General features: G+C 39.0%; 1 protein-coding gene across 1 annotated transcript; it reads left to right on the plus strand.

Annotated features, from left to right (window-relative positions):
- Positions 1–5,088: 5,088 nt before the first annotated feature.
- On the plus strand, positions 5,089–46,508 carry FYB1 (FYN binding protein 1). The gene is made up of 18 exons (XM_084277882.1): positions 5,089–6,232; positions 21,980–22,160; positions 24,050–24,099; positions 25,204–25,223; positions 25,954–26,000; positions 27,391–27,508; positions 29,115–29,271; positions 31,361–31,505; positions 35,204–35,232; positions 36,388–36,457; positions 36,998–37,138; positions 37,821–37,852; positions 38,909–38,989; positions 40,544–40,635; positions 40,941–41,103; positions 44,581–44,614; positions 45,718–45,749; positions 45,873–46,508. Exons 1-18 carry the CDS (start codon positions 5,110–5,112, stop codon positions 45,893–45,895), a joined length of 2,538 nt encoding a protein of 845 aa, XP_084134008.1. The 5' UTR covers positions 5,089–5,109; the 3' UTR covers positions 45,896–46,508.
- The last annotated feature ends 25,581 nt before the right edge of the window (positions 46,509–72,089 follow it).

The following is a 72,089-nucleotide window of genomic DNA, read 5'->3' on the forward strand; positions in this document are numbered from 1 at the left end:
TTTACAAATAAATAAGATTTTATAAACAAAACAGTGCTAAGCAGAAGAAATAGCATAAGGAACTGTATTTCTGTCACTATGAAAAAAAATTCCGTTACATAACAAAAAAAAGTTACTGTTGGCAAATGGCAAATAATAAAACATGTGGCAGTATTTTTTAACACAAACAAGAACCATCCAGCACTCTAATGAGTTTCTGAACTGAGATAGAAGGTTTTCTAAGATTAAGATGGAAATATCAAGCATTTCCAGTGCTTTATTCTGACATCCAAAAATATTTTGAAAAATACCAAGTTATGCAGAAGAAGTGTCAGACAATGGGGAAAACTCAAACAACCTTTTATAAAGTTCAAAGACAAACTATTTTCCTTATGCAGTCTCATTCCCATGCAGAGCTCTAACAGCCTCACTGCACTGTATTTAATAGAATGATCTGCCTTTGTGATTTGGGTTTACTTTCAGCACAAACACAGGTTTAGCTAACACCTGGTGAGTGGGAATGTATGCAGTGATTCTCAAGAATAAAAGGGGACTAGAACAGATGACCCAAGAGGTCAGTCCACTCCAGTCCTTATGCTGTTACACTGTACACATTTAATTAGTCATTACTCTGTAAAGACTCTGGCATAAATATATATATATATGCATAAATAGAGCTTCACAGGACTCTGCAATATGGGGTAAATGCAATACTTTCAGATATCACACAGCAAATACTGCTGATGGCAGCAGTGAAACAGTCTGAGCACATTTTAGTTCCCTTTTCCCCCACCACTTCTTGCCTAATATCCTGAGGAGAGCAGTTTTCTCTACTGATCATGATAATGAAACCCACAAGCAGCATTCTTATGCAAACCCTTGCTAAGAAGCAGAACTTTTAGCAAACAGACCGGGCTGTTAAAGTGATAAACCTGTGGATTGTCCATTGAAGGATCTAGTTTTTCTGCCTGTATCAAAATATCGGAGAGCTTTGGGGAAATCCAGGTAAACGATTATACATGTTTGTCTTAGAAATAAATGCTCAAAGTTCCAGGGAAAATAGGAGCCGTGCAAGGTATTACACCTAACTTCATAGAACTGGAAATTTTAACAGTAGATTTTACTTACTGCTTCTTTAGTTAGTATGTGATGAGGGCTTGTTTCTCCTGTATGCCAATTACTGCTTTAGCAAGCCTTTTGTCTGTGCACATGCTGTCTTTCTGCCTTCTTTTCATACTTCCACTGCCTACATTTATAGGTAGAGTACTGCAATGTCTTGATTCCACTTTCCAAATGTTGCAAACACTATTAGAGGGACTCTTCTTTAACTAGTAGCTGTAATGAGACTCAAGCTTAAGAAAAGTAACTTGGAAATTAATTATCTCTTCTAGAAAAAAACGAAATAGCATAATAATAATTCTGACGTCTCTATAGAGAGGAGTCAGACCACACTCCTCTCTAGAAGAAAGAGTCAAGCAATAATTTATCAAAAATTCAGAATGGCACTAACATCTTGTGCAAGCACCTAAATCCCCTCAAATCCTTTAACTTCAGTAGAAGTGAAATCAGGCCTTTATGTTGCCAAATTATTTACAGATCTGTATCTTTCTACAATTTTTGCATGTTGTTTTCCTTACCTTTTCTTTTCAGCTCCTTATTGGGTTAGAGTTTAATTCCTTTAGTGGTTACCAGCTTCTGTGGTTAGTTCACTGTCACAGAAGTCATGAGTATGCACACTGTTACATGTATTTCATTTGGCTAATTAGGTTCATATTCACACACACGTCTGCTATTCCTTCCATGGATCCAGTGCTGCTGTTTGAAGAAAGGGCAACCCCAAGGGGAAGTTGAAGTGAAAGGATCTTTTGGCTTCACCAAACTGGAAAGTAAATGATGGCAGCATATTTATGCCAAAACAAAATAAAAAATGGTTTTTGATCAGGCTGCTAGACCAGCCTGGAATATTCACAGTAAACTCAGGAAGAACACAGTCAGACTTTATATTTCTGTGGTCTCATTACACTGCAGAAATGGGCAGTTACATTGTATATAACAGAGAATTGCACTTGCTTAGACTGAAGTGTAATTAAGATCTGGTTGTGGAGGAATTCTGTACAAGTGTATGTGGGTGTCTGTGCGCCTCCGTGGAAGGCAGTGGGTGGCTGGGAAAGCACAGCATATACAGATCTGCTTGATCAGCCTGTGGCATGGGAACTAAAACCTGGGTATTGCTCTAGATTTGAGCAAACACATTTGAATAATGCAACTGTCCTGTACTAAAGGAAACACTTAAGCACACTTATGTGCTGCTTCCAGTTCAGATCAGAAGCTAAAAAGCCAAAATATTTTGCAATAATTTTCCCAATAAGTCCAAAGATAAATTTCAGAAAATAACACAAGTATTTCTTGCATGTGATTCCCCCGTCCCACAAGCACTTTCCTCTTAAGGGGAAGGGCAGGGTGAGCTTAATCTCTCTTCAGAATCTTTTCAAGTTCCCATTTCATAACTTACAGCCTACTGTATGTGCTAATGGGAAAGGTAACTTCTGTGCCTTCTCGGAAGGGAAACATAGAAACTGTGGGTATTACTTTATGAGCAGGGACACAGACAAAAGATACTCTCTTTTTCCCTGCTGCCCATCTGTCTGCCTGTCCAGTCAGATCATGTATTAGAATCCACGATATGGCTTCTAGCTTATGAAAGAAGGAACTGGTGATGTACATTAAAGAGGAGCAGAAAGATTTTAGACTTCCTTACTGTCTTACAGTTCTTAGTGTGTTACCTTTACCACTTACTACTCATTATAAGTAAATGAGAGAGATTGTGTTGCTGATTTTAAAGCCTTCCACACACCCAGGAGCTTTTTACATGAAAGGGTTTGCAAATCTGCATGACTAGGACAAAGTTTTTTCACAGTACTGGTAAGGAATTTATTAAGACATCCATTGAGAGTTCTAATGTGTCAGTAGTGAGTGGTTTAGTGCATGTGAAAGCATGTAATTGCAAAGATGTAGAAAACTTCCCAGAAACCATACATCATGACACAAAAAAGATTCTTCAAAGCCACATTTCCATCTTCTAAAATGTCAACATCCTGAATGATCTTGTGTCCAGAACATTCACATTACTGTAGTTCAACACAGTACATTTTCTTAAATCTCAAATGGAAAAGGTAGCAGAAGAATCAATTGATTTCTGTAACTTGCATGAGAAATGAGCTGCTGAGTTGACCAAGAAGCTGATCAGATGGCTGTCATTTATGAGTTCATCAGACACTGAGGTAAAGTTAGTGTCTCTGATGGTTTAGATTTTGCTACAGAAGTTAAAAACACCTGTGCATTAGCAGAAAGTTAAGACAGATCAGAGACAAAAGGCTCCGTTACTCTCTCTGGCATTGCAGTTAGCTTAATTTTCTGTTTAAGTGGGTAAAATCAGTGCTTTGTGAGGTACTGTGGGAGAAAATCATGAATCTTTAGTGATACATGTTCATATCTCTGCCATTAGTTTGTGTGTGTGAGTACATAGACATCAGCCAGCAGTAGATGGCTTAAACCTGATAATCTCCATAGTAAATGTCTACTTCCTCCCTTCCCTGTATGTGCAAAAGAGATAACAATATAGTGCACTGGGGATAAGTTTCATATATATATATATATATATCTTGTTTTGGCTGCATTTATTTTAAGTAAATGTATAGTATAATAGGAACAGTTTGGAAAGGCTGAATTTCTTGAATGACTAGGAAACTTAACTTCTAAGTTGCAGAAGTCACAGGTAAAACTATTCCAATATAACCAGGAATTCATGTAATGTGATACAATCAAATGGAACGCAAAAGGAGCAAAATCCCAATTTAGAAGCTCTTGTTAATGAAGTAAGAAAAATTTACCCAACACCAGCTGAACAGTATTGAGTGAAGACACGGTTCATTCTTCAACCTCTGTCTACAGTTTTTTTCAGACCCTGATGGATTGTGTTTTGTAGTGATACTTCTTTCTTTCCTAACAAATGATTACGAGCCCTTCCTAGCTATAACATCCCTGTTTTAGACCATTAGTCTAACATTTTAACTTCGCCACACAAAACAGACCCCACTTAAGCTGTGAATTAGATACGCCCCCACTGTTGGCTGGGAAGGCTGCCCCTGCTTCACAAGGGCTCCTGGATCCCAAAGGAGTGCACAGCCCCACACAGTGGGACCAGCTCACTGCCCTTAACCCCCATCTTTCAAGTAATTGTATTGAATTCAAATGTATTGAGCTTTTCCTCTCAGTTCATACTAAGGACTTGTCCTGAAAAGCATTGAATAGAGCTGACCACCTAAAACATTTTTGAATGAAGCTGGGTTTTATCCACTTGGAATTGTTCTACTTGGGATTTATTTGTTTGGGTGTTTGTGCGTTTTTTTCCCCAAGAATTTAGGTGTCTTTGACAGGATCTGGATCATTTCTTCCTATCTTACTCTACATATTTTCATTTTCCATCCACACATGCGCATTCCTTTTTCAGATACAAAATGGAGAAGAGAAACAAGGACAAAGTGGGGGTTGGAGGTGGGGGACAGTGGCAGGGAAGAGAATTGCTGAGAAGGGAAAGAAAAACTGACACACCTCAAGCCAGAAGAATTTCTGTTTTCTCAAAGGAACTTGCAGTTCTCCAAAGAGCTGGCAGGAATAGCACTAGTCTGGTATATAATCCAGGCTCTAGTACAGCCTATGCTTCTTGCCTCAGGACACTCATACTTTTTTTGGGTTACTTCAGTTTTAAAGCAGTGTGTGTTTTCCTATATTTATTAGATGCTAAGTTCCCAATTCCAGAAATAAACAGAAATCATAGTATGCCCAAAAAGAGCTTCATGACCACTTTCTAAAGGCAATACCTGCACTCAAACATTTTAAAAGATTGTATAACCACAGCAAGGATATAACAAAATGCTCGGCTTCTCTAACCCTACAGGAAGATGTGCTACAATATCTCCACAGCCAATCAGCAGTAATACAAGCCTCAGACCAGGAAACTCTTTAAAGTACAGTAAGTGTGAACTTTGCAACGGGGACATTCTCATTTCTGCTCTTTCTTTTTCTCTTCTTTAATGCTTGTAGGATGGCAAGGCACATGTGAAGTCACTCATGGCGAAATTTAACGTAGGTAGCAGCCCCACAGAGGATGTTTCTGGTAACAGTCGACCCTTCAAAGTCTCTGGACAACCTATGCAAACGGGATTACAGTCAAGGAAAGCGGCGCTTGAGAAATTTGCAAATCAAGGAAATGCAACTTCTTCAGGACCCAGTGCCTTTCACAAACCTGTACATCCTAAGCCTCCTCTGGGGGTCAAGCCTTCAACTGATGATAAAACGGAGAAGGATCCAAAGCCCCCATATTTGAAACCAGTGGCACAAAGGTTTGGGGTTCAGCTTCAGGCAACTAACAGAGAAAATGATGGAAAAGCTGGAGTCACTAAACTAGCCACGAAACCCAGTGACTTGGGAAAAGAAGAGCCAAAGCCTCTGTATCCAAAACCTGCAGGGAACAGGTTCCTTAACTCTGCTCCACAAGAGAAAGAAAAAAATCTTCCAGGAACAAAACCAAATTCAAATCTTACATCACAAGAGAGTGAGGTAAAACCAGCATTTTCAAAAGTAGCTGGTGTTAAGGAAAAGTTCATTTCTGCAACTCAAGAAAATGAGTCCAAGCCTTCTTCCTCTAAACCACCTCTTGCACAGAAACCTTCTCTAAACAATGAGGTCTCCCACAATGAAGACACTTCTAATAAAAATGTTTTTCTGCAGAAAGGACTATCAGGCCCTAGACCAAACATACACTCATTTAAAGCAGCAAAGGAAATGGATGAAAATAGTAACCATGCTGCAGAAGCTGCTGCAGGGAGTAGTTTTTCTAACATTGCTCTGAAGCCAACCGGACACTGGTCCAGCTCACCTCAAGGCACTCCCAAAAACATGGAGGAAAAACCTGAAGAAACAGGAATGAGTGTTGCCAAGAACATCTTTCTCAACAAAATCATCCAAGAAGAATCAGGTTGTTCTTCTCCTAAGTTCCCTAAGACGAACACAGCACTTGCTGCAGGAAGACCATCAGGTGGATCTCAAGAGAAAGAGGATGGGGACAGGAGTTCAGGAACCCCCAAGCGCAAAGCCTTGCCTCCACTATTCAAGCTGGGCCAGCCCCCGCAGAAGCCCAGTAGACCCCCCAGCGTGGACCTGGAAAGGTTCCGGAAAAACAGCCCAAAAGACAGTGAGTCCTCTCTGTTTTCTCTTGCTTTCTTAAGTATTTGCTCTTTTTATGCATTTATTACCCAATCCACTTTTGGGTGGAATCCCCTCTTCGGTTCAGAATTAACACGGGACTTGTGCCTCAGACAACCACTTAAAACTTTAACTTATGCTTGTGTCTCTTTCACATAGGACAGAAGTTAAAATTATATTCTTCCTCCCTCAGCAACAAAGTGTGGTATAAATGTTTTTTTTACCACACTTTGTTTTTTGAAACCACTTTGATGTAGCTATAACATGTGTCAGGGAGTTCAATTATTTTTTCTCAGCAGACATTTAAGTCCTGACTTCCTATAAACGAGATGCTGGTGTTTCATGTCCTGTTCTCACAGTGACTTCCTGGGCACAGTTTAAGGGCTACCAACATGACATACTGCAACCAGCATTTTCTTTTTCTTTTTCTTTTTTTCCCTTTTTTGTATTTCACGATGACTAATCACAGCATGTTTCAATGTTGTCTGGAAAGTTGAACACTATGCAACATTATAGATTCAATTGTTCCTGAGTGAAGCTGCATCGATTTTACACACAGATCTGAATCCAGACTCCAAAAGCATCTCCTGGACTTAATGTTTCATGAGGCTTGCATGACTTAATTCATGTGGCAGTTAGTAAGTAGTACCCAAGACTCTACCTCACTATTTTTTGTGAAGAACCAATCCTCCTAACTTTCTGTAATCTAGGCATGAATATTAAGGCTTGTCACCAGGTTTCTCTGAAATTTGAGATGGTCTTGTGAAAATTTGAGACAGTCTGTCTGAAATATCTGGGAGGACACAGTCCCTGTGGAAAAAAGAAATGTCTGTGACTCCACTCCCACAAAGAGTTCTGCTTCAACAGGCTCTTTTCACAGTGTAAGACAAGTTGCAACAACAATATAAGCTGTTTCAAAGGCCCTCAAAATATGTCCTTGAAAATATCATGTAAAAAAGTAGTTTCCTAAAGTTAGAACCACGAATCTGCTGACACCTCCTTGAAGGACAGATCAGTTATGCAGAGGTTCTGAATATCATTAATTCTCCCTTAAACCACCTGTATTGCAAACTTTTGGGTTAAGGTTTTCCTCCAGAGCTTCTAGGCACTCTCTCTAAAAAGTTAATATCATGGGATGGCAATCAACATGTTTCTATTACAAGTTTTATCATGGCTGAAAGATGCTTTCTCTTTTGACTTGTAACACCAGGTGCTAGGAACTATGATTGCATAAGAAATCCTGATCACATTTTAAAATCAAAGTTTTAAGTTGTACGGTTCCAGAGGAAAGTTTTTCTTGAGCTCTGTGCACAAGAGAATCAGGGACATTATCATAGAATCATAGAAGCATAGGGGCTGGAAGGGACCTCGAGAGATCATCGGGTCCAACCCCCCTGCCAAAGCAGCTCCCTAGGACATATCACTCAGGGGTCCAGACGGGTCTTGAGTATCTCCAGAGAAGGAGACTCCACCACCTCCCTGGGCAGCCTATTCACATTAAAAAAAAATATTTCAATTACTGTATCAATTTTTAAAAACGTATTTTCTTTCTGTACTGCTGTCTGCATCGAGCTCAAGAAGCAAACATGTTCAGTCCTCACGTATTTTATTTTTTTTAGTTCAACTATTTTTAACCAGTTATGTCCTGCAACAAATCGTGTCAAATAATACACACAGCTAAGTAATTTCTGATAATGGAGGGCAATTTCGCCTACATTAGTCTTCTCTTAACCACAACGCAGATTTAGTTAGAGACCAAATTTAAGACTTAAATTTTCAGTGTAGTCAGTGGGAAAGGGAGAAGCTGAATGCGGTGATTCAGAGCACTGAACATAGATGCCCAATGTAGATGATGACAGCTGCTCTGAGTAACTGCACTGTGCATGTGTAGTACATCAGGTACATTTGTGTAATTTAATTTATACAAAATTTGTCCATGTGCCTTCTGTATTTCCTATACGGTGTGGCCTGTGCTTCAGTACTTTTGAATGCACGTAAGACTGGTCTTTCAGAGACAGAAGATATTCAAAGCGGTTATGGCTGGATGAAAAACTCAGCGCTGACTTTCTCTAAAGGCAGAAAGCCACACCAAAAATGAAGAGTGTGCCTTCAACTTTATATTCTGTTATTATTAAGTGCACTCAAAAATTAGGAGAATAATTAGGACCGTAATCAGTAACATAAAATGTACTTTCTTGTCAGCTGCTGTGTTACTTTGCAGTTATGGAAATGTTCTCACAAATCCATGATAGGGGCCAGATCCTCAAACACCATAAATCGTGTATCTCCTTACAGGAGTTAAAACAGTCTGAGGAACTGTACTTTCTCCACAGAGCACTGCTCAGCATGACCGGCTTTACTCAAGCACCCGGAGCAGTCTCAAAATGAAAACAGCATTTTCAGCAAATGGCACCAAGAGCTTTGTTAGCTAGAATGTTGAGAAATCCCAATGAAAGCTGGAAACATCCAAAAACCACAACTAATTTTTTTTAAATTTTTTTTCACTTATTTTAAAGTAATTAATGGAGGAATGATTTTAACTGTTCACTTTGGCTTTGTTGTTGTGGTTTTTTTGTTGTTTTTTTTTTTTCTGTTTCCCATGCAGTTGTAGGCACAAAGCATTTTTCATCCTCTTTTTAAAGCTGAAGGGTTGAAATATTTAACCTATTTATTAAAAATCAATACTGTGAACAGGGCTGTGAGGGTAATACTTTTGCTAGAAGGAAGATCTCCAGTTTCCACTAACCAGCAGCAATAGAGCCTCCAGCTTGGATGAGTCATAATGGGAACAGGGGCTAAGGATGAGCACCACACAGGTGCCCAGTGTGGTTGCACAGGTCCTTCTCTAAACACATTACAAAATACACCAAAAGGCATCAATATGAAGCTATTCATAGTGGCTCTGAAATTCAGCCTTCCTCTGTAGAGCTGGTATGTAGACCTCAATGTTCTGTTTGGCTTTAATTAATGCAGCTCATTTCTTTGTGACCAGAAATCTTCATACAGCAGCTATGGAGAGACCAGGTGTTCTAGAGTAAGCCCTGAACAAACTTGTTTTCAGCTCAAAAAAGTTAATCATCACTTCTGGGTTTCTTGGAACGTTAACCTCTAATGACAAGACCTACCTGATTTGGAAAGGCAGTTAAACTGAAAACTTTATTTTTTTTAACTGCCATTTCAAGAATCAAAGTCATGTCAGGAAGATGCCACCCCCACAGCACAAATTCTTCCTGCTCTTTACTCTGCCCTGATAAACAACAGCTTGCCATAGTTGTTTAATCTGCTGCTGTGATTCAGGTGAAGAGTAAAAAGAAGAAAGAGCAAGAGGAAATGGTTTTCCCATCCAATAAAGCTGTCTGAGATCTGGTCTTTAGGGTGTTGATCTGTACTAGAGCAAAAGTCTAGCTTTGCATTGTCCTTTAAGAAGATAAAAGCTCCACACATATTATATTTGCATTAGGGGCATGTACCTGGGGTTCAAGAAAAACTTTAAGTGCCTGATTTAAACCAGGACTTCTAACTCAAATGGCTCAGAACTATTACTTCACTCCTTTTTCTATGGTTCTTATCCTTTTCCTATGAAAGGGACTTTATTGCTTTTTCATAATCAAGTATTCACTAGTCAAGATATAACTTAAGATATTAGAGGCTAAAGGACTCAATTTAGATGCAGCAGTCTTATTAATGCATAGAAGAAGGATTTAAAGTGCCCACCATGCCTGCATTAATGTTGAAGGACATTGTTTTGTGTTGGCCTTTCTGCAGATACAAGTGTGCTGCTGAGGAAAGTTTGACTACTAATCCATTACTATTTTCCAGTGAAGGCAGGCTTTAAGAAATTCCTATCTGTCCCTGTGAATAGATGCCATTCTGGTAAATTCCCACTTTATGTCCCACCCCAGCAACTTTCCCAGAGAGCAGATCATATTTATATCAGCTCTGAATAAATGAGATGCATGTGCTTTCTAGATTCAGAAAATAATAGTAATGACACTGTTTTATAATAAACACGAAAAGTGAAAACGGGGCTTTGTTAGAAAATAAGAAGAGAAGCAAAGTAATTTTGCTGACAGGTTTCCATGTGAAGCCACAGCCATAACGCTGCTTTCAGAGGAGAACTGCACCTGGGCTGAGCTCAGCGCTATCATGTGTGTGTGCAGATGGCCACCCACATAACGTCAGTTGAAGGCTCAGAGTCCCTAGCACTCTAAACACCCCTGAATGACCCGGGACCCATCAACACCAGGCCATTAGCTGGGGAGAAGGTTTGGACATGCACTGGGCGAAACAAAAGGAAACTCCTGATTCTAGGAGAAAAGATGTAAGAAAATTGTCATGATTTATAATTTGGGTTATGGGTGTGGTGTATCTGCAGTCTTTCTTGAGGTTCTGTTCTGCTATGGATTGTGTATCCACACAGTGACATGGCTATTTGAGTTGGGTAAGACAAGCAGAGAGAAAGGAGGAATTAAAATTTGAGGTACACTGTCAAAGTTATCAGTAGTTAACAAACAAGCACCGCTCCCAAGGGCAGTAAATGTCTTAACCGTCTTTGCAAAGCCTCTTAGAAGCAGTCAAGAGCTGCTCTTATTTGATGGCAAGATGAAACAGCAGCTTCCAAAGTTACAAAGAACAGGGGATTTTTTTTTATCACAGGATGTCACGGCTGTTTACTGCAGAATCTGGGCTTAAAAGGTGGATGAAGGTTTCCTTTTTTACCTCAGTGCTCGATTGGATGAAGTTATGCAACGGCTCAGTATTAAGTTGTAAGGGGATAAAAAGAATTGTAACTTGAGCCAAACCATTTGTTTCCAAGACAGATAAAACTAAAAGTAGGTGATGATCTCAAACAGCTCTGTTCAGGGTGGGGGTGGGCTTGTAATGATGTGAAGCCTCTGTTTGCACAGGTGAACTATAGCATGTAAATCCCTGCACAGTTCAAGAAAGCGTCAAAATTATAATTTCAGAAGGCATAAAAATTATGTACAACATAATGCCTGGATTTTGCTACATGTAGCTGAAATGTTGAACTTTAAATGAGATAAAAAATGTGATATTATCTGTGGGAATTTGAAAACCTTCAAGGCTTTTTACTTAGTCTTTTATTAGATTTCACGATGGTGATGTCTGTTGTTATTTGTCTCTCCCATACCTTACCTGAAACCTGTGGATGTGAAGCTGAAATTATGATCACATGGGTCTGCCAAGAACTTAATTTTCTGGATCTGCTTGAAAACAACTGAAAAATCTCAATGAGAAGTTGTACATAGCTTTTAGTAGAAATTAATGTAAAAACTCTTCATCCTTCCCCTAAGGACATTCCTCTCTCCTTCCCCGAAATCGGGAGAACCCAAATGATTCTTCTGATTATACTGAAATATTTTACACCTCTGAGAAACAAGATAATTAATTTTTAAAGTTCCTAGAACTGAAAACAATGATCAGCTGAAATATGGCCAAACTTGTGTATTTAACATTGAAATCAGACCACAGCGTATGAAATCCCACACAGTGTTCATAGTTTTGTACAAGTGCAACGACATCACCTTTGTGGATATGATCTCAAAGGATTTGTCTTGGGATCGGTCTAAGGTCAGATTTTTAAGAATCCTTTTCCAATTTCAATATTATTTCTTCCAATAGCTCCAAAAGATGAGCAAATTAAATTTGCCTCAATAATTTTTGCTCGCATCTTAATTTTCCAGCTACAATTGCATGCACTATAATTATAATATTATGCATGTAAGACTAAATTTTTTCAATAAGCGAAGTGTGCAGACATGCTTTCAGTCTGCTTCAGTCAGAGGGAAGATTTTTCAGGTTTTTTTTAAGAGCCTCTACAGCAGAGAATTCTAATGTTATGGAGGAAACCTTGCGACACTGAAGTTTCTGAAGCATTACCTTTAATTGGTCAAGGATTCACTGTATAATTCTACAGAAATATGTGGACAAGACTACAAATTAAACTGCTAGCATAGCTTACAGCGCTGAAAAATATAAATCACTGCAATCTAAAAATTAATGATACCATCCTGATAGAAATATGAATGAGACATATTATTTATCTGCCTAAGGAAATTGATAGATCTAATCCAAGTTAGAGATAAAAGAAGTCTCGAGGGAAACCAACATTTACTATTTCCCTGCAGAAGACTTTTCTGTGTATATCTTGCTGTTGCTGTGCATTATGAAGCAAAAGTACACAAAACCCATTGCAAATTAGTATTTAAACTCATTGCCCTTGATTACTTCCTTAGCTACAACAGTCTGCAATACCTTTCAAATAACATGAAGTATATTTTTAGTTGAAAAGGAATAAAACGTAATGGCACGTTCATAGGTCTCCTGCCTAAACATCTCCATTTTTGTTTGCCAGACATGATGGGGTACACTTGTTCCCTTCCTCCCTCTGATTACAGTAAAATTAGCATTAAGATAGGGGTTGTTTATATCATGGCATGGAGGCACAGAAGGGTATTTTTTTCAGGCATACACTTGTTATAGTCTCCGTATGAATTCTAGAGTCATTCTTGCAGTTGACTCAGCTAAATCCTTTTGGGCATGCTGTAATCATTCCTGAGCTGAGACTTGACAAGCTAAGATGCAGAATTTAGGACTCTGAAGATAAGCTATGCAAACACACCTTTTATTTCTGTTGAGTAAGCCTAAACACTCACTTAGGAGCAATTGCAAGCACATACTGAAATGCAGTTTGCATGTTTTGAGGCCACTTGTGTTTTGAATTCAAGTATATGCCTAATGTACTCTCTCAATAGGTCTGGGCTTCTGCAAAGGACTGAATGAAACACATGATGCATTGCCACTGTATTAGCAACCACTGCCCACCCTTCAGCAGGGTGGGTGCCAGATCTGCCCAAAAGCAGTCTTTGGGATCGCACCAAACATGAAAGGAGTCTTTGTGAAGGGGTGTTAAGAACACTAGTGAGAAAGGAGAATTCATAAGGAGGGAGAACAAACAATCAAAAAAAGACCATGGGAGGTTACAGAAAGGGAGCTGATAGAATAAAATTGATGGAACTGAGTAATCCTCTCTGCTTAATTACATTTGTTTTAGGTTTTGAAATCTTGTTATTTTGTACACCTATTTTAATTCACGAGGAAACAATTTTGACAAACCTTCCATCATTTGGCTGCATTACCTGGGTCCCAGTACACAAGCAGGTTTGCTGTGCCAAAGCTTTTATGTATTCTGAAACCTGTCTATATCCCAGAAAATTGTATGAATACAAATTATATTAATATTTTCATGTTTGAGCTCAGCAAGAATGATACAAACTGGCTAAAAGTTTCCCATTCTTTTAAGTTGACACATTTTTTCTGGAAATCTACTTTGCAACAGTGAATTGTATCTGGCAGAGCACATTACAGGCAGCTTTACAGTAAAGCTGGGAAAAAAACCCAACTCACACCTTTTTCCCAGATATGCAGAAATATTGTGGAGAATCATTTCTGGTCATGTTGCTGGTACCATTATTGGAGAACATATTTTGAACCCCATGTTCACGTTCTCATGTTTAGTAGCTCCAAAAAATTATGTGTAGTCTGTTTTCTCATAGTTGCTTGGCTTATGCTTCTCATATATGTAAAGTTTGACACATGCTGAAATTTCTCTTTGAGCTGGAAGTCTTAATTTCTCTGTATTCTTTAAATAATGTTTTCTTAGTGGCTCAAAGATGTCAAACTATGCAGCATGCATAATATTGCAATTGGACAAAATATATACAATACTGGAACAAGTATTCTCATCCTTCATTTCCCAGCCCTATTTTGGTTTACAGGTAGAAACATTTTTAATGAACCGTCACTATTCTGTTGCATTACTTAGGTAACAACACACAAGTTAATAATAAGTTAACTAATTAAGTCAGTCATCCAAATAGTTTATTATAGGAAACAGTCATTTCTGAAAGCTTTGATCTGAATTATTAAATACTGAAGTAAATATTCAATGCTAATAGAGAAAAATAAATTATTAAAACTCTAAGAAGCTTCTGAAACAACAGTATACTAACAATTAATTATATCCTAAACGTTTAATTTTATTAATGAACATTTCTGAGGTCATTGGTTTCCACTCAGAACTGAACCCTCCTGAAATGTGTGCGTTTGGAACAGTAATGATCCTTGTTTGAAGATGAGAATGTGCAAAAACCCAATGCAAGACTTTGTTGTATGGGAATATTTTATGCCACTGATGTTTTAATTTTTAACCACACTTGCGAGCTACTTATGATGTAATTATTTGTCAGGTTGAACAATAGGTTTATGAGAAATCATCGATGCCTTCATCAGTTTCTGGTTTAGGAAACAGTCACATTTTAAGGAAATTTCTTCCTGTATTTTTTTTTTCTGCCTTTTGCATTATTGTATGCATATTAAATTTTTTTTTGCCTTCTCTTTCAAATATAAAATTTCTTTTCAACTTTTGCTATCATACATGTCCTCCACCTCTGAATACTTCCAATTGCTGTTCTTCTTTCTTGCGTATGATGGTATCGTATGAACGATAAAATTGACTGGCTAAGGTTTATAAATATTTCTTACTAAAAAAGTAGTAATAATTAAGACTTTTTATCAAACAATGAAAAGTTTCACTTATAGCTGAACTGGGAGTTAATTTGTGTTCCCCTTTATATAAAGATAGGCTTCTGCATACAATTACACATCATAACTTGAAATCACTTTCCACATGCAGACAACACTGCCCAGGTGAAGGGTATCTGAATATCCAACATCAAATTTAGTCACCATAAGGCTCAGTCCCAAGACTTTTTACATAATGAAGTACTTCAGATGAAACCTGTGAGTTTTCTTTTAGAAGTAAAATTACATGTATGCTTAGTATTTTTCATCTGTCACCATTAAATATAGATCTATATGCTCACTTGTGGGTGTTGTTTATCCTTCATCTGCTTGCCTGCATTCTCATATAGAATGGGGAAAAAAGCTATCACATATGTGGTATGGGGTTTGATATGTCATGTCCATGTCATTTTGAGACTATAAGGTATTAAATAGGGTTTAAGTGTTATGTGAAACGTTATTGGTGCAGTCTGTGTATCTGGTCTAGAAACAGGATTATTCAATTGTGAAGTTCAGCTTAAAAAAGGACAAATGCTCCATTGCTCTGGTTACATTTTTCATGATGTATGAGCAACGATCAGCAAAGTAGTCCTAAAATGGAGTTCCCTCTTTTCCCTTCCTCCAAAATTCCCCCTTCTTTGGAAAGTAATTTCCTTTCTACAAGCTGAAAAAGCAGCTTTACCATCTAACTTCAAGTAGAATCAGAAGAATAAAAGACAAGAAAAAGAAGAAGAGAGTGTACCTGGGCATACCTTAACATGGAGTCTGGATTCAAAGAGCGCAATAATCAGAAACTTTCTGTGGGCTTTGTTTTCAAGGTGTGAGCAGTCTCTTAAATAATCTTTGTGTCACTGTTGTTAATGGTATGCCAAACAACAGCATATTCAAAAGCACTGAGCTTCATCAAAGTTGCAAGTTTACCTGCTTGATTTGAGCAGCTCCAAAGCAGCCTATTTGTGCAACCTGAAACCATGGCTTCTATCTATATGAATATGAAGGTTAGGGAAGCAGAGCCGAGAACAGCTCTCTGCAAGCTACAAATAAAGTAGGAAGTGGGTGATCAGCTGCTGCAGATGTTCTTGCAGGTTCTTAGCAAACCCTCTGTAAAACCCAGAAAGCTTCCCAGATCTTGCATGTAGTAATGATGAAGTGTTTTGCAGTAAAACTGAAAACCAATGCATTTGCAGAGTAGCACAAAAGCTTTTTGTTGACCTTGTAACTGCTTTAAAAATCCTGAAGTCCTTTTCTATGTAAACTAAAGAAATTTATTAAGATATTTAAGATTCCAGGCACATTTTCCTGCAGAATTTTTGGAGACACCTTGCAGTAGCTGAACATTGTCAGGTTTTCTTTTAACTAATAAAAGCAGAAGGGGTTGACATCTCATCAGTAGCTCACGGCATCAGGGGTCAAAGGGAATAAGATCTTATCAAAGGTCATAGTCTAGGTTAGAAAAAGAGAGGGGGAGGTGTCCTTTTCAGGATATGAAGTGAAGAAACAGATTTTTCCCCTTCATGTGCAAGAGATTGCATTTTTATGGAAGGAGTTTTCTTACATATATATGTCTATTGCAATGTATTTGTGGTGAAGTAGGTGTGATCAGAGTGAACTTGAAACAGAAGCTACTGTGATATACATCACTGTTCAGTTTGTTTTGTTTAGCATGCAGTCTTGGATGTCTGTATCGAGGTAATGAATGTCTTGGATGCTGCAGCCTGAGACCTTAAACTTAAGAGTTAAGTCTTTGCGGTTAAGTCTGGATTGTGTAAGGACTGGAGACCAGGCTGGTGCATTTGCAAGAGAGTGTGTTACTGGTAAGATGCTGCACAGCTGTTCTAAACTAACTGGATTTTTTTTTTAAGCAGTGAGCAGGTAAACATTAATGCTGCAGACCAGCCAAAGTGTGAGAAAAATACAAATAGCCCTCTGCCAGGGTGGGATAATTTCCTGCTTCAAGGGAGATTATAGAAATTATTATTTGTCATTGTTGCCAGTTAAAAACTTTGCCAAGTAATTTCATTCTATGCAGTGAAGATTAAATTGATTATCAGGGTTTGTTTCTTCAGCCAGTGGACGCTGATGAGTGAAACTGGGTGCTAGAAATGTCTTTTTTCTTTGACTGTTTCTGTTCTGCTCAGGGCAATAATTAGATACCGTTCTTCATCTGTGTGCCAGTCCCTTAACCATGCACTGAGATACACTGGTATTTAGGGAGTGAATAAATTTCATTTCAGCATTGCCAGTAGTGGAGACCATATCACCCTTGTATGTGAGTCATATTTATTTTATGATTTTGAAAAGGACTGAGGAGAACTGGTGATAACCAAAGTACTGGTTCCTGTAAGATTACTATCCCACCAAGTTCTGCTTGTTGTGTGAGTTTTTCCAAAGACTCCAGGCACTGCTGAAATTTCCCTCTTAGGACAGAGTAGTACAGCATCTTGGGATAGCACTGAAAATTTCCACAAGGTGAGAACGGATATCTTTCTTTCATCCTGCCCTGAAACTTGCTTTTGACAACATAGAGTTACGTGTCTTTCAAATAGCTGAATTTATTTTGGGCTTTTACTTGTTCCTCTGTGAGCTCACACAAGAGACACATGGGAATTATAGAGTACTGTTATATACAGGTAGTTTTTTTCTGAGATTGTTGAACACAAAATATTTGGGCTTGAAGGGGAGATGGGCTCTTTCTCTAAGAAAGTTACCTTTCTCTAGGATGTTATGTTAGCTACCAAAGACATATCAATATTTCTCATTTATAAGCAATGAATGTCAAGGGTCAAAAGGACGAGTTTTACATCAAGACAACTTCAGCATCCTGAATTTTCTGATAAATAAACACTCTCCAAGAAGTGAGAAGGTTCCCCAACACCACAGGAGAAGCGTGTGCAGTGTTCCGTGTGGCAGTTGTGCTGTACATGCTGAGGCTCTGGGCAGGATTAAAGATGTTTAATACCATGTGTATTAAACAGGATGTGTAACAGGATATTTGGTACTTTCTATGGACAGTTTCAAAGGCAAGTTTCTTTTAGCCTCTAAACAGCTGCCAGGTTTTGAGGAACTCGTTCATTTTAATCTGTTCTTTCATTTCTTTGTGAAGAGCGTCGGTTTCTGCATGTTTCTTCAGTGCAGCACAGCATGAAACAGCCAAGAGTCCCAAGAAAAGAGAAGAGCCTATTTGGAGACTGAGGTGTTAGTGCCTCAGCTACCAGGTGTTAGCGCAAAGCAACCGCACAGTAATGGTCACTAATACCGCTTCCTGTGACAAGAGTGCTTGGGAAGCCAGGATATCATTTCAATTTGTTTTCTTGTTCTGAGTACCCAGAGCTGACTTCAGTTCTACTACACATGCAGACCCTTTCCATCGCCTCAGAGTACAAAGTGTCTGAGAGACACAAAAAATATGGAACTGCAGTCAAAATGAAACATTCCATTAAAATAGGAAACAAAACATGACTGAAACATTTGGCTCTGCAGGCCTGACTGTAACAGCTTCCTACATAACTCATCTCATTATTTTCAGAAAAGCATTTTACACCCACATCAGTCTTGGTCATGAGTGTAGGTAATTACACCTCTAAAAAAAAAAAGCACTGTTTCCATTAATATGATGATCATTTAGTTACTGCTAGATTCCAGCAATGTACATAAATTAAAAGGGACAGGTTGTTCAGCCCTTAAAAATAAGCACTTAATCGAAAATACATGTCCTTCCTTGCTCAGTTTCCTATTGCTTGGATTTGGCTCTCAAGAGACATCAGATGAACGAAGTTTATGCTCAGAGACTTGACCAGAATTTTTGCCTTAGTCCTACAAACTAATCAAAATGAAGTAATGCTGTATGATGACATGATGACATAAAGTATGCATGTTGTGTGTATACACAACGCTGTATTAAGGCAATATAAATATACCAAAACTGATACAGGATTCCCTGTTAAAACACAAAAATGTGAGAGTATAATTAATACTGATTAACATAGCTTTATGAATGAAAATTTTCTGGCTTCTTGCTTTGGTTAGAATCTGTTTAAAATAACTCAACAGCAGATACGTGCTTAGATTGTTGGTGCTATTCATGTTTATCAGGGATTTTAGAACATTAAGAGATTATAGCTGATAAAGTCTGCGGATGAATAAAGACTGTGAAGAGTTAGATGCAAACAGTCACTGGAGACTCAGATATAACAAGAGCACAATCATGTGTAATCTTGGCTCATTTAAAAAACGTTTGTCCTTACTCAAATGTAAATGTCTGTGTAGAATGAAGAAATGTAAACTATACCTGCAAAACGAGGTAATGTAGTTCCTCAGGAAAAAAAATCTAGACATCATAAAGAACTCTACAGTTGAGCAAGGATAGTGATCTGACACAAAAATCTAATGCCTGATGGTTTCCAGTCTGTAACCCTAAGTTCTTGGAGTTTTACACTTAAAAAATGTTCACATAGTTAGAAATGTTTGAGTAAAAGCTTTTTGTTAATAAGCCTTAGTTTGATATTCAAGTGCCTGCACTTCCAAAACAGGAGGAAGGATGACAGTGGGAGAAAATACCGAAACCTACTTTATGCAATCAGTAGAAAGATGTCCAGATAAAGAATGACTTGTAATTTTTGTCACTGCATGTGGCAAGCAAGTGCGTGCTGTGGAGAATTTCAGTGCCACATTTTCTATAATGCTGTAAAACCTGGAGAGATTGGCTACAAATTAGTTGCTAGATGAAAAAAAAAAAAGAGAATGTATTGAAATAAGATTTTAAATATTGTGTTTAAAGCTATCAAAAAGAAATCTGAGGTATTGTTTAAGTTCAGTGGTATCAATACGTTATGCATAGAAAACAGCAGTTATAAAAAGGCTTTTGATCTAGCAAGAAAAGTTAAAAATAAAAATAATAGAACCTGAAGCCTAATGAAATTATAAAACAATAGGATCCAGATTTTAACAGTGAGTGAACTTGACTAAACAAACTCTGTAGCAGTACATTCTTTCTTTTGACTTCAAAAAGTGGGACATCTTTCTGGAAAACAAGTTTTAGCCAAAACGATATTTTAGAGGATCTCTAGCTTTTGGCCTCAATATATGGGCAAGTACTTTTAGTGTGATGTCTTGCAAAATACAGGACAACAGAGGATGTCACTGTTGAATTGGAAGGGCCATAATGAACTTGTTTGGTCTATCCCTAGATGTAGGGTAAAACCAGATGTGTTAGAACTTATTCATGCCATATTCATTCTAATGGTTCAACATGGACCTCAAGCCATGGAAATTCCACCCTCACAATTAGAAAGTGTCTCCCAACACATGTTGTTGGCCTTTACACACATTACTTCTTGCATTCTCCACCACGGAAATTAAGAAAAATTAAAATTATTCCTTTCTTCCTTGCCAGGCACTTAGGTATTCATTTTGCTGTCCCTCAGTCTAATCTTGTTTTCCTAAACAACCATCAGTTGTTCAGTATCTCCAAGAATTCTTGTTTTCTAGACCTCCAGACATGCTCACTGTTCTTTGGGCACCCTCCAGCTGGCGTGCATTAACCCTGCTGTAGCCTCCTCAGTACTGGGTGAAAGGACTATTTCACTTGACTTTTGGGTTATAGTTTTGAATCAAAAAAAGAAATGTGAATAAAAAGATACCTGACACCATAAAACTTTAACATGGCTTATCAATTCTAAGAGTCTGCTTTTGCAAGGTAAATGTTCCTTAAAAAACACCAAAGAAGTCACCTGAGTAATCAGCAATGTTGTGACTTTCACTCATTGCTCTTTAAGTAATGGAGGAACTTAATAAGTTTCTAATAATTGTTGCTGATGTGTATGTTGACCAGCTGCTCCAAGCAGCTATGAAGCTGAATTTAGCCAAAAGTAGTTGAGTTCTTTGTTAACAAGCAGAAAAAAGGTGAAAGATTCGTAATTTCACATTGATTTCCATGTGGCACATGAGGGGTTCCTTAAATAGTTATCAATTCCTCTTTTCCTGTCTATCCCAAGGACAGAATTTCATACTCCCAAATAAGGTAAAGGAAACTTTCAGTAGTTTTTATAACTGTCAGTCTTGATATTAAGCACTACTTAATATTTGTTGTTGTTTTGGGGTTAAGCCACTTTTTTGTAGTGAGGTGTTTTTTTTTCTTGACAAGATTTTAATCTCCAGTATATAGATGTGAACTTGAAGAAAATCTCCAGAAGTCAAGAGGGTTTGTTTTCATTGTATTTGATTTTAAAAGATTTTCCTTCTGTTCTCCTCTTTCTTAGATTTTGTTGGACTTTCCTCCTTACAGCTGGGGAAAAATTTTTCTGCGTAACTTTTAATCTGATACCTGAAACCAAATTCTAGGTTTAACAGCATAGCATCCAAACAGTGATTTCATTTGGTCACACTGAATAGCTTTTCTCAACATAAACTCTCAAGGCAATGATTACTATGGCTTGCTTGTGGCTTGTGCAGGGTGCATGAATTCAGCACAGCACACATGAACACCTGCCCACTCATGTAATTATGGCTCCTGTGCCTGCTGCACTGCATCATCTTGTTTTTAAGGCTGCACCTGCTTGTTGAGGGCATAGCTTCCCTGCAGCTTCTCAAACTGCCACTTTTCTAGTATAGGCTTACTAGAAAATTAAGTCCAGCATTTTATAACTTGCATTACAAATGTATTTGAAAATGTAAAGAGACATGTACACCTCTTCATCAATAGCAAAATACGTCTTCATCTCTCATCCCTTCCTCAAGACTTGGCCTCTGAGCAAGGAAAACTCCAGCAAGACTGCATAGTGCTCATGTGAAACTCCACAGCTGGCCTTTTCAAGCAAATTGAAGAATTAAATGATAGCCAAGTTTTAAAGCACAGGAGTTTATGCACTGAATGAACTGATGGGTTTCTGTCCTGTCCATGTTCTGACAAAGGCATTTTTAATGCCTTCTATAGAGAGTATGCTGTACTAGGTAGAGCCTTTCTACTCTGCTAAGATAAGGCACCAAATACATCTAAGTAGCAGGTTCAACAAAACCTATTTGCCCTGGAGTACATGCAGTACTGGTATTTTATCCTAATACTCTATGTAAACAATGAGGTTCCTTCCTTAGCTGTTTGCTTGATAAATTCATCCTGTTCTCCTTTTCTTTTCAGATCCGAAAAATGAAGGTTTGAAACAGATAGCACCTTCCTCAGCAGCAGTCTCCCCACCTGTACCTCCACCACACTCTGCCACACAGTTGCCACCCCCTCCACCAGTCTCTCACCCATCCCTGCAGAGCCCTGCAGCTCCCAGCCTGCCTCCCAGAAACATCAAGCCCAGCTCTGAAACCATGTAAGTGAACATCAACCCAAAGGTCTTTGTTTTCTCACCTTTATCTGCCTATTCCTTTGCTCACGCAGCAGCAGATTAAGTCCCAGATCTCTGGGGAAGCGAGGTCCCACATCACTTTCCTTATCCTACTCTGTCCCTGGCCTGTTTAGAAATAGTTATTAATTTGAACTCTTCATCTGCCCTTTTCCTAAATGGTCTTACCTATAACAACCCACTGTTTCTGCCCTGTTGGTGAGGGGGAGGAGGGAACAGACAGCCCTCTGAGTGCTCCAGCAGGATTCAAAGACTTCATACACCGGGAGAAAATCAGTTGCATCGATAACTGATGCTTTCCCCTGTTTTTTTCTGGAGGAAGAGGGCCAGGAGGGTCAGGTCGATCAGTCGATACCCAGGAAGCAGCTTTGCAAGCCGCAGGTACGGAGCTCAGTGCTGCTTGTGAAACTGCACCAGGAGCCACACCACGGGCCTGCTGCGGTAACAGTGAGAAGCCTCTGTCACATGTGGGGCTCCTTTCTGTACCCGTCTTCAAAGAGCTGCACGCAAAAGGGGAACCTCCCAGCAACAAAGGCTTAAAAGTACTTATGTGTGACAGGGAAGTCAAAACTGACCGGAAAGGAGCTGACGCTGAGCAGCGAGCGGCACTCTGGCCGGCAGTTGCCCCATCTAGCAGCGAACGGAACGGGGAGGGCTGCTCGGCACCGACGGGGTGCGTGCCAGCGCGCGGGCTGCCTCTCGGTACGGACGGGGAGCCGCCGGGAGCCGCTGCCACCGCCCCACCTGCTGGCCGCAGCGCCGGTGCCCTCCCAGTGCACCCCGGTATCCCTCCTATGCCCTCCCAGTGCCAGCCCCCGATATCCTCCCGGTGCTCACCCGGTACCTCCCCAGCGCCCCCGCTATCCCTCCAGTGCCCTCCCGGTGCACCACCCCACACACACGCCCCGATATCCCCCCGGTGCTCTCCCGGTTGTCCACCGGTCCCCGCGCCCTCCCGGTGTCCCCCGCCCGAGTCCTCGGGAGCCGAGCGCGTCCTCTTTGCCTTAGGGCCCCTGCCGAATTTACCTCCGGGTTGTCTTCCTGCCTCCCATCCCAGCCACCGCTCCGACAGGGCTGGAAACCCTGCCCGGGCGCTGGTAACTTTTCTTTCGCCCTGTCTCGGTGCTTTCTCCATCAAGCCAGTTTTAAAAAATCACGTTCTGCTTTCAAGCCCTTCCTCTGATTACACCCCTTTGATGATGACTCTCAGCCCTAGTTTTCTTTCAACCGTCTTAGGGTGTTACAAAGCTTAAGTCATAGAATCATAGAGTACCCTGAGTCAGAAGGGACCCGTTACGCTCTCAATTTCTTCCTTCTCTCAGTCTGAGAGAACTTTTAAATCTAACAGCATCAGACCTTTTACCTGGCCTAACCTCGTACCAGTGTTTTTCTTGTTTCTTGCTGAGACTCTAAGCTTTGCGAGTCAAGCAGCAAAGTCTTAGACTGACGTTTAAAATAGTGCAAAAATCTGCTTGCGCGTTTTGTACAAAGCCTGCATCTGGGAAGGTGGTTAAAAAACCCAACAGAGTCTTTCCATTTGGTCATCCCATCTGTCTATTATATTTTTCATACCACACTCACTTCCATGGTATCTGAGCACCTTTGGCTCATTTTCCCCTTTCATACTCAGGATTACAAGGTGTCCCTGGGTGAAAAATCAAGTTGCAGTCAGGAAGAACAATTTAGGGAATCTCATGGGCACTTAAGTAGCATATAGGGCTGAACAAACCACCCAGACATTGTATAAAATAGCTGAAAAAAGTAACAGAACAATGGTGTATGAAAATGCAATCATAAAGCCACCTTTATAAACCCATCCTCATAGGTTTCACATGTCTGTTTTTTCACATTTGCAGAAGTCCAGAAAATGAGGAAAATTACGATGATGTTGAATTTGTTTCACAGGGTAAGTTGCACACATTTTAATTAATGGCAGCTATATGAAGCTGTAAGCACACTGTATTTATAAAATAAGCCAAAGCATATTGTATTCATGAGTGACTTGTGCAACTGATTGTGATGGTGCTGCAGTTTGTCTCATAACACTAACTGTTGTGTAATTAATTTGACAGACTTTCAGGAACTGCTTTAAATATCTCACCTGTCCCCCTTTTTTTTGGTCAGAAATATGCTGGGACTGTGAATTACCAGATTTTCCAATCTGAATGAAAATGAATGCTGCTCTTTCAGAGCTGAAGTCGTGTGCTCTGGTGAAGCAGGCATTGTTTTACACTTGATTAAAACAAATAAATAAATTGTTGACAGTGCTTTTAATGTTGCTTTGTGGCCTGCCTTCAATAAGAGGCAGTCAGTCCGTGATCTTGTACCAGGAGCAGCCAGAGAAGCAGATTGTGACACAAGGAATTTCAATCTGCCCTCTGATCTCTCGTCGAGAGGACTTGGTCTGTGCCAGGCACAGTATGCATCATTTAGTGTGCTAGCCAGCCATCCCTGTCGCACAGCAGTGTGGGCTGTGGCGCTGAGACTGAGCCCAAGCGCTTTTCTTACCCAACTACCTGCAGAGTAAGGAGGAAGCAGGAAATTCAGCGAGTCTCTTCTTCTGCAGCCGAGGCTAAAGGCTAGGTTACCTGAAGAGCCTTTGGTCTCCTTGTTCAGCTGTTGGGCTGGGGCAAGCGCGTGCTTTGAGGGCTGTTTGGATTTATTTAGTCTTTTACAAAGACTTTCTGGTATAAATGGGCTTTTTTCTTTTGCAAAAAAATAGTATGGGTAAGTTCATCAGTGTTGCAAAAGAACCTTTAAAAAAACACCACTTCTAAAAATACATGGTGAAATATGCTACTTTGTGGGTATTTCTAGTCCACAGCATACTACAAAAGCAATCTGGTTAAAACTCTACTTTTCTCATTCATGACCTAATTAAAAGCCAGACACCTGCACATATTTCTAGTTAATACCACTGGTATTATTAGCAGTTTCTAAGTAGTTAACACTCAAGATTGTTTTCTGTACGGAAAAAAAAAAAATCATGTTTTTATTTTTTGTCACATAGGTCATGGAAGTACAGAAGGGGTAAGTGTTATCCTCCATGATAAACCTATCCTTCTTAGCACAGCCTTAGAAATTTAATAAAATCCCATCAACACATTAGAAAATTAATTGCAGAATTAATCTAGTATATTGACAGTAAATTATACAAACAGTTATTTATTGTGAAGGACAGAAGTAAAAACAGGTAAGCAGAGCAAACTGGAACTAATTATCAAAGCTGGCTAGATTCCAAAAATTGATTTTAAAAAAAAAAAATCAAATCCACCCTTTCTATTTCCACTGACTTTTCATTTATTGAAATGTCCCTGTTATATTCCAGTAACAAACCACTTGTTTCAATTAGGGACAGGTTTGTATCATGCCTTTAAGCACCTGGCTGTATTAGGACTAAAACAGTCCATGAGACCCTTATCAGGCTCCCATTTAGATCCTTAGCATTCCAGTTTGCTGCTACCCCTGGCACCTTTGTCACATCAGTGCAATCATCAACGCTGATAAAGGGATTCCAGGACTAACTCTAATTAAAACATCCACTTTGGATTAAGCAATATGTTAGTATGATTGTAATAATAATGCAGGACTATAGTTGGGGTATCATAAAAACAAAGCCAGAAAAAAGAAGACTGGGTTTGAATAATGTAGTAACTGGAGTTTGTAATATTAAATTAATCTCTATTTACATTTTGCTGTAGATTTTCTTCATGTCTTTCAAAATGTATCTAGGCCATTGAAAACTGAAATTTTCTTATAGGGTCAAGAAAGTGATGGAGAGATGTATGAAGACATAAATGACATCAGGTAGTAATTTTAAACTCTATAACCTATTGCACAGCTTGCTGACAGAGATACTTCATCTGGCACAGCAGTGTGATTCCACTGCAGTCCCTGCCAGGCATTACTGTGTTCATTCACTTCACCCAGAAAAAGGCAGGTTGTTCACAGGTTGCTTCCTACTTAGATCTGGAAAAACTCCCGCAATAAACCCATGAGGTTACTACTATGATCTAGATAACACAAGTCAGATTTCTGATCTAAGGAACATATTTGCAGCACTGTTTGGAATTACAGACTAGAAGAAAAAGTAAACTCATCCCCTCGGAACTATGGTCCCAGATAGATCTTTTGTTGTGATTGTTTTTCTTGCTTTGCAGATAAATTAACTTACAACTCGTATGAGAGATGGGATTTACAGCTCTCATGGCCTGAGCTCCCTAGTATCACTGTGGAGGTGGAATATGATCTCTAGTCATTCTTCTGCCCTTTAGCCCTTTACTTTGGGGAGTCTCTTGCCTGGCTAATGCCTAAATGTATGGGATTCACTGTATGACAGTAGTCAAAGAAAAGCTCTGATTTCCTTGGAATAAGTAGGTGTCTGAGGTTCCTACACTAAAATGCCTTGGTTTAGATCTAGAATTACTTTCAGCAAAATTTTATTGTTGAATTTCCTTTGAAAGTAGATAATTTTGAAATTATATAATTTTAAAAAGTGATCACCATTCAGTCTTTTTTTCAATATAGTTTGAGCATATCAGCCACGAAATAGTACCAAAACAGAAGAGGTTGGAGCCTCATTAGGCTCCATAGGATTTGTAAAGCATAGCTCTTCCAACTAAATGGTTTTAGTGAAGGGCAGAACTACAGCTACAGTCCCAATTATATCCCAGAGCCCGCATCTCTTTATCATCTAGTACATGGCACAGCAAGCAATGTACCCTGGTATGATAGGCACATTTATGATGCAGTCCAAAGACTCACTGTAATTTGTGTAGACTGCTGGAATAGTTTGCAATTAGGTTTAAAACCACAGTCTGGTGGCAGTTCAGGCTGGGTAAATATTTAACATCTGCAGCTAGTGTCATACCACCTAGACTGCTACCAGTTTCCAAGTTTGCTTGCCAAAATTAGCTCAGAGATGTTTAGACATGCACAAGTAGAGCCGGTCTCTTAGCTCCAGATCAACTTTTCTGGTGTATTGTCCTCTTGAAAACAGACACTTTGAATTATTTATTTAACATAAGAGGAAGAGCTACTTACTCTACCTGTTACAGCCACACTAAGATTTAGAATCTGTACCTGTAACCAGGAGAAATGTTTTTCCATCACGTGTAGTTGTCTGTTAACTGTGGGTAAGAAAGCTCTAGTGAGATTTGCTTCACAGCTACATTCAGTCCTGGCAATGCACTTTCAGATCATCAAGGGAAAAAGAGAAGAAGCGGGACAAGGAAGAAAAGAGAAGAATGGACCAGGAGAAGAAAGAACAAAAGGAAAAAGAAAAGAAAGAGCAGGAAATAAGGAAGAAGTTCAAAGTAAGATTTTTTGTTTTGTAATCTGACCAAAGACACATATGAAGCATTGCTTGGCAATCTATTTTTTTGTGGTAGGTACTTCAAGCACCTGGATAAATTCTGAATAAAGGTTTTAGCTACCTTTTTTTGATTGACACATGCTTGACTCTGGCTTTGTACTTAGGGCAAAGACATTTTTTCAGTTCTTCTATAGTTTCTGTTAAATTCCCTTCTCACTTTCTATATATAAAAAAAAAAAGCCTTAAAACCTTTTCCTTTCACTTTTCATGTTTAAAAACCATTGACACTGCTAAAATAGCATCAAGACTCGTGGGAATTGGATCCCATATGCTTAGTGGGTTTTGCTTCACTGGAGTCAGGTATAACAGGATCCAGAGCTTAAGCGATTTCAACATTACATGGTAACTCATTGACCTCCCCTCTAAGGGGACCCAAGGGACTTCCAGACTAAGTGGGGAGGAATGGGATAGGGCACATATCAAAGTCACTGTCAAAGCCCAGGGGCTAAATGATGAGACAGTTCTTTCTGGCTCATATCGGTTTTATAGAGCTGGTGGTCAGCGTGGTGCCACAGTTTACAAATCTGCCAGTCACCTTCTGCTAACTGATGCCTGTTCACAAAGCTCCCCTGTGCCTCTTTCAGTGTCTCTGTACATAGTGGGCGGCTTTGGCTTTTTTCCTATTATTCTATGTGCACCGTAAAGTCAGTGATTTTCTCACATCATGGCCTTGTTCTGCTGTGGAGAGACTGACAGGAGTTGAGGAGCAAATATTAAAGGAAATTACTAATAACTAATAATAGTGCCCTAGACAGAATTTTTCAGGCCTCAAGTCTATTTTTCGGACAGCTTCTATGAAGGGTAGGTGTTAGTGCACTGAATGCTCTCAAACTGCAGGCTGCTTTCTTGCAGCCATTAAAGTTTGTTATTATTCTTAAATACAAACAAGTATATTTTAGTGCATATCTTCTTTCACATTTCTTCACCACCTATACAGGATAGATATTCCTGAGGTAGTCTATAATTATAAACAACTACATGCCTCTGCAAGATCACATATATCTTAAAGCCACAGATACTGAGATCCAAATAGTTTCTCCATAACACATACTAAAGAATTCACAAAGTGAATTCCAGTAAGCAGTGTGATCATCTCTTGTAAGTACTTGTAGGATCATTTATACAGTATAATTGTAAATGCAGAACATTATGTGGTAGACTTATTTATGTTTATGAACATTTACTCATATGAGTAGTTCTGCTGGAACTACATGGAGCTGCCCACTGGAATTAAAAATATGTCTGTTTTGAGAACCTGTGAAAGGCTTCAGAGGTTAACCTGTTGGTTTTAGTCTTTTTATTTGCCAGTCATTTCTTCAGCTGCTCTACTGCTATGCCATTGCCCTCTCTTTTCATTTCTGATTATTAATCTGGGTGGTTTAGTAGGTAGGAGTGATGTCTTCCTGTTTATTTGCCTAGACTATTCATTTTAAATATCAATGAAACAAATAGTCATCATTACAGTTATTTTGTCTTTTGTCTGAATGTTTGGGAAAGAACTAAATTTTTCCACATCTGTGGCTTCTTTTGTTGCTTCTTCTCTGCAGCTAATGGGACCCATCCAAGTCCTTCATCAGGCACGAGTTTGTGTTGACCACAAAGGAGGGAAGAATGAGCTGACTGTCAAACAGGGTGATGAGATTGAAATCATTCGTCTCACAGACAACCCAGAAGGAAAGTGGCTGGGCAGGATAAAAGGATGTTGTGAGTTCTGTTTCTTCATTGTGCTCCTGTATGTTTTCACTGCATGACAGCAAACGTGAGCATTGCACCGCAGTGTAGCCTCACGACAGCTGAGTCACTGGCCACCGAAGTAGAGAATTACCACAACTCACCTTCCTGTCCTTAGCTGGCATGCAAGGTTTAATTCATAGCAGGAAGTTATTTTACAACATAATGTAACATCTACAAGCACTAGGATAACTTAGAAACAATATGTTGGAATCTTCTTGGACCTATTTAGAAGTAATTCCATGTCAGCCTTCAAATAGTATCAGAATTTGTCTCTGTGCAAGTAATAAGGATTGCATTTTTTAATGCCTTTGTAGTAAAAAACATCATGGGTATATCTAAAATATAAGCAGGGAATATAAGTTCCTGTTTTAAGGGCAAGTTTGTCTTGTTCCTAATCCTAATCCTACAGAAAGTTTCTAACTGATTTCTAGATTTTGCCTGAATTCCAAAATGTTTCTCTAATTTTATAAATATCATCAGGGGATCTATGAGTATGATAAGGGCTCAATCATCCCCGGCTGTAACAAGCACATTAAAAGACTGACCCATAAAATCATTGAAAATTACTAAAGCACTTGCTTGATATTCAAGGAGGCTAAAATGACAATAAATTCAGTAAGACAGTTCATACATGTAGAACTGGACAATACCAGCTGAGCACTTTTACTGGAGGTAAGAAGACATAAAGGAACTGGAGCATGTCTCATACGAAAATAGGCAGAGACAGCTGGGACTGTTCAGTCTGGTGAAGGGAAGGCTCAAAGGAGACCCCTTGTTCTTAAGTATCTGATGCAGGGGGGAGTGTAAAGCAGATGAAGACAAGCTCTTTCCAGTTGTAGCCAGTGACAGTGCAAGAAGCAGCAGGCACAGACTGAAATACATGAAATTCTGTCTGAACATAAATAAACACTTCTTCACTGTGAGAGTGACCATGCAAGGGAACAGGTTGCCCAAAGAGGTGGTGGATTCTCCACACGTGGAGATCTTCAAATCATGGTGGGACATGGTCCTGGTCAACCTGTTCTAGCAACCTGCTTGGGCAAGGGGATCAGCGATGCTGATCTCAGAGGGATGTTCCAATACCAATTTTCCTGTGGTATTTTCAAGTTTTTTTCATGGACCATTTTGTATATAGGAAAATTAAGCTTGGTGAGGGCTCAGAGAACGGTATCTTATTGAGCATGTGCAGCCAATTAATTAATTTACCTTTAATTAATTTACTTTTTATAAACTTATTTTTACCTCAGCAAAACTGCAAGATGTAGAAGGTTTGTACCACTGACAAGTGGCAATGGTACAATCAAATTTTTTTCACGAATGCTTCGACCTGAAATATTCACAGGTCAATAATAGTCTGTGAGGAAGATAAAACAACAGAGGAAAAGCAGTTCTGGTTATTTAAGCAAAAGAAAAAAAACAATGTGTTGCAGATTGGAGGGGAAGCAGACTGAAAACTGGGTTCACTCAGAAGCAGCAGGGTGGGGGATTTTCCATTTTCAAGAAATGCATTTTCACCTTTAAGAAAATTGGTTCGTGCTCTCTTGCTTGTCTAAAATTCCCCTCAGTCCAACTGCTCCAACACAGGTTTCTCTTGAGCCATTGCACTCAGGGGTATAACCAGATCCTTTTAGGTAAGATACAGGGATGAGAGGATAGCAATGTGGCTGCAGCGTGCCTACCAACTTGAAGCAAAATCGGTGCAAAATGTCTCTCTCTCCTACTGACTGGTCAGAATCTTTTTGTCATGGACTGCCCTAAAATGTGCCACAAGACTGCAGTGGTTCAAAGGCTAGGTAAGAAAAGGAGCTTGGCCCATGACTCCTGCTGTCTGCACAGAAAATGAAGCTGAGAAGAGTTTGGGGGAAGGCCTGAGATATATATTTCTGTAGACAGATGGAGACTCAAGCTGAGGCTGCTTGGAATGAGACAATTCTTTGGAAGTTTTCAAAGATCACACAAAACAATTAAATCATTGATTGTGAACCTTCTATTAAACTCATCCCTTTACCATGAGCTTTAGAACTATGACTTCCTAATTACATGTTTTCATTTATTTTAGATGGATACATTAAAACCACCATGGTGGAGATTGATTATGATTCTTTAAGAAGAAAGCAAAAACCATCTACCAGAGCTGCTGTGAAACAGCCAGAAAGTGACCAAGAAGTGTATGATGATGTTGGAGAGCAAGACAGTATTAGCAGGTATGTATAAAGCATGCATGAAATGAACTAATGATTCACCCCAGTCAGTCTAGACAGGAAAATGACGGAATAGCAGAATCTCAGAATGATTGGAAGGGATCTCTGGACATGGTCTAGTTCACCCCCACTACTCAAACAGGATCACCTAGAGCAGGTTACACAGGATTGTGACCAGGTGGGTTTTGAGTATCTCTGGAGAAGGAGGGTCCAGAACCTCTCTTCGCAGTCTGTCCCCATGCTCTCTCACCTTCACAATGAAGAAGTTTTTCTTCATATTGTATTGGAATTTCCTGTGTTCCAGTTTGTTCCCATTGCCCCTCGTCCTGTCCCTGGGAACCCCTGAAAAGAGTCTGGCCCCAGCCTCTTGACATCCACCCTTTAGATATTTATAACCAATAATCAGATCTCCTCTCTGTCTTCTCCAGGATAAGCAAACCCAGCTCTCTCAGCCTTTCCTCATGAGAGGTGCTCCAGGCCCCTCATCACCCTTGTAGTCCTACACTGGGCTCTCTTCAGTCTGCCTTGAACTGGGACCCCAGAGTTGGACACAGCACTCCCAGTGTGACCTCACCAGGGCAGGGTAGAGGAGAAGGATAACCTCCCTTGATGTGTTGGCCACTCTTTTCTTAACACACGCCAGGTACCATTGGCCATCTTGGCTGTGAGGGCATGTTGCTGCCTCATGGATAACTTGTTCTTTGCCAGGACTCCCAGGCTTGTCTCTGCAGCGCTGCTTCCCAGCAGGTCAGCCCCTAACCTGTACCGGTGCCTGGGGTTATTCCTCCTGAGGTGCAGGGCCCTCAGGAGGAGGGTCCTGCAAATTGCCTTTGTTGAAATTCATGTTTCCTCTTCACCCAGCTCTCCAGCCTGTCCAGGTGTCACTGAATGGCAGCACAGCCTCCTGGTGTGTTTGCCACTCCCAGATTTGTATCACGTTTTACAACAACAAAGCAGGCTCTTGTCACAAACGAATGGATAGTTACATCAGGGACATGTAACTGAGCTGTTCAACCTGAAGTAGTCAGAACAGCAATGGATTCAGGAAGCACTCACACTCAAGAGGAAAGCATACTATTGAAAGATTGCATACAGTATTGCAATCCAAACAAGAACAAAATGCAAAATGTGCAGGATTACAAATCAACTGCAGGAAGCACAATTCCCTTTTGTTTCTGAAGTCAGACACTGACTTTTCTAACATGCAAGGATAAAGAACCCTAAAAGCAATGGCAGCACTCACTGCATTGGAGAACTCCTGATCACTCTCATTGCTCAAGATTTGTCACCAGCTTCATTGCCCTCCTTTGGGGATGGTCCAACCCTTCGATGTCTCTCATGTAGTGAGAGGCCCAAAACCAAACAGAATACTCTAGCTGTGGCCTCATCAGTGCAGTTCCCCAGTGCAGTTCTCTGGCCGCACTAGTTCTGACACAAGCCAGGATGTTGTTGGCCTTCTTGGCCACCTGGGCACACTACTCGCTCATGTTCAGCTGGCTGACAACTAATACCCTCAGGTCCTATTCTGTCAGGCACCTTTCCAGCCACTCTTCCCCAGGCCAGTAGTGCTGCCTGATGTTGTTGTGACCCAAGTGCAGGACCCAGTACTGATCCTCCTTGACCTCATAAAACTGGCTTCTGCCCAACAATGCAGCCTGTCCACAGCACTCTGTAGATCCTCCCTACCCTCACGTGGACCAATATTCCCACCCAACTTAGTCTTGTTTACAAGCTTAATGGGGATGCACTCAATCCCCTCATCCAGATCATTGATAAAGATACTAAAGAGAACTGGCCCCAGTACTGACCCCTGGGGAACACCTCTTGTGACCAGCTGCCAACTGGATGTTACTCCATTCACCACAATTCTTTGCACCCAGCCATCCAGACAGTTTTTTTGACCAGCGAAGCGTACACCAGTCCAAGCCATGAGCATCCAGTTTCTCCAGGAGAATGCTGTGGGAGGTAGCGTCAAGGACTTTGCTAAAGTCCAGGTAGATAACATCCTCAGCTGCTGGAACGTCCTCATGAGCTCTAGAAACACTGCTTAGAAAGACTGGCTTTGAGGCTGGCATTCTTTATGCAACCAATACAGATTTGCATCGTCTCATACTTTTCCAGGTCACTCAGTATCAGTTTTCCTCCCTGCACATTTGTCTCATAGCATCATAACCCATCCAGAAGAGTTGCTTTAGTTGTTCTAGGTTTTAGGTAATCTGAGTATTGGGTACTTTGTTTCAGAAGTATCTTTGACCAATCCTTTCCACTATGGCAAGCACTATAATTAGCTACCTCAATGCAAAGAATTTAGAAAATTTATTGAATTCAAAACCAAACAAGAATACTTCACTGTTGTGTATTAGAATAAGTGTAGGAAGGAACTTGGAAGTATGAATGAATGGCTTAGGTTCCTGAAATCCTTTAAGCTGTATTTTGACATTTTTATCTTCTCTAGTGATTAATAGCATTCTGTTCAGTTCATGAGCATGAATCGTTGGAAGGTCTGACATACATCACCATGTTCTGAAACAACTGTAAGAATGCCATACTAAAAAAAGCCTTTTGACCAAATAGTTTTATCTCATTATCAGTAGTATTATTAATATTCCAAAATTAATATGTGACTAAGGCTGTTGTATTTCAGGATTTCTTGGCACAAGAGTTTGACAGATACTTTGTTTTGATGTATAAGTAAGGCTCTAACCTGGAAATAATGTCAGTTACTGTGAACCTATTAGGGTTTTTTTGCAATTACTTGAATGCTGGGCTAATACATAGTCCTTGAAATGTTAGAAACAGGCAGTTAGAAGTTTAAGTATCACCCAGTGAAAGTTAGTTATCAATAACTTCATTTGTTTACGGTGTCATCTCAAGGGTGTGGATGCACTCTCTAGTGCTCAGTGATATTAATATTCCCATCAAGTTTGAGTACATGACCTCTTGAGATCCCTTCCAACATGAAATATCCTATGATCCTAAGTCACAGTTTGTATTTTATTTTAAAGATATCTTAAACTGTCATAGCTGCAGACATCAATTTGCACTTCACTGAAAACAACATTTTATTAGAAATTACTATCAGTTGCTAATAATTAATAATTGGGACAAATGTTATGCTTGTATGAAAATGTGCACCTTCATTGGCTTGAAATACCTGCACTGATTTATACAAAGAGGATTTCTTCACAGCGTTACTTATAAAATTCTGTTCTTTTTTTTACATTAGCTAAAGATGGTATAGATATCTTCTTCTCTCTTACAACTTTTTAAATTACTGTGAATGATATTCTGAATTCTCTTTTCTGATTTGTAATTAATTATTTCCAAGGAAAAAAAAAACAGAGTATTTTTTCCTGCTTTATGTGAATGTACTAAAATGTAATGTCTCCTCCTCTAAGATCTAGTTCACTTATGAATCAGATGACACATTTTATTTAGCATTAGTGAGAATGCAAATAACTTGACTGTAAGAAATTGGCGTGAGAAGAATTGGCACATTTAGTTGTGGCTCATATAGAACACACAAGCACGTGTCTGAGCTTCCACGGCAGAACTTGTAGTGCTCAGATGTCAATGTCAACAAGTGCCAAAGCCAAAATGTTTAGAACCAGTAACTACAAAGTGATGGGTGATGATAGTGTTTTCTTTTTACAAAGGATGACTTTTTTTTTCTCTAAAATGTCTCTCATTTGCTTTTCCAGTCAGAGTGGTGGCCAAAGTGGAGCTGGAAGTAAGTTCTACATACACTTGTTGGGGAGAGTTGTTTCTGTGTACTGCTTACCTTTAGATTCAGGCTCTGCAGCTTTCAGAGGGTGCAATAATCACCCATAAGAGTGCTAAAAGTTAGCTAACAGGTATCAAATGAGGTGTAGTGGCCAAATTAACTTTCTTTCCACAACTGGGATTTTGAGCAAGAAAGTAATTTTGTCTTCAGATACTGTGAATCAGATGCATGCCAGAAGATGATGAAACTTTTTCTGTGTGTGTGTGAAGGTAAATCATCCCACAAACAGCACCAGTATAATTGGCAAAATATTAACATGACTGAGAGTATCTGTGCAGGAGAACCCCAGTTCTGAAATTGCCAGAAGTGCTACCCCTTAAAGCTGCATTTGAACTCCTGATGGAGCTAAGGGGAACATCAGTTTCAGCAATACTCTGGAGTCCTACCCAGCATGGCTGCAGCAGTTTCACGCTGTCAAGAAGACACATTCAAACCCAGTTAGCACGTGTATTTATGTAGCACTCTCTGTTGATCACAAGAGCACAGCTCATCTTCTCAGCTTAGAGTTTAGGTACAAGTCATGGTAGAAGCATCCCCTGGCAGTGCTAAATGAAGCTGCTGCCAGCTAAGTACAGATTTCAGTGATCATTCTGACCAGTGGCTAGAACTGTAGATGGAAACTGAGCTAACCTTGCACTGAAGAAGTTGGGGCTCAAAGGTCAGAACTGAGACCAAAACGGGGAGCTTACATTACACTTGCCTCTGGCATCTGTGGATGAATGCAGGATGTCACTTTGCTGAGAGTGTTGGTCTGACCTCTTCAATCATCGCTCAAGTCACACACAAAAATTAAAAGTCATCAGTTGTCATTATCAACCATTTAGAATTCCATCAAATACAGTGCAAATGCACTTATTTTTAACATTCATGCTCTTGTGATTATCAGTGCCCCATTAAAATGCTGCGGATGGCATTCACAATTGGGACAAGTCTAAATCACGGTTTTAATAAATAGGCCGTGCTGCCTTATAGAAAGATTCCACTTGCAAGGATATTGCACAAACTGCACACACATCTGACATACTTAAAAGGCCAGTAATGAATACCCTATTCATCAGCATTAAATATAAATGCATTAATTCACTGTTTTATCTGCTCAAGAGATGTTCCCACCTCCTCCTTCTGATCAAGAAATTTATGATGGGATTGATGATGAAGATACTGCAACTAAGTAAGTTTTTATATAATTTCAAGAATTTACTTCTTTAACAGAGTGTTTTAAGTTTTTTGTATTTTTTGTTAGGCATAATAATTAGGAGGTCTTAGGATGATCAGCAAGCTAGTTAAAATCAGGATAGATTTGAGAGGCTAAAGAAAAAAAAGGTTCTTCCGTTTTTGTAGAGAAGTTTTGTTCTGTAATTAATTTTGGTATGTCAGTAAAAGCAGCTGCAATCATGAAAATCCCCAAGGCCCCAACTAGACAGAATAGCTCTGAAATGTTAGCTTGCTGAGTAACAATATGAAAACAGTAGGCCTCTAGATTAACTTCTATATGAGCAAATATATCTCAATATCTAAAAATTATCTAACATACATATTTATACTTTAGCATTTTAGTGTTTAGCATTTAGGCAAGTGTCCTCACCTTGTGGTATATATATATACATATATATATATTGTTGACAATAATGAGAATTTTGCACATAAATGGAGACCTTTAAAAAACAAATTTTACATTTTAAATTGTGATAATTACATGCATACTCCAAAGGTCTGTATCACAGGATGAAGATAAGAATGGTATCTGGTCCTGGGGAATCTTGAAGAAGCTAAAGGTCAAAGATGACAAAAAGAAAAGTGTACGAGCAAAAACAACCAAAGTCAATGGGGCAGAAGATAATGGAGATTTGTTGTAAGAGTCTGCCAGAAAAATCACAGTGCACATTAACTAATTCTAATAAAGCATTGATCACATGCTACTAACATGTTCTCACAGCAGCCTAATGAATCATGCATCAAATTACAGCTCAGGATGATACTTTTCTGCAAAAACACTGACGTCCTTTCTCTTCACCTGCAAAATATAATTACTCCTTAACAAGCTCTATTTATTGCATAAGTGTGGTAATTAAAATATAAAAAAAATTATTTTGTTCAAAAGCACTGAAATAATCCATCATCTTTGTGCCATTCTGGTGATCTAAGTTTGCTTTATCCTCAGTTAAAATGTACTTTGCTCATCAGTACAATGTAGCTGAGATAAACTGCTGAATCTAGTCCCATTAATCCAAATTTTAGGAATAATATGCCAATCAGAAAATAGCAAATATTGTCTTATCCCCATCTTGCCTATATGTTAAATCAACAACCAATGTTTGTACCACCATCTTCTCTCATTCAGTTTGGAACCAGTTTACTTTGATTCAGTGGTAAAAATACATTTAGACCATGAGTATGGCTGGTGTCAGCAGAGATTCACAATGTCTGGAGATTACTTGGAACCCTTGTGTTGCAAGTTTTTTAAATTTTTTAAATGATGCAAAAGCCTATTAATGAGATATAAATACTTAATGAACATCTTTTCTTTTTTCCAGCACGTCTCCTTCAAGAAAGCAGTTTGAAAAAGGTAATTAATAGCCTATTGTTCAGTGTCCATATTGATTCCTGATTCTTTTTTCTGTATACGTTACTCTGTATCATATTAGTCACAAAAATACATCCAAGGAAGGAAACAGGATTTCCTATTGCTTAGCCAGTTCCAGCAAACAAATTTCAAATATTGTCACTGATTTGGCTACATATAAGGAAATATAAATACACTGCAAGCTCTCTAGAAAACAATTTAATGTATTTTTTAAGAAGCCAATTTTTCTATGTGAGTCTTCCACCAGTTCATTTTATTTGACGTGAAGTATGAACAGATACACTTGGAAACAAGCTCTTAGTGCAAGACTTCAAAAGTAGATATGCTGACTGTTATTTTGATGACTTGCAGTGTCTTTGTAAGGTAACATACACATATGAGCTCAGCCACGGAACAAAAAGCAAATTCTTACAAGTTTCTAAGGCTGTTGCCTGAACTGACTTCTAAACATTTTATCTCCTACTGTGATTTTTTTATCTCTGGATTGAGGTCTCGAACAATTGCTTGCTCTCTACAAATATGCTGAATGTGATTCAAAGTGTATTCTTGGGGTAGGAAATCTTTTTACTGCTGTGGCATTGCAAGATGGCCTAAAAGCTAACATACATGTGATCTGTACCCACTTCTAAGCAACAGTGCATTGACCAGACTGCTGCAGTGCCTGAGTGTACATTAACATCAAGCCCCAAAAATATACTTTGATGCAACACAGTGGGAAATGGACTAATTAAAATGAAGATTAAAGGCTATTGCATTAGCCAGCATGTGCTACAACTTGCTTCAGCTTAAGAAGATTAAAATATCAGTGAATACCTATTATTATTAATACAGTCTTATTCTGAAAAGGTGGGCTGGTGTTTATTTTGCACTGTACATGGTGCGAAACAGAGAACCCACAGTTACTACAGAAGATAAATGGCTACAGTACTTGCTGTAATTTCTTGTCAATTTAGCAACATTACTGTTGATCGTAACACAATGTATTCACTACTAGAAAGATCACATAATTTTCCATTCCTTTAAACACTATTGTTTCAGACTGTGGAGAAGATGTTTATGATGACGTGGACTCTTCAGACTTCCCTCCTCCACCACCTGAACTCAGGCAAGTGAAAATGGGCATTACTCCCCTGATTAGAAATCTGTAATGTATTGTGAAGCATTTTCAAATTATTTAATACATGCTTTACTTGCTGTTGTCAGGCTTTGCAGTTCTCTGTAATGCGGATTCCCTGGTGTAGCAAGGTCTTCTATGGGGATATCAGACTGTTGTAGATTAAGATGCTTGACATGGCTTCAGAATTTATTATTAGGATGAGTTAAATCAAAGGCTGAATTTTATTGACACTCATTGATTGTCTAATTAAAAAAATTATAAGAAATTCAGTAAAATATGTTATGATAAAACTAGCAAAAATTACAGATTTGAAGATGATAAGATTTACACTGACTTAGCCTAAGGTATCTAAAATCAAAGTGGACAGATAGATAGACTGACAGACATAAAACATACAGGTACATACAGGCAGAATATTTGGGCCCAACAATATGCGTCACCCACACTCATGAAGGTAACTGTGTGTATTTAAACACACAGATAGGTAGGGAGCTGGAGGAAGGAAGCTAGCTAAAAGTTAACATTTCCCTCCTCAGGTCTGGAGTAAATACAGTGCATTACCATTCCTCAGTGGGCGATAGTTGAGACTCGAGGAGGCCAGCTTGTCCTGGCCTTCCAGGAGTTTGTGCCCGAGAGGCATCCCAGCACAAGGGAGATGCTGGTCACAGTCAGTTGCAATCCAGGAATGCTCAGAGGGTCTCACTTAGAATTGCTATTTGTAAGGTCCACAATAAGTAACTTTTGTCAGGTACTTTTCAACTTTGGCCCAGCTCAGATGGCAAAATATTCTGGTACTTTCCACCAGTTATACAGACTCAGAACTTTTCTGGCCATCGCCCCCTTTTGGGCCATGACCCAGGTACAGGTGCACCAGCTGTCTGGAGGTGATTGATAGTCCTTATTGTTCCCAAACAATAGGGGAGCAAGACCGTCATGGTCCAAGTACAGATGTACCAGGCTGTTACGGTTCCCAAGTGAAGCAAGAACCAGGCACATTAAGGGGGTGCCTTAACGCTCCGGTGTGCTGCCCTGGCATGTGGCCCAGAAAAGGGGTTCAAGAGGAGGGGGGTTGCACCACCACAGGGACTAACTCAGCAGCTGTACAAAAGGCTAACATGGTCAGCTGCCTCCACAATGGGACACGTGCTACTCAACCTGTTACACAAAGGTAACGTAGACTTCACAAAAAATGCCCCTTGCCTAGAGATTCTAAAGTGTTGAGTACCATTCACCTAAACTATTTTTGGTAGAAGTAAAATACTTACTGTTGTAGCAGGTAGATACTTCAAGTACTTTTCCATCATCACATGTATCAATACATATATTAAGGTCAGAACTTATTAAAATAGAAGAGTAGGAATGACAACCCCACCTTTTTTGTTTTTCTTTTGAAATCGAATCTGTATCCACAGTAGTTTCGTAGAGCAAGAAAAACATAGTGAAGACACATGAAGGCTAATGCATTTTCACTAAAATGATCTGAAAGGTTGTCAGTACCCCAGATGTGTTGCTAATTTTGATTTTTTCTGTAATTTTTTGCTTTAGTTCAACACCAGCAAGTTTTGGAAAAAGTAAATCAGATGAAAAAGATGCACAAAAGCACAAAAAGATGGAAAAAGAAGAGAAAGAGTTCAGAAAAAAGTTCAAAGTAAGTTTTGTTTACAAAAAATATAAAGATTCAAATATCTGCCTGGTTTCCTCTAACTCGTATACCCCAATTTGCAAATAATCCATTATTTTGCCTTTGATAAGTAAAGTATTACTACTTGTAAAAGTAGTGATCTGAGCATTTGTCAGTCAAAATAACGAGCATAGGTACACACTACATGGCATAAGCAATTATTTGCCCGATTTCCCCAAATTTAGTAATAAATGAGAATATCTCAAAACACATGATCACAAGCTTTATGTTGATATTTTTTTAACCACCATCTCTTTATTTTATTTTTGCAGTTTGAAGGTGAAATTAAAGTTCTTTACTCTACAACCACAGTTCAGGATGTGCCCCAGAGAAAATGGGGACCTAAAGACTTACAAATTAAACCAGGTGAATCTCTTGAAGTTATACAAAGTACAGATGATACCAAGGTCCTATGCAGGAACGAAGATGGAAAATGTAAGTTTTACTAAACAGCTGTAATACAAATTGAATTGTCAGAGAATGATTGAGTCAGGAAGTATAAAAACCCCTCTTCCCTGTCACATTAAAGCATATCCCTGTATTTTTCTTTGCCTGGTGTTTGACAAGAGGTTGACTGTTATTATTTTATTACTGTGGTTTAAGAGCTGCTTCCCTTAAAAAAAAATTGAAACTCCAGTAGACAACAGATAGAAAATGTGAGAAAAAGGACAACTTAGTTATCTAAATCTTGCTTTCCATCAGCTAAGACTGCCAGATGTTTTGTTGTTTCTGTCTCCCTCTAATTTCCCAAAGAGTACAGCCATGACACCCCACAGAACCTAGTCAAAGTAAAATCCTTACTGCATCTTTGGGAAGCACTTTCTCGTTGACTGCAGACAAGGGAAAATCAGTAACAATATTCTTGCGTTGGATTCCAGAGATGGAGTTAATCTTTTCACCAGGCTGGAGGGGTTTGGGGTGGGAATGGAGAACTGCCTCTGAGCCTTCCTCCCAGCCTGCCGCTGATCAAAGGCGTATGTCCTCCTTGGCATGCCTGCTGGTTTTGGGAGCTGCACAAGGCCTGTCAGCATTTCTTTGAAACTCTTGGCCAGGGTGTGCACTGGCAGAAGTTTTTGCATTTTTTGGAGAAGTCTGGACCATCTACTGTTGGTTTCGATTTCTGAATATGCTTCTGTTACAGTACTTTTCCAATCTCCTAATGAAAATTCACTTTGTGTAGGAACAGACTGCATTCAGAGTGGCAGCATCCTTCCGCTCATGTTTGCTTTTTACCTCTGTCTTATGTAGAAGACAGTCCAATGCCATAAACCTCTGGAAAGGGATTCAGCCACTTTCCTTCTATTTTTTTCCCTTCTGTACTCAACTGTTACAGTCTGGAGTATAGCAGTCTTCCTGGCAGGCTTGCAGGGTGAGGAAGAATTTCTTGCATAACAACACATATGGTTTTCAAAATACGGATTGCACTAGTGTAGCCGCTTCCCAAAGAGCAGCTTTCAATGCTGCGTTTTTTTGAATCAAGTTAATAACAAAGTAGAAAGTAGTTCATGTTGGCTGTTTTCCTCACATAGTCTTCAAAGCCTTTCAAATACTGACAGGAGCTACTGCTCTGCTATGCATAAGAGAGCAAAACAAATAAAAATATCCTTCCTGAAAACCTCTGAATGGATCTCTTGATTCTCTCATTAATTAGTGAAGTTTTAATCCCACTTCAGTTAAATACATGCGAGTTTTGGTTATTTGCTCTAGTTGCTCTACTCTTCATATAGACTCCAAATCAAGAGTTAAAGATCTTTCTGTTATTTTCTTGCACGAGTTCTATCGTTTGATCATTAACTCACGAAGCACTTCTGTAGCTTCATGCCTCTATCAGCAGTTAAAAAAATTACAACTTATGTCTTCCCACCTTTTTAAGCAAGGTCTGATGATCTTTGGAACATATTCTGCTATCACTTGCTTTATTTGTTAATAAATTATTTGAAATTTCAAAAGTGAAGCAAGGAACTGATTCTCATTTACTTTCTCAAATTCCTTCTTACTAATGCCTTGGTCTAACTCATGTATTTTGAAATATAGAAAAGCCTTCAATTTACTTTCACGGGCTTTACTTAAACCTTAGGCTATAAAGGGATTTCAGTGCCTGAAAATCTAAGTGGTGTCCTCTTCAAGCTGCCTTTACACTGTCAGAGAGTAGCAGGCCTGATGCATCATAGATTTCAGTGGTACCAAGTTATCAAGACAGTGTGTGCTGACCTGCTGCTTTGCTCCTCATTATGGAAGCCACATAAATATGAATAAATTAGTTAGAATCTGAAACTTTGGGCATTTAATTTTGGTTAAGTAAGTCTCAAAGAGTATGAGATCAACAAGGGCTTTATTACCCATATATATAGGGTCTAGAGCCCATCAGAAGTGCCTAGATTATGCTTTGCAGCAGTAGGACTGGCACATGCATGTCTGCCAGCACCCTGTGTTTGTACACCATGGCTGTAAGCAAAGAAATTTTGCTTTCCTGTATTTCATGTGAGAAAGTTAAAAGAAGAAACAGAGAAGATTAGATTAGCCAAATTATTTTAAAGTATTCCCAGTGAGACTTCAGAAGTCCTGAAAATTACTGGAAAACTATGCAGGTGGCTGAAAATCTGTAGCACCAACGTCTCTGACTATTGCAGATTACCTGCAGTTTTGGTACACAAAAGTTTTAAATGAATTTACTTAAGTATCAGATTGTCATGACCCCAAAGATACAAATACAGGCAAACGAAGGAAATGGTATCTTCCATAGCTGCAACCAAATATTAAATGCATAGAATGAATTTCATTCACATAACTTTAAGTCTTAATCAGAAACTAATGCAGATTAGTGTAAAATAAATGTTTTCTTTAAAAGTGCAGTGGTTTTTATGTATTATGGCCCTCACTGAGAAAATCACTAATCTACTTTATATATAGCAATTAATTAGTGTAACTATTTAAAGCTCCTAATAAAAAAAGAAGGAAACTTCTATAGTAATTTTAAATATAAGACAAGATCACATTTGTCCTTTAGAACTGTCCTAATTTTGTACCAATGTACTAATGCTTACCTACAAATATGCTATTATTATTAAGGCTTTCTCTTTATTTGCATATGTTATGCCAGTTGACAAGTATTTCAGTAGGTATCTTTACCAAAGACAACAAGTTATATTTTCCAGAGATTAAATATATTGAAGAAGAATATGTGTAGTTTTATCTGATTTAATTAGCAATTCCACAGAGGAGTAGGACATTTTTTTTATCTATACAAAAAATTCTTACTAATGACACAATTACAAACTTTTAAAGCCATTACAGTTAGTGATAATTAATTGGTGTATAAATCTTAAAAGGCATTTTTGTCCCTGTAGGAAAATAGATATATTTCAGTTGTTTATTGTTATAAATATTATTATGTAGTTGTTATTATTATACCACATTTTTGAGCTAGAGTTTATGAACTATACTATACTTTGTGTTAGTAACTACTGTTTCACACCCCTCGCGTGCAAATGAGAAATTAAACTATGAGATGAGAACCTAATCTTGCATAACCTGTACGACTATTTTCTCCTTTCAGCACTAGTTTTCTACATAATAGAAACTACTGCAACGAAACAAGAGAATTGACATTTTATGACTATGTTAGCTACCTGGCACCATAGACATATAACTGGTCTTGGAGCCATTGTAGTATTCTGATTCCCTACCTAAGGCAACATGTTATACTAAACAAGCAGATAAGAATTATTAAAAATAAGACTGGACATAGCAAAATTTTCTTCAATTATATGTCCTCTGTACATTATTATCCATCTATTATGTCCTTCTGTCTGAAAGAGATAGAAGACTGCATTTCACTTGAGTTAGCAACATAAGAAATAACATGAGCATTTAAATAAATAACTTAAATACATCTATATTTCAATTTTACAGGTGGCTATGTTCTGAGAAGCAATTTAGTTGAGAAGTAAGTACACAGCGATCTTTTAAAAAAATATTATAACACTCCATTTTGTTCTAAACTGTTAAATAAAATTGATATACAATTATTTTAGTATGCCATTCTAGTCCTGGAAATTGAGTTGCTTTACAGAGTTTAGATTTCTGAAGAGCTAGTCACATACATTCATGCTGGAAAATTTCCAAGGACCCATTCCTCATTGCTTAACCATAAACTCTGTTTTAAACCATGAAAAATTACACAAATTAAGCATTATTGGTATTACATTCGATTACCAATAAGCACTTCAATGTGATTAAGTGTATTTCAAATGTTTACCTAAAATGGACTACTTTTTCTTTAGACTTGATTTTATTTCAGTCTTACTGGAAACGAGCAGATTTGGCTCAGCATTGCCTCAAATAATTCCATGGTGCTCATTGAGCATTTAGATTCTAATCTAAAACTCTCATCAAAGCCTTTCCGTTTCCTTCAATGGGCTTTATGTTAGACCCATAAATATCAAATCAGATGACACTTTTAAAACTGAAGCCTGCAAACTTATACTGACATTTAAATTATCTTACCGGCTTCCAGGGGCTTGTTCATGCGTCCAAGTGACATATTTTGAAAATTCCTGTACAATAAGCAAGTTTCATTTCTAGACATTACCTAAATTAATAATCTAAAATTCTGCTCCTACAAAACCATTATGGCATTGCAAAGTACAGAAACAAGTGAGAATTTCATGGGTATGCTGATTTATTTTTTCTTACTCATCTTTTCTGGGTTTTTTGTTGTTGTTTTTTTTTTTAATTAAATCAGCGTGTAGTTCACTTTGTATGGAAATATCTCTGAATGTTTTAGAATAGCTTCTTAAAAACTTAATTTAAAAGCCCAACCTTTCAATAAAGCATGGTTTTTATGTTAAAAATAAATAACACAGCTCTACTGTTCACTGAAAATCCTTTGACCTGTCTTGCTCGACAATGTACTGTAACCACAAAGGTTGCACTTTCCTAACTAGCAAATGAATTCCTGGATAGTTACACTATTTTGTATCTGAATGCAAATAGTGATATCTGATGTCTCAATTTTTAACACATTATTTTTCTTTTTTCAAATTACAGTGATGGAGAGATTTATGATGATATTGGTGATGGTAGGTGAAACATTTCAAGTAATACATCAACTACGAGTAATATATTCAACTACAACAAATAACTTTATCCTTTATCAACGTACTACACAATGCTAATATTTTTGCATTTTATTTCCATTTCAGATTGCATCTATGATAACGACTGATGCAAAATTCTATGCAAGTAAGAACTTCATTGAAGATCAAAATCTGTTTTGGACTTCCTAATTACAAAAGCAAGAGAAGTCATTTAAGTTGATTGCACTCTTCTAAACATACAGTTAACGGTTTTTTTTTAGGATTTCAGGCTTTTGTCATCCCTTGCTTTGTATGTCATTCGTATTGCCATTTATTGGAGCAATTAAAATTCATGGATCATGAGCTGAAGTTAAGCTTATAATTTTCCACTTCCTTTCCATGTGTGTGACAGTCCATGTAAAAACAGTTCTTCACTTAGCCATACCCAAAGAGGCCAGTTAGGTCTATGAAGGATACAGAGGACAGCAAGCCCTCTGGACTACTGAACACCACCGACTGCCACTTTGAGGAAGACAGTATCCTGAAAAGAAAAGCTTCCTTTGGGGATAACATCCTGTTGTGAAAACAGGAAATCAGAAGTGGGCATCAGAGAAGACAATACATTGCTGACCGGCCATTCCAACTGCAATAGTGTTAGCTACACTGACATGTACAGCCACCTACCATTACTGCAGAAGTATCTTTTTCTACATTGTACTTGGGATACATGATTGTCTTCTAAAATTTTATTTGACCATTTTGTAAGTGCTTTTTGACTAATATTAATAGAAAAATAGTAAGTGTTGTATGTGTTGCATGAAGCACTCTGAGATAGAAGACTACTTTATAGTATAGTGTTGCTCAAAATATATTCAAAACATTTAGGTTAAGATTTAATTTCTGTTTAGTTTGAAGATATGTTGCTGTTGTCACTGTAGTAATTTAGGCATTAAAATGGACTTGATAAAATGGTTGGAAATAATTTCTAGATTAAAAATATACGTATATTTATCATACCATTTTGATAGTATCTTTTTCTTATCAGTGCTATATTTTACACTAGACTTGGCTAAATGAGTGTAGAAATTAAATGTTTCCATGCTTATCCATTCTAGAGACATTTATTCCTAAACATCATTGGTAATGCTGTTATCTGAATGAGAAAGTAGCAAATCAAACTAAAATGAACAGACAAATCATCATAATAATTTTGCATTTATATATCAGAACAGAAATAAAAATATGTTTACAGTGAACTCACCACAAAGAGGGTGCACATGTGCAGAAAGCAGAACACATATTTGTAGTGTGTAATGCTTTTGCTGTTGAGTGAAATAACCAAAAACCTGTAACAACCAATCTGGCTGGATGAGCGTAACTGCTCCTGATAATCGAGTCACCCACTTCCCTCAAGGGTAGTAAGGTTCACTGTGCCAACCAGTGCAATGTAGCAAGTTTAGCTTATAAACATAAACAAAAGATCTCTCTGTTGAAGTCAGTGGATTTTGGTCTTACTTTCACCAGAGCTAAGATTTTATCTTACACAACTAGCTTTTATTGATAGTTCAAAATACAGTAAATCTCTAAGGAGGTATAATGCTATGGGGATATCAAACATAAAATTAACTGTAGAGATAATAGCCTATAAGCTATTTTATACTGTATTTAAAATTACTGATAACACACTGAAAAGCTATACGCAGACTTGAGTTTCCTGTTCTATATTGGCTATTCAACCAGCATCCAGGCATACAAATACCAATTTTATGTGTATGCACCCAACAACCTTGTGTATTAAGTACAATGAATGTGTCTGGCTCTTTGGCAATGTTACTGGTGGTGGTTTATTTTTCAGGGGCATTCAAAAAGGTATTTGCATCAAATTAGTGATAGGGAAACAGGCATCTAGAAATACATAACCACTTGTCAAGTGACCAAAAGGATAAATAGTTTTGAAATACACAATCATTTGTCAGTTAACAGTAGGATAAACAGTTTCATTCTTTACACAAACATCTCAAAAAGCATTTGTTTTAAATTTTAACATACATGCTCAATCTTGTTTTAGTTTTAACTCATAGTAGAATTTAATGTTTTGCAGTAAGACCAACAAAGGATTTTTCCTTTTGAATATAGTTTATCATCTATTAAATTATTTCAGTAGAAAACAGACCTCTTTTGTCCCCCTGAAAAAGAAATGAATTTTGTTCTTTGTAAGATTTTTTCAGTCATATATTTTTAAAAGCTTTTCCATCTTCTTAGCCTTGATATATTGTAGGTACTGTATTTTCTTACTGATTATACTGACTGTATTGGTCATTTAATACATTAATTCATCAAAGGAAGTAATTGTAAGATACTTTTAAGCTAAAAATCTGTGCATTGTTTGCACAGATCAAATATAATGTGACTGTTACAGGGTGTTGGAATGTATTTATAAGGTACTACACACTGAAAAAAATCACTGGTATTGTGTATTCTTTTCATTATATACCAATGTCACTCACTGGATGCTTTTTTTTTTTTCTTCTGAATAAAAGTGTGCTTTCTGACAATAGATGTGGGTACACCATCTTCTGCCAAAGTGGAACAACCGTAGCTGAAAAACAACTTCTGAAAATTATCACTGAGCAACTTACAGTGAAAATCAACTTTACTGTTCCTGCAAAAGCATCACAACTACAATGTGGCACTTGTTTGTCAATAATTACTATCCAGAAAACTAAATGTAGACAGGAAAATCTATACATAGGCAGTGTAATTTATTCTATTATCTTTTTAAAATCACAAAGAAAGAAAAGGAAAGTTCTCTCCCTAGATATTTTTCCCTCTTAAACTCAATCTGTAATTCTGGAGTATTTGACTATGCCTACTGAAACATTCCGCAGTGAAAACATCAAAATATTGACATAAAAAATTAGAATTCAGTATGAACACCCCAGTTAAGGTAAACAGAGTTTGTTTCCATCTGTGTTGTACCTCTATGCCATCCTAGTAAACAGGCTAAGCAAAACAAAAAGTGGGAGGGCAAAAAATACCTCTCTAATTCAGGAGCTTTAGAGCATTTCTCTGCTGTTACCACAGGCTCTGGACTGCAGGAATGCAGCTGATCTCCTGTGCATTCCTGTGTAAGAGGTTTATATTCTCGATCCACATAATTGCAGATCCCTTGGCTACTCCGCCCACGCTGGTAACAAAACCCTCCTGTATGTCCGATCTCGTTGCATAATCCACTTCAACTGCGAAGATCAGTGCTTTAGTAAGGCGAAGGTAATTCTGTGGAGGAGCCTAGGTTTGCCATGTGAATGAGAGTAGGCCTTACCACTACATTACTTCATGACAGGCACAGGTGTAAGCACGTGTATATATGTACACGTGTGCATCAGGAGGTGTAAACATGGGTGTGTGCATACATGTGTGCATCTCTGTGTGTCTGTGTTTATTTCATGTCAAGTAAGATAACTTCTGAGGAAGCTAAAAGGCCCATACAAAGATACTCATGCGACTTCTGCACAGCACCTACAGACCGTCCTACAGCAAAAGGCTTTCGCTTGTATCTTCACCACAGAGTGAAGCACTCCAATACTGGGAGATGTAAGAAATGAGTTTGCATTTGCACAGGCTCAGTTCTGCCTCCTTGTGTGGGTGCATCTTGAACTCTGTGTGCAGTCTATGATTACATGATGCCTCAATATTTTTTCCTCAGGATCCCCCTCATTTAGTGTTTCGGCTGGATGAGGGTTAACAGAAAGGCAGTTGTTCAGCCCTGCTCATTCAGTTTCTGGCCACTCCTTTATTTGGTGCAAATCTTCCCAAACTTATATTGCACCCAGAATTATTATCTTCTCATAGCATTCATCACAAAGATACCTCAGATTCCCGTGAACAGCAATGGATTTATCTTGTGAGACAGGAAAATATTTTATCCCCATTTTAATGTATGAAAGTGAGGCACGAAGGCAGGCGATTTGTGGTGCAGATCCTTGATTCTGAATACAAAACCAAACTACTGAAGCTAAATTAATGATATCTTTTAGCACTTCCCTAGATTAGGACTTTCACTATTTTCTCCTTTACCTCAACATGTGGTTACACACAAAGAGAAAAAAACACCTTGTGTTCTAAAAAGTATTAGCATCCAAAATTATTATTATAAATATACCATGTCTACCATAATTAAAAGGGGGCAGATAGGGAATTAAAATTTAATTTAAATAATAGTTTAGACTATGTTCTGAAAATTAATAAAAAATGGGACAAATTCTAGAACTCAATGGTCTCCATTATCATCTCCACTTACATCATTTACTGTCTCCCAAGTCAGCAGCAAGTTTGTTGGCATGGTTTTGAGCCAGCTCTACAACTTTAGCCAGAATTAAACCCTCATCTGTCTATGGTCTGGGGACATGCCAAGCTGAGACACCCAGACCAGTCCTGAAAGAATTCCTTATTTATCAGAAGGCATTCACCCAGGATAGGAGCACAGTCCTCCAAACCCTCCATCTTGCCTACTTAGCCTGGCTAGGAAACAGGCAGCTGGGGGGTTGTCCCAAGCAGTTTCCAGTGTCCTTGCCAGCTGGAAGATAGCTCTGTGCCACTCAGGTTAGCCACAGGACTGCTGAATGCCACCTCAACACGTCCTCATCTAGTGCAGAGCAGCAGGGTGGTAGCCCCAGGTCGCCTTCTTTGCCTGGGTGGAGGAAAACTACAGTGATCTCACAAGGCCTTTCTTTTCTTTGTGTTTTATTCTAGTTGGCTGGTCCCTGAACATACATGAGATTTGTTAAATTATCTGTATTTGCCTCCTTCTAAAGCACTTAGAGGATTAAGCCATAGTGTTTTTGCTCGAGGCTGTTTGTATTGTGGACCTTGCTGAAAAGAATATGGGAAACTGTGTAATTTTTTTTTTGTTTCTTAACACACAGACACATAAATACTGCTTAAACTTAAAACGCTCGGTGTTAGCCAGAAATTAAGTATACAAAATATCAACATGAATGTGAATGAAATGTGAATTAGATGGATACCAGGAGTTTTAAGAATCATTATATGATTTGCATTACCTCAGTAATACAGTCAAATCCTACAGCTCAAGCATCATGAGACAGAAGAATTAAAAAAAAAAAAATCAGGACTGTTTTGTTTTTTTTTTTCCCTGCCAATTAATTCTTTCTTTTTTGGCCTCATTCCTGATTTTTAAGTTCTTAGTAGGAAAAGCTGCCTGCTCCTTCATTTGTGTGTGGGTGCCCTTCAGATGGAAAATGTATACAAAACACAGACACAGAATACAGGGCTCACATCCTCCTTTCTTGCTGACGGAAGGGACACTCTCCCAACCTCCCTTCCCTGCTCCTGCAACTCAGCTTATTTCCTGCTCTCCTGCCCTCGATGATGCTGTCACACATCTTCCCGCTCACACAGGTAAGCCCAGTTTCTTCTTCTATATTGATCCAAAACCATTCTTTTTTTTTTTTGCTGTCATTGCCCCCTCTCACTGCCTGAGATGTTTTCTGCACTCTTCAACTTGGTTTCTTGATTACTTCCTGTTCCTATACTTATTCGTCCTTTCCTTGATCCTCTGACCATGGCGTTGTCCTTGGTTTTTGTATGTCCTTGTTCCTTTCTCTTTTCATCTTTTCAAACTCTTCCCCTACTTCTACACGCCTGACCCTAGCACTTTCATTTTTATTCCATTTTTGAAAGCTGTTCTGTTTAAACACTCATTTTTTGTGCAAGATTCTTAACTCTGTGGGTGACACCAGCAGAGGTTTTATGACTCACCAACCACTGAGAAGACTTAGAATTCTTGTATTTTGCCTTCTACGCTGTTTATCCCATAGCATTTAAAATCAGGCCAAACATACCTCCCTTCTGCCCTCAGTATTTGGGGGAGGGTTTTTTTTCAGGATTTAAGTTGGCATACTATATATAAACAAAACTTGCCACTGCCATTAAATAGAAAAAACCCTAAAGATATTTTTTCTATCCCATCCCTTTTTCTGCTCCTGTATTCACAGCGAGCTACTTGCTGCCAGCCATGTAAAAGCCTGCTCTAAATAACATCTGACTGCTGAGCATCTCAGATATCCAAATATTTCAGTATGGATACCATAATGTATAATAGCATTGCTATTAAAATGTTAGTCAGCCCTTGTCAGCCAGTGCCCAAAGAAACACTAACCTGCATCCTTCAGTTTTAGAAAAAAAAGACCATGTAGACTTACAAATATTAGTTTCTGCTGCCATATGGATTTTGAATCGGATGACGATAAATTACCCTTAAAGCTTCAGCCCTGTTACTGGGGTTTATTTGGACTAAAACACTTAACAGCTGTGGTTTCTTAAAAGTTGGGGTTTTTTTCCTTGGGTCTAATTAATATGCCAACCATATCCAAACTCAGCACCTGTTGCTTTTCACAGCTTCCACGGGATTATGCAGTGAAGAATGCTGTGAAATATCTTACATGAATAGGTGCCTAAATGAGAGGTTGCACTAATTAACAATCTAGTTAGCAAGCTGCCCAGTTAATCAGGAAGACTTGTTGCATCAGTTGACATTCTGTTATTTTGCAGCTGGTTGATGTTGCTTTAATATGGTACTTACTGCCACTCTTACATAATTTTCTGCTAGGCGCTGTATGTTCATTTTTAACATTTTTTCCATTACTGGATGCTGAAGAAATACTAACATTTTATCTAGTTGCAATCAATTCAGATTTTTATTACTAGTTTTTATTTCTACCTGGATTTAAGGGTACTATACTAATGAATTAATTTAGATTATGCTGTTTTCCAAAATGTGAGCAATTCCAGAAAAAATGTGAATTGAAAATTTTGTTAAGAATTGTTTTTTCCTTTAGCAATATCATGTTCCTTTTGCAAACTGTATGACTGATACTTACTGTCTATAAACCTCCTTTTCAACTTGTATTTTATGTAGAAATACATCTGTTGGATTGTATTTGAAAACGCTAATGTAAGAAATGTATCGGGAATATACCACACAAGCCAGGACAGCAATCATATCCCAGAAAGCAAATCCAGCAGAAACAGGCTCCCTGAGGAGCAGACTGCAAATTGCATTTTTCTTTTCCTCCAAGCTATTTGGTGAACAAGAGACCAAAACAGGTGAATCATAAAACTTAACACGTGGGTCAAAAATTCAACAAAAATTATTCAGTATCCACTTAAACCCTGTGGTTACACACTAGTGTCCCTTTTGCTTGGCTTGTTCTCTGCACTGTCCCAGCCTGAGCAGTTTGGCAAACCTACCCCTTGTCTGTAAATAACTGAAGTCTAGGCACCACAGCTGCATCCATACTGGTCACTTAAAACTGCCAGGGAACAAACATCCCTGGGCACTGAACCCTGATGGTCTTTGCTGTCTCATCAGCCAAACTGGACAGTTTTGGCTCAGGACCCCTGCAAGACTATCCAAAGACGGACCAGCATATATTTACAGGCTCTCTATTTCACCAGTGCCCTCTCCAAGCAATCCCAAGAGGCAGCTGGTTTCCCAAGGCAGCAGATGTGTGTAAAATGCAATATCCAATCTTTCACAATGCACCTGCGTTTCCTGATGTCTGTCCTTCCTGATATCCAAAATCCTACTAGCTTTTCAACCAAGCTCTGGACACATTCATATTTTCTCACATATTCTGGCAGGGTCCAGGGAAAAGACAGTGTTCCCAGGAGGTAGATGATCTTATGAGCAAGAGAGAGGACCTCTCCTATTTCTGCTCACTGCTGTGTATAGACACAGGACACAAATCTCAAGAATGGCTTATTAAAGGACTTAGGACTTAAGGGTCACCTTTTTCCCCTCGTTTCCTTTCCCACATCCTCTGTAGACTCAGCCCTTTTAATCTTACGGTGCAATCCTCTCCCTAGCAGATCACAGTGCCTTCTGTTGCACAACAGCTGCAGCTGCCGCCTCCCACAGACTGTTCTGTACCACTGGACAGAGAGATGGAGTGTGCAGGCTCCAACTGCTTTACACCCACTCTGTGGCACTCAGAGGTCTGAGAACATCAGTGCTGCCACAGGCAGGCGTTGTGCAGGTGTGCTCTAGAACAGGCTGTTACTTCTGAGTGACTGCTGGTAGTACGGAGCTGCCAGTATCTTAGTTTGATATTACACATTTGATGTGCTGATGTGCTGGAATCCATTGTCTCAAACTATACAACTTCTAAACCAAATGACCACCAGCACGTCTTCTTGACCTTATGCTGAACTACTGGTGAGCCAGGCATTTTTGCAGTCTGAAATGTATTTATGTAAGATAAAAAAAGTGATTTTTATAATATCAAATGGACAATCCTGTATCTGGTTGTCCATGTATTGGTTCAATCTTCTTTGATGAAGATTAGTTTATCTATTCTATTCTGTCACTGACTGAGTTCTGAGATACTTCATTCACTCAGTGACGGTTTCTTTATACCCTTCTCTTTTCATACCCCCAAGACCGTTATTTCTTGGCTGCAGAAAATAATTGATACCCTACCCTTTTCTAAACAGGTGATGGCCTTCATCTGGAGACAAAGATTAAACAAAGACTATTACAAAAATTCTAACTGACAATATAGAGATAGCAAAGGAAGCAATGTTGTTTTTTGGGGGTTTTTACTTTTTTATCTCATTTGGCTAATTTTCTCCTCTTCCTGTTTTTCCCAGCATCATTTGGGATTTACCATCTACTTAAGGCCAACTGTATGATGTTGCAAATTAAGGAAGAGTGTTAACAGATACATCTGGTTAAGATAAAATGCTCAACAACTACAAATCACTGTAGCTCAGTGGAATTCAAGAGGTTAACTTACCTGCATAGCTTGATTCACATTTGTGCTTTTTCTCCTTCTACATGGGTATAAAGGGCAAGCTGCAGCTGGTGTAAATTGCACATCCTCACTGATTTCTACAGTTTAAACAATTTAAACCAGGTAAGGCTCTGCTCCTAGCTTGTTCCTCACACCCATATTTCTTCATTTGATTCCCAAATAAATGGAAACCTCTTCTCTTTGATCTTCCTACTAGATTTTAAACCTGAAGTCCTACAATTCACATAGTAGTATCCTTGTACTGGTTTTGGCTCATACAGTTAATTTTCTCCATGTTAGCTGTCAAAGGAACTACGTATGGGATTTGTGCTGTAAGCAGTGCTGATAATACAGAGATAGTTTCGTTCCTACTGAGCAGTGCATGCAGAGTCTAGACCTCTTCTTGCCTCTCATTCGACCGCCCCAGCAAGTAGGCTGGGGGTGTGTAAGGAGTTAGGAGGGAATACAGATGGGACAGCTGACCCCAACTGACCCAAGGGATATCCCATACCGTATGGTGTCATGCTCAGCACATAGAACAGAGGAAATCGGATGGTGTGGGGGGATGACTGCTGCTCAGGGACTGGCTGGACATCAGTCAGTGAGTGGGGAGCAATAGTTTTTCCTTAGCATCACTTGTTTTTCTTATTTCTATTTTTGTTGTTTTCATTTTTTTTAAATTATTGTTCTTATTGTTGGTATTATTGTTATTATTATTATTATTATAGACCTGTTCTTAACTCAACCTGTGAGCTTTCTCACTGCTGGGGCAGGGGACTAAGCATGCATCTGCGTGATGCTTTGTTGCCAGCTGGGGTTAAACCCCATGACAGTCCTATACATCATGCTGCAAAACCCTATGTGGCATGTAAAAACCTGTCACAGGCAAATTCCCACATGTGACAGTGATCAAAAGGGACCATCTTCTGACTGGGAAAGGATGGAACAAAGCAGTTTCTTCATGAGTCCTTTGCACGTACACGCAAAACGTGGCTGTAGCTTTAGAAGCCCCTACCCACCACTGAATATGCAGAAATATTTTAACCTGGTTTCAAGATTAACCTGCCCCTGCAAACCTTCAGACAACACTGGAGGTTTACTGTTATGCTTTTCTATGTCGTGCTTTGCGGGTTGTAAAGGAACTATGCCAGCAGCTCACAAGAAACTCGGCTTTCACAGTGTCTCCAGCTTTAAAAGATTTACTTATCTAAACAGGGAAGTTACGTTCATATGAAATCATAAATTAAGAAGTAAAATTGAACTAGTCTGATTCCCCAATTGACCATTAAAGCACCTTTTCTTTAATTTGATTTATTGTGATTTTATTTATAGTAATTTTGACACGGAAAAACACAGGCTGAAAGGCTGCCTTATGCTGCATCAGCTGTAATTTGTGACACAGAAAAGCTATCAGACCAGTGAAATTCATTTTCTCTTTGGTATTAATTTTCCCCCTCCAAATGGACAAAAAAAAGCTTTTGGTTATTTTTTCTTCTTCCACACTTCTCCCCCTGCACACTCAGAGCAACACTGGCTGTTGAAAATGTATAGAAGACTTGATAGGTAAGGAACCTTTCTAATTTTTGTATGGAACTTTTGAGAATCTGCCCCATTTAATATGAGTACAGAACATGGGAAAAGCTACAATAATAGATCACAAAATGTCATCTTCTCTCACAGGGTTAGGACTCCTCATACCATCAATGACCATGACATTTTAAGGGCCAGACTCACTTTGCAGCACGCATTTCATTTTATTTTTTTTTTGTGGGAAGCTCACATGAATCTAAGTGGTAGTTAAAGTTAAGGCATACTTACTATTACCCATTTCACCATGATAAAAACTTTAAAATCTAATGCTGTTTTTTTTTTCCCCCCAATTGTGGAAAATATTAATTATACCTCAAGCTACCTTCAACGTAGCCTTGTGGGTTACCACTTACAACTGACTTGACAGAATTACTTTACAGAATTCTAGTCTGGTAGGAGTTGGAAGGGACTTTGTGTGTCATTATGAGAGACAACCTCAATTTTGTCTGTGTAATTCAAATATAACTAGAGGGGACGTGGGCTACACAGAGAAAACTGAAGCCCGGCATATTAAGTAAAAAAATATATTATTAAAGTGTGTCTACAGGAACAAATCTGCAAAAAAGGAAATCTGCAAAAAAAGTACTCAAGAGTATAAATATCACTCCTTTCTTACTCTCACTTGTTGGAAGAAGAAAATCTGGTTCTTACAAAATATGTCTGACTTTGTATCTAAAAAGAAACAAGTACTGTATAGCACTAGCATTTAGCACTTTATGTACAGATTAAAAATTCCAATCCAATCCAGAAGTTTAAAGGGGGCAATGCTTAGTGCTGTTTCAAAGCTCATGTGAAATTAATTAGTCCCAGCAGAATTTGTAGTAAACAGGATACAATATTGCTACGGCAAGCAGTGGTTAATTTGGCATTTTCAGGAAATCAAGGGTTCCCTGGACATGGAATTTTAAAGGGCAGCCCCGAGGCATATTGAAGAAACTATTTAAGGAAGTTTGATATGTCTTGATCATTATGCTTGGATATTTATTGTTTACACCTTTTGAGAACTTGTTCTTCAAGAACATTAGCCTAATATTTGATAAACAAAAAAAAAATCAAATAGAGAAGTTGTTGCAAATGGTATTTTAAATATGCTTGACATAATCCTATTAAAACAGGATTCTTGTCTGTGTATTACTAACTGGTATGCCATAAAGTTTTTCTACTTTGGCTGAATTGGTTTTAATCTCCTAAATCGGTATTAATATTTTAGAAATGGACCAACCAGTGTAAAACTAATTTACAATTTTTTGAGATTAATGTTCATGAATACTTAATATCAGCTCTTTACAAGTAATGCAGGATCTGAACTGTAAGACCTCAAGAGGAAAAACACCGAGTTGAAAATTATTTGACTCCAAAACAGAGGAACAATTACCTGAGCTCACCAAGTTATTTTCGCACAGCTGAATACCACACTTCAATTTTATTACTACTTGCTGATTTTGTTCCTGAGAATTTGGGAGGTCTGGGTGCAACCACCTGCCTTGTGTTATCAGCTTACTTAAACTTTAGCCCGAAAAGGACAAGTGCAAACACTTATGTATGTAAGTGTTCTGTTTCTTGCAGTGGGACTCCCAAGCACTTTTTTTTGGTACACACACTTAATTCTTAAGCTTAACAAGTATCGAAGGAAGAAACAGATCAACCTTTGAGGCTGCAGAGAAAGACACCGCAAGTACATCAAGAAAGCAATGAAAATACTTTTTCTTTTCCCCTGCTTTTAATTACTTATGAAAACGGAGAGCGCAGAAAACATCCGCTGTACAAAGCCAATGGTCACGCCGCACCCGCGTGAGTTACCATCTCACCGCAAGGCAAGTGTCGCTTGAAAAGGAAAACGAAGGGAGAAAACCTCACACGTGTATACATATATATATATATAAAAGAAAAAAAAAACACAAAAGGGAGAGGAAAAGAAAAAAAAAGCAGCGATTTCGCTTCACAGACCGACCCCTTCAGATGTGGCGGCAGAGCAGTTATGTAGGAAGCCAGCTCGCAGCAGGGCAGGCTGCGCAGGAAAACGCCACTTCGCCACGTTTTCTCCCCCTCAGATGCCTCTCGGCTCCCGCCACCCTGCTTTCCCCCTCGGCTCTGGCCTCTTGGGGCTGAGCTGCCGAAGGAGAAGCCCTTGGAACCGCGCTGCTCTTGAGCAGACCGGTGTTTCTCTTTCAGCCACGTTTCCACCGGCTCTGGGCGGCGGGCGGGCTCGAAAGGCAACCGGGCACCCACCCCGAGCCGCTGGAAGCGTGACCCGAGGTGGGCGCCCCGCCAAGCGAGCCCTCCGTCACCGCCCCGGGGAGGCTAAGGAGCAACAGCCCTCACCCGCCCCCTATTTAAGCCGCCCCCTCGGAGCCATCAGGCACTAGTCCGACACAGGAGAGAAACCGCGGTCAAACGGCGGCCTGTCGAGCGCGTTCGGCTCCGCCTCGCTTCGCCTCGGCCGCCCCCGCGCTCCTCCCGCCGGCGGCGCGGGCAGAGGAAGGGAAGAGCAGAGGAGGGGGTGCCGGTCGCGGTGGCGGCTCCGCGGCTTCTCCTCGCGAGAACAGGCGAGGTTTCCGGTGTTGTGACTGAGGGGCCGTAAACATGGCGGTGAGTCTCCGCGCCCGCTCGTTGAGGCACCTCCGCATCCGAGGTAAGGGGCCCCGCGCAGGCCGCGGCGGCAGGCTGCTCCCACGCCGGCTCTCGCTCCACGCCGGCGCTCTGCCATCCGCTCCGTTTTCTTCCTCCCTTTCTTCTCCTTGGGCTTCTTCCTCCCCGCCAGCCTAACGCGCTTCTCTTCCTCCGTCCCCGCAGGTCGAAACGACAGTGGCGAAGAGAACGTCCCCCTCGATCTCAACCGAGGTACGGTCTGGGGGCCGGCGTGGCGGTGGTCGCCGTCTGCCCCTCTCTACGCGGCCGAGTCGGAGGGCGGGGGAAGCCGCCGGCAGTGAGCGGCCTGGTGCTCCGGCTCGGCAGCAGGGGCTCGGGGCGGGGGGGAGAGGGGAGGAGGAGGAGGGAGCGGAATGCCGGTGCCCAGTGTCGGTGGGCTGCCTCGCGTCCTGTAATGAGCGGAGCTGCCCGTAGGTGGAAGTCTCGGTCCCGCCGGCCGCGGGGCAGCGCGGGCACGGTGCCGTGCCGCCGCCGCAGGGCTGTCTTCCCCTGGCCCTGTGGGGAGTCTGTTGGGGGGGAATCCCTTCGCACGGGCGAAGGCTCCTCGGCTGATTCTGGGATTGCCTTCAGAGGAGGCTGTTGCTTGTAGACGGGGCTATTTACAGCGTCCGCCAAGCGGTGGAGCTGTCCGTGCTGCGCCCGTCGGCTTCGCCGCCGGGGCTCCCGCCGGCCGTCGTTCCTCCCGGCGGGTCGGGCCGTACGCTTCTGGGGAGCACAGCGGCAGCGGCGGCTGGTCCTGCCGTCCCTGGCCGTGTATCCTTGTCTGTCCTAGGCCGGTTGGCCGTGGTACTTGGTGTGAGCCTCTTGCGGTGAAACCAGAAGGCGCACGTCTCCCGTTTACTTATTAAACTGCTCCAAATACCCTCTGCTGCGCTGAAATGTATGAGGGGGATAAGAGGAAGGAAGCTACATAACATCTGATCTCCACTAATTTTGCCTCAGACAAATAGGAGCTCATTCCCTACCCAAATGCATAGTATCATGCCTTGCTGAGGTGAGGGTTAGGTTCTCCCAAAGACCCAAATAAAACGGCAGAAAAAACCACCAGAACAAAACCCTGGCCCACTAGAAGCAATGATCTTCCTTGGGGCAAAAGATGTTGGTCTGGGGGAGGGAATAAAGTTAATGCTTGTAGTGTAGCTGTTCTGCTTCAGGACATTCAGGACTGCTGCTGTCCTGAAAAGATCCATTTTATGAGGCAATAGGGAAATGATAGAATCATTGAGACTGAAGTGCCTTGTGAAATGTAAAGGAAGTACAAATATTCACAGCGTCCGTACAGTTTTCAACTTAGTAAGGGGTTGTACCAACAATTCTACCTCTAATTCTTTCTCCCTCATTGTGATTGATCTATGGTTTGAATTTTTACGTATGAGCAGTTTTACCATGGGCTGAAATTATCTCAATGTAAATGTATCATACTTGCAAATAACATTTGAATACCTAGGAAAAGTGCTTATTTTTTTTATCTTTAAATAGGCACTTGTCTCCTTTGTCTCCTCCCCTGTCTCCAAATGGATATTAGGGAGACAGTCTCTTTCTTTACAATGAAAACGAATGAAACTTTTGTCAACAAAATGTTACAAAGACATTAACAATTCCAACAGGACACAGTACTGTAAGCAGTGGTCTCTGTTTATGAAATTTACATAATTGCATAGTAATAGGTTTAGTAACTTTTTTATGTTGTGTAAAATACTGAAGTGTTTTGATATGAAAGAATGGTACTCAGATTTATATGCTGTAGGGTTAATTTTTAGATGTGATCTGTTTGAGTTCTTTACTCAGAATTTAATAGGTGATTATCATGATGCTTATTTTTGGTGTGAGATGTTTTCAGCCGTTTACGGATTCCATCAGCTATAGTAGTAGCACTGTAACTACTGCATATGTATTGTTAAAAGACTTGGGGAAGATGCAAAATATTTTTTAATATAATGAAAAAAATGGTTTGCACTGTGTAGCACCTATTAAAAAAATGTTTTGGTGTTTGCAGTTGATTAAGAACCTGCTTTAAATTTAGTTGTGAACACATTATTGAAAACTTGAGGGGTTTCGGTTTTTTTGTCAGAGAAACTACAGCTGACTGATCAGTAATTATATAGCTATCCATGGTAGGTACTAACCTCATTTTAAAGAGAAAACAAAAGTAAAAAGTTTAAAAGTCTCAGCAAGACATTAAATAAACTAGTTACCTTGATTTCCACACTGAACATAAGGAATGGTTGTTTTTCCAGCTGTTACAATTAGTTTAAATATTTTAAATTGTTGCCTTAGTTCTGTAGTAGTAGTACACTGTTTTGATTCACTGTGTTGAGCAGATCACACAGTTTTGTACAGGGCTCACATTTTCAGTAATTTAGAAGAATATTCTGATGTTTTTTCTTTGCACAGACAGCTGAACTTTGTGTTGATTAATGTGAAATATCTGATTTGGCCTAAGTAGGCAGTTGCCATAAACAGTTCCACAGCCATGTTTCTAGTTACAGTGGCCTCTTTTATTACAAACATGAAATTGTATTGGTATTGTCTTGTTTCAAACAGGTTCTTATTAGTGATGGCTTGACAAACATCATTTCACATACAAGTCAGACATTCGCTAGTCCGTACCTGTGGACTATATATTAACTATGCTCTTTCCATGCAAGAGACAGGTGCTGTTATTAAATATTTCAGAACTAATAATAGATGTGGGCAGGGTGCTAGCCTTGTTTGTGCTGCTTTGGGTCTTACTACTTCTTCCTGGCTTCTTGTGCAGTGAGGTTTGGGGAGTGCTTTGATGCTTGTGGAGTTGATCTGCCTTTCTCTGTGTCCTATTTTGTTTGCTCTTTTCTCTGCTGCTGTGCTTTGGGTTTGCTCATCTTTTTCCAGAATGCATCATGTTGTTCTCTTACATGTAGATCCAGGCCTGGAGGTTGGTGGCCCTGCCTGTGGCAGGGCGGTTGGAACTCTATAATCTTTGGGGTCCCTTCCAACCCATGCCATTCTATGATTCTGTGTCTTTGCCTTGACTGGTATAGTAGGTTTTTAATCTCCTGAGTTTCTTTGGTGCTCTGCCTTTTTTAAAAATATGATATCATGTTTATGAAGAGCATTTTATATGATGGTGCATTGTCTGTGTGAGCTATGATAGGTACCTATCACTATGTACAAGATTAGCCTGGTTAGAAATGATAATGTGAAGTCTGTGTTTTGCTGTTTCTGGTTTTGTTGTTTGGTGGTTGGTTTTATTATTGGTCATAGGTTTCCCCCTCCCCTAAACTTCTGGGCCACTCAGCCCTGGCTCTACCCTGTCTTTTAAGAGAATTTTGATAAATCTTCTTTTATGACATTAATTTTAAGAAAACCAGTTTGCTGAAAGGATGATCAATGCTGAAAAAATTGTCCCCAGCACAAATATTGTTGTGTGTAATGTTGGTATAGTAAGAAAATAGGTACAGGTTAAACTCCTTGGTTTTGTCTACTTAAGGTCATGTCTTGTTGATTACAAAATTGCAATTAGTAATTGGGATTCCAAATACCCAGGTTTTGGCCTTGTGTTACATTACCTGCTCAGAATAGAACTGAAAAGGAGGACAGACTTGGAACCAGTGCAACTCCCATTGCAGTGATGTGGAAGGAATTAGCAATGGGAAGAGACAGATTGGTTTAATTAGACTACCGAAACCAAGCTCATAACTTCTCAAGTCCAGAAAGGACAATTGGAGTTACTGGCCAGGCTAGTGCATTTGGTAGGAATTGTTGCATTGAGTCTGGTAATAACTGTGTGTGTAACCATGAGACAAACACTGTATGTTTTTAGCATAGTTGGTCTTTGTTTCTGTCTGTTTTACAGGTATTCCAAGCAGAATTAAAGAAGCTTGTATACTTCACAAAGCTTTGAGCACTGTAAATTGCTTGTGTAATCCACGCTTTATTTGCTGCTCCCTGAATCACATTCTCCTGTTGGCTGACCAGTACCTTCTCCTTGGTTGGAGTTTCATCTGTTGCCATCGGGTTGTGAAGGCCCAAGTGGTTTAGAACTTGTCTAGTTGAGAGGTGTCTCTCATAGTATGTGATCTGTAGTCAGGCTCCTTTAAATGTCTTTCCTTCAAGGGATCCCTGTTCTGTAGCCCAAAGCTTGCTGTGGTTATTAGGAACACCTCTGATTTTGTTTGCTTACTGAAGCTTTGGGCAGATACGGAGTTGACAACTGCTGATGGTCAAGTGCTCTGCCTAGCTGTATGTCTTCGTTTTTTTCTTTTTGAATGTAACATTCTTCACTTTCTGATAGGGTACTCTTTTAATTATGTGAAACGTACCTTTCTGACATCAGTACTTTATTATTCGTAAATGTGCATCGCGAGATACTACTTTGGTTTAGTAGCTTTTCTTGTACATGCAATTCGCTACTTCATAAATGTTGAGTCCTCCAGGTTCATAATTAGACAGATAGGAATAAAGTAGCTGAGAAAACTGGCCTTTTCTTCCTCCCTGAGAGCGAGTTTCACAAAATTGGCTAGTGTTATCTGAGGAAATACCCTTTGTCTTTTTTTGCCTCCATTGTCCATAATTTCCTTCTGTCGTGTAGCTAAAAATAAGATACAGACGTTCCATTTAACTTCATGAGATCAGAACTGAATTACTTTCTTTACTGTGCTTGCATCACTTTAAACCTTGTTGTGTTTGATTCCATGTGCCCACATGGCAAATTGTAATGCATTGCATGCAGGGCAAGCATCTTGGGATGCTATTTGCAGCTTACAGCCCACAAAAATGTCAAGCATTTTTAAGGGTTATTTGTGGGCTAGTCAAAGAAGGCTAGATGAATTTTGTTTCCAAATTCAGTTTGAGAGTTGATGAGAGCACCATTTCCAGCTTCCCTCATCAGTATGGAAGGAGGAGGGAGGGATGCCGCGCACCTGTCTGATACTGAGAGCTCAAGTAGTGGGGGAGGGAAGGAGAAAAACTTTTGGAGTGAGTGCATCTGGGCAGTAGAGAGCTGGCACACAAAGGTTAGGTAGCGGTTGTATACTTTCTTGGTGGCTCAAAAACACTTCTTACACACTAATGGCAAGACTGCAATGTAAAGCTTTTAAGTTCTTCTTGCGTACTCTTTCAATATGTGTTCAGAGCTGCACCACACTGTAGATACAGTATTTTAAAAATACCCAAGTAAATGAAATGTATGGGTACTTTCACCCTTGCTTTGCAGGATGCCGTCATTGTGATGGGCAGCTATAGCAGGATGCTTGTGTTAGAGCAAATCTCACAGAGCAATTACTGATTTTGGTTTTGCTCCCTTATTTGGGAATCTGTAACAGGAGCAATAATAGGAGCAAGAAGGTAATTATAACTTCTTTTTTAGTTCTTCTGAGATGTAAAGGGATAACTTGAAAAACAGCTTGAGCCATAACTTACTTGTCTTGCTGTCTGAAAAATTTTATGCTGTGCTATTGTTGTACATTGTTTTTTTTATATAGAGAGACCAAAAAGGAAGTGATCAATGATCTCGGCCTGCTGACTTTTTGGGCAGCACGTAACCCTTTAGTAGGTTTTAAAAGTAAAGGAGATGCTGAGTATATGCATTCCAGGACTAAGGCATACACTTAGCTTTCCTGTCTGCACTTGTGCTTCAGTTGACCATTGTTTTGGAATTGTATATAGCACACTGGCCTAGTTAAATTAGTAACACTTATGTACCTTTGGCCTTGCTTCATAAGGTATTACTGGTTTTACAATCATAAGATTTCTCAGAACTACTAAAATGGTGTGTGCATACAATATTTTCACTTTCCATTCCTTGAAAACAGGAACAGCATTTTTAATGAAGGAAAAATCTTAACAAAAGGCAACTTAAAGCATTTTGACTTGCTTACCTAGCATTGAAGTATTTGTAGGAGCTGTGCACTACAATGTCTTTAGTTCTTCATTAATATATGTCTTATTTTTTGTGTGTGGCATTTCTTAAATTTCTTTTTCTGGATGGATTCTTCATTTTTTTGCTGCTGTGGTTCAACATGGTCAACAAATGTCAGCGTTTTTCTTCTGAAGGGCAGAGAATAAAATGACTTCTAATACCTTTTGTTTTGTATTTATATTTGACAAAAGAGATTGTTCTTTGATTTGGATTAGTATAAATAACTTCTTAAAGTGTTTAAGCAAAGCAGTGTTTCCACAGTTATAGTATTGTGTTCCTCCCTGCCCCCACCATCATTTGAATTTTAGAAACTGTTAACTACCAAAATCTCTAGTTTCTCTTCTTGATATGAATGTTTTAGTCTTTGTCATAAATGTTCTTAAGGTTTTTTCCTTCCTTCCCCTCCAGCCTACCCCCCTTTAAGATTAACACAATCCTTAATTTCAGGATTTTTTTTTTTCCTTTGGCCAGAGGCTATCCAGTGTAGATGGTATGTAAAGCAACACACCCCTCTTCATAATTACAGTAAATAAGGAAGCTATGGCAATGATAGCCTTCCCAGAAAGAAATACATCACCTGCTTTCCCAATCTCATGATCTTTATGCATACTTTACCAATTACCTAATAATTACAGAAATTTTCCCCTAATAACATTGAAGACATGCTCAACTGCAAGTAGAACTTTTCTCTTTTAAGTGGGAAGAAATGAAATAGTTATGGTGAAAAATTTCTGCCTTCCAACTGTTTATATCCATACAAACCCAAAATGCAGGAAAAAAATTACATTCAAGAGGGTTATGGGAGGGCTGTTGAAGTGATGGCTGACTAGTTTGGGAGATTGTGTTGAAAGATTGGACAAGTTTTTTATTTCATGCTAATTGAGACTCTGGCCTGAGACTTGACATGAGCAATCTACCTTAAAACCAGTTAGCTTCTTATAACTGAGATATTAGCATGTGACTTGAGGCTTTAGTAACTACAAAGTACAGGAGAGGTTTACTTTACATTAGAAGTGTTCTTATCTGCATGCAGGTAGGGAAACCCTGTAGTGTGGGTGAAGCTGCCGACTGAGCAAGTCCTGTGATGAGTTCTGACAGAGAAGGGAAGATGCCACAGTGCTGCTACACAAGTGCTAGCTAATATTTGACAAGCTGTTTTACATGGAGCACTCATAACTTTCAGTTATAACATGAGTTATAGTTCAAAAATCTGTAGCCTCCTATGTTCATGTATACTTCAGAAATTATTTTTTTCATTTGTCAAGCATCTGTTGTGGTGGTGGAAAATTTGGGTAGAATGTATCAGGAAAAAAGTAGGAGTTAGCAAAACTTCGTAACATCATTAGTGAAGAGTGAATCCTTGCATCTGATGAAGAGCGGTAGTGCTAGTTAAACATGCGTGAGAAAATGGAGTAAAAAAACCCACCAAAAAACCCAGCACAACACCCAACTAAACTTCCAAAGAACAAAACCCCCTGCTCCCCTGCTTGCAGTTTTAATTTCTTAGTGATGTGACTGACTTCTGCAGTCAGCACCTACGTGAAAGCTCCGCGGGACGCGGGTGCTTATGTTTGTTTCTCATCAGAGCGCAGCAAGCTGTATCTCAGCAGTGGTCTGAATAGGTTTGGGTAACTGAATATTGTGAAGAAGTGTTTTCTACCAAAATCTGCCTGAGCATCAGTAACATTGGAGTCAACATTATTTGTTAATAAATTAGTCTGCATGTTAGAGCCTTGATGAAATTTTTCTAAAAAGGGAGTCTTTGTTCCTAAGTTCACTATTTCTCTTTACTGCCTAGATCTCTCCAAGCTCACTTTAGTCCAAATGCTACATAGTGCTATGGTTTTGGCTACATTTGACCATTTTTCAGGTCACTGCTCCTAGAACATTTCAATAGGCTACTTCTAAAATTACTTATTATGTGGAAATTATTTGCAACTCAGATGTAAAATGAAAAGCACAAAGATTTTTAATTTCTTTTTGGTTGGGGGAATGGGTAGTGAACAAAATTTCATGCTGTATCATGAAAGTATCAAAGTATCAGTGATACTTTGAGTAACCTTGTGAGTCTGAGACCCAGAGGATTGCAAAATGGTATAGATGAGCTAGGACAGTTAGCTGTGTTTGAACCTGACTGCTGTCAATTAGCACTAGTTTGGCTAAAACAAAATGGGTGCATCTCTCTTCTCTATAGCAGCATATACAGCATAATCTGTATTTGAAATGGACTACAGTGGTTATTTTAAGACTGCAGAACGGTTAGCAGGAGATACTTGTGTATAGAGGTAAGATATTTAAAGCAAAAGGCTATGGCCTTGATTTATAGAAAAATACAAGAGAATAACAAAGAATAACTTCATTAATCTCTTCACATAAAGATGCATGGTGAATGAGGCAGGGATTTGGGGTTTTTTAGCTGCATAAAAGGTTGGCTTTCTGCTTCAAGTGTAGATAGAAAATAAATATATTTTAAAGTAATTACTTTATAAAAATAGAGGACTATTAAGAACAGCTGTTGTCTGAAAGTTAGATTTTAAAAAACCCGATTAAATATATAAGTAATCTTTTACCCTTGTTACCTTATGAGCATCAGTGAAATCAGAATTCAGCTTTAGCAGCCTCATAGAATTTAGAACGTGTTAATCTCCTTTATGCAAACTGTATGTTATTCTCATGGGTAGACTTAGTGGTACATGGGGGTTTTTTGTGAACTAATAGAAAAAAATTCCCTGATTACATAAAGGTGGTGTTTTCAGCTCAGTTTTTTTTAAGTTAGCCCCTTACTTAAATGGGATTACCAGCAGATTAGGTGTCTCCTGTTTAAAGAGTTGTACTTAGATCTTGTGAAGTTCATAACTATGCCACTTCCTGTCCCTTCTCTGAAAATGGCCTTTTCAGGAGAAAGAGTGAAAGTCTTCAACAGTCACAGCTACAGGCAGATGAGACCTGTCCCGTCTCTACTACAAGGGGTTGGAGTTCCCAAGCATCAAAAATCACTGTTTTGAAATACAGCATTGTAAGTGGGCTAGCTGTCACACTGCACATTTGCCACAGTTTAAAGGTTTCCTGCTGCAGTTAGTGCTGTTTGTGAATTCCTTGGAGTTTCTAGTTGTTTAATGTTTGAATTTGAGGGTGTTATTACTTTGCTCTTTTCATGTCTTGCCAAATTGCCCTTCATGTCTTCATCTGCAAAGTGGGTGATCCTGCATCTGCTAGTGTTGCTAGGCTTTTTCTTCTTTCATGACACTATGTAAAAGCCTATTTCTGGGTTCAGTGGCTACTTCCTGGCAGCTTGGAGTTTATCAGTAAGGGCCATTTGACTGGACAAGGCTTAGGTTTGCATGTTCTTCAGCAAGTGACAATGATGCAGAGAATAGTCAGAACGTGAGTTGGGAAAATATTCTTAGATACGAGCATATTTTTTTTTCCCCTTTCACAAACTCTCTTCTGATATCAGTGATATTATTAACTTGTTGTCCAGTTTGAGAATACTCAGACAAATAGACTATCAGAAATTTTTAGTAGTTTTGAAAGGACACATGCCTCATGCTCATGAAATGGTAGTGTATTTTGTTAAAGCAGCTAAAAATTGTGCCTGCCCTGAATTTTGCTTTTAGAATTGGTGGCAGAAAAGAAGAAAATGGATTGGAGGAATTTAAGATAATTTTCTAAATGGTTACAATGAACTCATAGTCACCGTTCAAATTCTTAGTTGATGTTCTGGAAAGTATCACTTTGATTTATATACCAACATAACCAGTGTTGTGAATCTGGGAAAGGCTAATCCTCCAGCCTTTTATGGCTTTTGAGCATAAGAACAGATGTACTGGGTCACTCCAACCTTGTGTGTTCTGACTTTGACATTAGCCGATGATTGATGTAGAGGAGAGTAGAACAACAGGGCAAACAAACACATACTTGCGCTGCTATGAAGCATTCCCCAAGTTTCCAGCATTGTGTGCTTCCAGTGTGCTCTTTCTGCCTTTTGTCTTGCCCTTTTAAATGTCTAAACTCTTGTAAGTTTTAGAACAAATTCTTCTAGAGTTTAACTGTGTGTTCTGGAATAATTTATATTTCTGTTTTATTATGAAGTTCTAAAAAACTTTTATAGGAAACTATTATCTCAGCTGGGTTTTTAGTCATCACAGTGTGTAGTAGTTATAGTTGTGTATCTGCTGCCATAGAAAGGTGACATTACATTTGTCAAGAGGTGGGGAAATAAGACTATATACTAAGAATGATTGCTAAGATTCTTCGCACTAACATCATGTCTTCCTGAGAGATGAGGACCTAACTGTGAATTTAAATGGAGAACGAAATTAAACATTCATTTTCTGAGTAGACTTAAAGAGCAACAAGGGTTTTTTTTAAACCTGTCTTTGTACCTTGTGAAATCCTAACTCTAGTATTATTTTTATAATTGTTTTTTGAGGAGGCTCATGCAGGACAGTAGTTTGTGTACTGCTATCAAGCATTTAAGGAGTAGGATGTTTATCAAAACCTATGTGTGATTAATTTTCAATTCAGCATTGTAGCTACTCCTTGTAATGGTCCTTCAGTTTTCTCTGTGTTCAAAGATTAAAAGTGTTTTAAGTTGGTCTCCAACAATCGGAAATTATTTATGTGGCCAACCTTGAGCTTTGTTCTGGGCTTCTGTTTAAGTAGTAATACTGTAGCTTTAGATACTAGAAAGCCTGTTAATATTTCAACTGCTTTTCAGAAGTTTTAGCAGTAAAACAACACTGTCTGCAAATTTGGTGTAAGAGATCATGCCTGGGAACATAATTCTAAGTGTGAGGAGGTAAAGCTTTTCTACACACATAATCTCAGTGTCTTGGTTAGAAATAATATAGTAAGATGATAATTTGGTAAGTGGTCTGTTTTTTAACTGTTGTCATAGGTTCAAGCTGACTGGAACACCAGAATGTATATTTATCTTCCTTTATATATACTTACAAATATTAAAAAAAAAAAATTAAAATCTTGCATTATGTTATGCGCATCTTCAAAAGAGAAACCTATGCAGTCATGGTAGACAGTTAAGCATTACTTTCCTGTTTACTTACAGAAGGAGATGGTGTGCAAGTCTAGATGTGTGGGGCTAAGCATGAAGGATTAGAGTCCTAGGTGTAATCCTGATACAAGACTTTACTTTTATCTGAGGTTTTAGGGGTTCCTTGGATATGCCATCTTCTGCACTACTTTCTAGTTAATAGGCTTTTTTGTAAAGGTGAAGGTTAATTTCTACATGATTGAGGTAGGGGGAACAGTTCTACTTTCTTTGCTGGCTGCCGTGAAAGAGAAGAGGTGTCCTTTTTTTTTCCATATTAGTGACTTCTGTCTATTAATAGCTTTCATAAGCAGCAAGAGTGAAAATAACTGGAGTTCTTAGCTTTTACTTTCTTTCTGTTTTCATGAAGATGAGTTATTGGAACTTTTGTGATTGTATTCAAGTGCTTTATGTACCGTTCACCTATGCAAGCTCTAGGAATCAAACTAAATAAATCTCTACATTCTGCAGAAATCATTGGTTTTGTTCACCTGTACTTTATATGGGGGTGCTCTCAATCATTAAGGTTTGTTGTATTATGGGTTTTTAATCTAAAAATTATGAGAATTTTTTGGCAAAACTTATATATCATACTATACCGGTCCAAAGTATTTTGCATGTCAGTGATTCATGTGTGATAATTGAATCTTAACAGTGATCACAGAGGACATCTATCTGCTTAGCATTCAGTATGTTTTTCAATATAATACTAACTACCTAGACTTGATAAGATAAACAATTATTTCTATGTTTTTACCTTAAAAATTAAGACATCCCTTCAGTCTAAACGTATGTTACTGTGGTTTTCACAATCATAAGCTGAATGTATGCTGTTCATGCTCTAATTTTTTTGAATCTGGCAAAATGGAGTTGATATGTCAATGTAAATAATTCAAGAGTTATCTCTGTCACGTGATTTGTCTTTTTATGTGTCTCTTACATTTGTTCTCAGAACCTAGCTGTTCTGTGCAGTTTCCACATTGCAAATTAGATGTGAATTGAGAATACTTCATGTTATTGGAGATTACATAATTGTCCTGATTTTTTTTATCCTCAGCAAATTGATAATGGCAGGATATGCATTCTTATTGATGTTTCATTTAATTTTTAAAAGTGTTAAATGTTTCAGCAGACTGACTGCCTGCTTCCTACCTAGGCTTGTGTACATATCTTTAACTGATTTCTAATTTTTCATTGCTTTTAAGAACTGATAACTCATGGTTAGTTCAGTGGAAATGAAGAACAGTGCATTAATGTTTCTAGTTGGTGTGTTTCACTCAAATTCCTTTGTTTTGGCAGCATGTAGTTTAACAAGCCATTAAGAGCAGCTTTGCAATATACAGTTGCATAGCACTTAGACTTTGAAATTCTCTAATAAATGTAGAGGCTTATGTTAAGTGCACTGGGATCATCATGCTGTGATTCTTTAGTTAAGAGGAAGCTCTCACTTGTGTTCATAGTCAGTGATGAAATACTTAACTGTAGTGAAACACAACTTCGAGATGAGTCTTTAGGTGTATTTAGTCTCTTATTTCACTTTCTGGCTCTATGATTCTAGTAGGTGTGATAGCAGCTGCCAGTGCAATCTCACTTCAGAGTTTATATACATCTACTAAGTGATGTATATAAAATCAACACGCTCCTCAGTTTAACTCGTTATGTCCTCTTCAGAGTTACTGAATTACTTGTGTGCTAAAGCCTAACATTCTTTTTGTTGGCTTTTTATTCACATCTGCATAACAGAATAGTGAACTAGCACGCTGCTAGTGTGCTGAATGTGGTCAAACAATGCTGCTAAATCTGTCTAGGGAAAGGAGTTGTCACTTGTGCTAATATAGCTATAGCTGATCCTGTTTCATCCCTGCATTAGATGGAGTGCTAGCTGTTTTGTGTAGCTGGAGCTCTGGTGTTCTTTCTGTCTGGAGAATAGGATCTGTCAGAATGCATCATGATTCTCACTGGGGAAAAACAATGTCACAGTCCTGAAGGGATGAAAAAATGAGTCAAGCCCTAAAAGGTTATGAGAGTTTAAAAACAACAGAACACAGTTTTAAAGATATTTAATAGGTGCGCATCAGTAAATTTATGTAAGTCATAAAGAGTCACAGAATTCTTGAGGCCAGGGTCTTAAAAACACCAATTTTACTCCACACTGGAGGTTATAGTTATATACTGGGTGTTACTCAGTGCAAACAATGGGTCAGAAACTGTTTAGTGTAACAGAAATAGCAGGTATCTTTGTTCTGTGTCTTTCAAACTGCTTGCTATCCAAAACCAGACGGCAGATAAACAGAAAATTACACTGATGATCAGCAAGCTAAGCTGTTGTTGCAGAACAC

This window comes from Gallinula chloropus (genome assembly GCF_964237585.1).
Source record: "Gallinula chloropus genome assembly, chromosome: Z".
Classification (NCBI taxonomy): domain Eukaryota; kingdom Metazoa; phylum Chordata; class Aves; order Gruiformes; family Rallidae; genus Gallinula; species Gallinula chloropus.

Coding starts and splice junctions, on each gene's coding strand:
- FYB1 (XM_084277882.1), top strand. CDS start 5,110: ATGGCGAAATTTAACGTAGGTAGCAGCCCCACAGAGGATGTTTCTGGT. Junction 22,161..24,049: donor AAGCCCAGCTCTGAAACCAT/GTAAGTGAACAT, acceptor TCACATTTGCAG/AAGTCCAGAAAATGAGGAAA. Junction 37,853..38,908: donor AAGAAAGCAGTTTGAAAAAG/GTAATTAATAGC, acceptor CTATTGTTTCAG/ACTGTGGAGAAGATGTTTAT.